Genomic DNA, 72,089 nt, shown 5'->3' on the forward strand with positions numbered 1-72,089 from the left:
GAGTGTTCCATTGCCACCATATGTGAAACTTAGCAAACAAGATTGTCCCGTGTCTGAGGAAGAACAGGCTGAAATGGATAAGATTCCATATGCGTCTGCAGTGGGTAGTTTGATGTATGCAATGATTGCTACTCGCCCAGAAATTGCATTTGCAGTGGGAGTAGTAAGTCGATACATGTCAAATCCAGGCAAGAAACATTGGGAGGCAGTGAAAGGAATATTGAGATACCGGAAAGCTACAAAGAGTATGCGTATATGCTATGGGAGTCAGGAGCTAAGTGTAAAGGGTTTTACAGACTCAAATTATGCAGGTGACTTAGACAACCGAAGGTCTACGTCAGGGTATGTCTTTACATTGGCTGGTGGAGCAGTATCATGGCATTCTAGATTCCAAGATTGTGTTACTCAGTCTACTACAGAGGCTGAATATGTTGCAGCATTAGAGGCATGCAAAGAATCAATTTGTCTTAATCGACTAGTAACAGATTTGGGAATCAAAGAAGAGATACATGTGTTATATTGTGATAGTCAAAGTGCTATACAACTAGCTCGCAATCCAGTTTATCACTCAAAGACAAAGCATGTGGATGTGAAGTATCATTTCATCAGGGAAATGCTCGAGGATAAGCAACTTCAGCTTGTCAAAGTTCACACCATAGAAAATCCTGCTGATCTACTTAGAAAAGGACTTTCCTCAGAGAGCTTTGCGCATTTTCGCAATCAGTTAGGTGTAGGGTAGTACATCACTTCTCTACATCTTTTGTATATTAGCTCGTATAGTAGCTTCTCTCACACTTAAAGTACCACATTGGACTTTAAGTGGGAGGGTGTTGGGGTATAAAGCCCAATGTGGTCACCCAGGTAAGTGGGCGGGCCGCCAGGTATGTACACATATTCTTTTGTAAAAACCTAATAAGAACTATGCTCTACACATTACAGTAGAGCGAGTTCACCATATCGTCGTGCTCTTCTTCTCGCACTCTCTCTCGCGTCGCACTTCCGCTCGTACTCCTTCAACTTGTATAAATCTTGACAGAAACAACACAATACGTAAAGTTTTGAGATAATGAAAATGTACATTTTTTAAACATTGTTTGACCGCCACAAAATGTCTCTGTATTAGTCATTTTGAAGAGTACATCATGGTTTGCATGGCATCAAAGCTCTTTGCGTGCACAAGGTATGTGACCTAGCTTCCGGTGGAAGCAATTAAGTGAAGTGTATTTGTAAGTGACTCCTTGCACAATGTTGTTTTCTCCTTACGTCTTGGAATCTGAAAAGAAGAAAAAGTTAGATTCTGTCTTAATGTATTAAAGACAATTAAAATTCATCCATTTAGTAAGAACCTTTCTATTGTTGAGACTAAATGCACATGTAAGATATACCCTCACTTGTGCAAGAGTTGTGCTTGACATTGTCTCCATCACAGTACGTAGGATGTCTCGACAGTAGAGCTCCATTGATAAAGATTTGTTCTCGAGGCTAGACTCTGTATCTTGGTCGAGTGGAATAAGCTTCCCACTAAGAAGATGATATCTAATATAGTAAAACGACACTATGAAATTTTGAGAGCTTATAATGAACTTGCAAATTATGGACTTCTTTTGCAGAATACAGATTTTGCTTTGTGATTGTTTCCTATCCCAATTATCATCTAAAAAGTCCAAATAGCTCTCAGACTTGCAAATGAACATTGTTGTGGTAGTTCTTATTTGCTCATCGAAGAAAAAATCTACAAACACTTCAAGAGGCATAAATAGTGCAAGCCGAACTATTTTTGTGGCAATTGAATACTTGATGGACTTTTGTATATATCCTGAAATAACTCATTCCTAAAGCTTTCACTAGTTTGCGAAGCTGGCAAAGACCAATCCTTGATGTCAAAGGATGGAAGTGACAAAGGAGCTACACGATCCCAACCAATGGAAGTTCTCGGTTCCACATATGACATATCATAAAAGAATATTCCATTATCTGCAAGTTCCTTGTGTTGTCTTCCTCGGTACATTTGCTCACCAATAAATGCATGGAAAGCATAAAAAATACCAACTATGCTCTCAACTGGTTGCCAATCTGTCCTATTCGATGGATAAATATCTGAAACATACCAAAGATGATATCCACCACTTAACCTTCGAATATAATCATGCACTAAGTGAGATGCTCAAAATAACTTACAGTTGGGTCGATGCCTTGGAAAACTTGGAGGAGATGTTTGCAACCTTTCACCCGCTTGCTTTGTACACACACTTTAAACTCTTTAACTTGTCCCTTGAAAGCCTCCAAAAAATCATTGTGTTGCCTCTTTTTCCTCCTCCTAGTTTGCAGTAGAACCCAACTTCCAATAGTTATTTGAGATGGTATCCATACTTGATCATCTGTAGTATAATTGTTAAAAATGCTAACAGGTTCAATGGTAGTGCTAGGCCTTCGAGAAGTAGTCATGGTGTGCACTAGAATACACAGAAAGGTTAGCGCAAATATGAAAAAGGGAAGAATTTTTGAGAGGGAAGTAGAGCTACTCAAACTCATATTTGGGCGGGAACAAAGATACTAGATAGAGTCTTCAATGAAAGTTCTAAAATTCCTCGGTACAGAGTTAGTAAGACTTATAGCATTTATGCCTTGAAAGCGTGAAATTGTGCAATTTGATGAACAAAAATAATATTTTCTCCCTTTTTTTCTAAAAGAGCTTGGCTCCAAAATGTCGATTTTCAATGTAACGTTAGTCTCTTCCTCATTGGTCGAGCGCCACTCTCTCTCTAGAACAAACTGAAAGGCCCAAAAGTGAGTCCAACTTTCTCCTAATGAGAACCCAGCTTCCAGCTGTAATGGTGGTGGAAATCCATCGACCATTGTCCAAATTGAATCTATTGAAAATTTCAACAGACTTAATACTTACGAATGGTTGTCGAGGTCTTCTGTTCTCCATTAGTGACTCATCTATGTATGGCAAGATGCACACCACATATGTGAGAGGGGAAATGTTTCTGAGTGCAAACACAATATAGTCAAATGCGAGCAGAATAGTTAGTTGAGTGCAAATGAATGAGAATGAGCGTGAATACTATGAAGTCTCTTCTATCAAAAAACTGCGCACAACTCCATTGAGTGTGAGTTATGGTACATTTGTCCTACATGCGGTCGTGACAAGAAAGATTCAAGAAAATCACAGCGTATATTATTGTTAAGGGTTTTTTATGCAATTAAAAACCGTTTTCTGAAAATGCCGAAATTTGAGATAAAAACAAAGAAAATCCGAGCGACTGTTATGGTAGCCCGACATCCATTGGTCGCGTTGCATTCTCTCTCTAGCGCTAAAAGGACCAAATTTAAGTTCAAACTTTTCCTAATGATGCCCTGCATAATATTCCAGATGCCCTTTGATACAAGAACATGTTGCATCATGTAAGCCCATATAGGATAATTGTCCCCATCCAATCTGTCCTCAACAACAAACATCTTGAACACATCTAGTTGTTGGAAAATGCCTGCACTTGATGTGAAAATTTCCCGAAATGAGGAGAAACTTAGTGAGACCACACATGCTATATAGCACAATCCGCACCAGACTGTATGGGACCTGTTGTGCAATAACTGACGTGACAAAAATTTTGCACAAAATGGTGAAATTGCCTATGCATACCTGGCTGTAGTGGAAATGGAGGTCGAAATGAGCTTGAATAAAAAATCTGAGCAGACTCTGCTCTACGAGCTCACCCAAAAATTTTGTTGACCTGCAAATGCTTGCCAAAGCTCACAAAAATCGGAGAAAGTGAGCAGGTGTGTACTGGAGCTGCTGGCGACTAAGCCCAAGAGGATGCAACCTGCTCTGATACCAATTGCTGGAATTAGGATTGCAGAGAAATACACACAGCTTGGAGAAGACGAAGGAAGCTCAAGGCACACAACTGAGAGTATATTACTTAGTGTGCAATGGAAAGATGGATAACCCTAAAGTGATGGGCGTATATACAATGCATAGGGGAAAAAACCTCTTAATGGGGGAAAAAATGCCCCGGCGGTCCTAGTGTGGTCACACACATCACTACCACATGTATATGGTAACAGGTTAAATGTTCACTCTTGGTGTATATGTCATAATAATCAATATGTAATTCTCCTAAATGATTTTCTCATGGTAAACTGATCATTTAATATGGGGAAGTACCAGGGGAGAAACAGCTAGAATATTGGTTGAGCTAGCAAACCGGGCCATCGTAGGGATTCGAAGGAGGGAAAATAGGGATCCAAAGAGGGGGCAACTGCAAAAGAGCTATGTGCAACAATGGCCTCAAAAGACCCTAAGGTTCGGCCCATTAAGACTTCCAAAATGCTAAGGTTCCAAAATTCAAAGGTTGTGTCCAAAGGTCAAACATTAGGGAAATTGGATGCTTTGAGTGTGTCCCAAAAAGTCTTTGTCAAGCCCTACATAGGAGGGGGCGAGCCCAAGAAGTAGGGGATGAGAGAGAAACACCCACACACACTCACAAGCTTCAATTGTACACAAGGGGAAAGAGGGACACATGTTAGCTCCCTAGGAGAGATGCCCACAAGGTGTACTCAAATCCTATTGGATGGCCATGGAGGTCGACCAATGAGAATTAGGCTAGAGTAAATCTAGTTTAGTTAATCTAAAAACACTTAATAAAAGAATTAATAAGAATTAAGCTCTCTAGAAGACTATTGGACAGTCTCCCAAGGGGACCAATGAGCATTCAACAACCCAATGGCTTGCCTAATTCTTATTGGCCAGGAGGCAAAGGTGTCCAATGAGAGTTTAGTTGCATTTATTAATTACCTAGAGCTCTCACAAAAGGGGAAGGGGGACACATGTCAAAAGGATATCACTTATGTTGCTTAATTTCCATTGGCTGAGGCTAGGGAGGTCCAATAGGGCTTTAGCATAAGTAATTAGCAAGGGAGGTCGACCAAGAGAGAGAGGGGGTTGATTTTTGCAAGGCATTATCGCACACACACTCACACAATATCATGTGTGAAGAAAAGAAGACTCTCTCTTCTTCTCAAGCTTTAATGGAAAGCTAATCACCTACTCCCAGCTGGTGAGAAGGAAGGCCTACACCAACAACTCTTGGCTTGGTGATGCAAATCCAACCAAGATCCAAGCTTCAATGCATGCTCATCTCCTCTACCATGCTAATTACTAAGCTAAGCTATGCTAATATGAGTTATTATGTGAGGAGCTATACATCTTTCTCGTAAGAATACTCCTTCTTCCTCTCAATCTACTCTCACACCCCGCTATCACCATCTTTGAAGGTGTGTGATGTCTTGTGTCTGAGACCGTGAGTGTTTTGCGTAGTGCATGAAGTTTCCATCTTCATTGCACCAGCTAGTATTGAAGGAACACAAGAAATTTTATTGTAAAATGTCTCTCTTGATGGGAGAAACTATAATACAAAGCCTTTTGGAGGGGGGACCGGCTCCATGAAAATCCGGTCCTCAACTGTTGTCAATTTCTTAATTTCTCTCTCTTTTGAAGTATTGTTCATGCTATTTAACTAGGTATTATGCTTTTTGTTGCTCTCGCCACCCAAGCACTCTTGTTAATCTCATTAGGAATCTATTCTAATGAAATGCTCACTATGTTCATTCTATTTTCCACTACACACAAGTTACTAGGCCATTAAATGTTACATTGATATCAGAGCACAAGGTTTCTCTTTTCTTGCTCAAGAAGGGAGGTCCTCAAGCTAGCTATAAATGGTTGGTACTATTAATTGCATGTGAGTAAGTAGAATAGGGATTTTCAGGATTGCAGTGCGCCTGCCTTTGTGCAGTTAACGAGGCATCACCGTCGAGAGCTATGGTCTTAATAGTGGAGTCCTACGGGGCTTGCCTACGGCTTAACCACTATTGAGCTATTACAAGTTTGATAGGAGCCGGTGCTATTTTGGTGTTGAACAACCCTCTCTTCTATTCCTTGCAATTAATGGTATTCGAGCCATGGGTGAGGTAGCTTGAGTTCTTTTTTGAAAGGGGTAAAGAGGAGTAGCAACTAGGGCTTAAAGTGCCAAAGTACACCTAAAAGTTGTTAGAATGGCTGACAATAGTAAAGAGAGTGAAATTCATGTTGATAACTTTGATTTTGCTAATGAGCAAGCTACTAATGATGAACCGATGCTTGTTAACTATCTTGTTTCTAGGCTTCAACAAGCCATGGGCAATCCATCCCTCCAAAGTGAAGTACAACGGCACCTTCGTGCTCATGGGATTCTTCAAGCTCCCCACCATGACGAGAGAGCACCTAGGAAGCCTCCTTGCGAGACTTCCAAAAGAGGTCTCTCTCCAATTCGGGAAGAAGAAGAGGATCCCTATGAAGGGCTCAAAAATTTGCTCCTTGATGAAGCATCTCCTTCTCAAAGGAAAACTCAAGAGCCTCCACCGAAGGAACGAGAAATAAGTGAGTCTCCCGCCACCTCGACGGAGATGGCTCCACGAAGACGGCGGGCTAAACGCTCTCCATCACCTCCAAAACGGAGAAGACCATTGCATACTTCTCCACACCATACTTCAAAAAGGGATGACAAAAAGCAAGAGAAGAAAAAGCCGAGAAAGAGGACACCCTCTTCTCCATCTTCTTTATCCTCTTCCTCTTATGAAAGTGATGGTGAAGAAGAAAAGGATCAAGGAAAGAAAAAGGTGAGAAAGAGGTCACCCTCTTCTCCATCTATCTCAAATTCTTCATCTTCTAAAGAAAGTGATGGTGCAACCTTTGAACCATAAAAAAAAAGAGGCCATAGGAAATCCTATGCCGCGTGGAAGAGGTCGTCCAAGCTCAAGAAATTCAAAGAGGGAGGGAAGAGAATCTCTTTCCTTACCTAGGATGGCACTCTTGGTGCTATGGACAATGTCTTGGCCTTATCCAACAATTTGATGCGGCGTTCGGAGATGAGGGCTTCACGGAGTCCTCTAAGCTACGCCATGTAGCTATGCACTTTCAAAAGTCCGCCAGACAATGGTGGTCTAGGCCACGGGCCAACGGTGAAGCTCCACAAACATGGAAAGCTTTAAGAGCCTCCATTATGAAGCAGTTTTTGGCCACCGATGCCAAAGACAAAGTACTCACCAAATGGCAAAGCTTGAAGCTCTCTCCCTATGAATCCATCCACAAATATGTAGACAATTTTTGGGACCTACAACTCAAAGCCACTGTCTTCAAAAAGTTGGATTTTGGAGAGCAAAAGCAACAATTTGGTGCGGGCTTAACGGAAGAAGTGGCGGAGTATGTCAACTCCCAAAGGCCACGCACCATATCGACAGTTATACACCATACTATGGTGGCCTCTCAAATCAATTTCCAAATGGCGGCTAAAAGAAATTCTAAGCCCACGAAAAACAAGGGCTCCAATGAGCCTAAGGGGAAGGACAACGTCCAAAAGTCTCCTAAGGGCAACTCCAACAAATCTAAAGAGAAGGGAGTTTATAAAGGCAAAAATAAACTCTCTCCTGAAGAGCTTGAGCGTTATCGCAAGGATAACCGATGTTTCAAGTGCGGCGAGTAAGGGCATGCGTATCGCGCTTGTCCCTAAAAGAACACCCGCCATGAACCTCCTAGAGCTACCTTGGTCGAAATCCAAGAGGAGGAAATTCACCACAAAGGATCTCCTCTATGCCATGCTTGGGAAAAGGTAAGAGAACGTGATGCTTTTATTCTCTTTGACCCCGGTTCTACTCACAATTTTATATCTATAGAGTTGGACACCAAGCTAGGCATACAAGCCTACAAGATGGGAGATGTCCCACCCGTAGATGGTGCTTTCAAGGGGCAAGAAGCTTCAGTCACTCCCTTAATCGAGAAATTGAGGCTCCATGTCCAAAGCTATGTGGACAAAGAGGACTTCTTTATCTCTCCTCTCAAGCATGAGGATGTAATCCTAGGGGCACCATGGTTTGATCGCATGGCTTCCAATGTTAAATTCCCTGAAAGGAGAATCTCCTTTAAGTTCAGGGAAAAAGAAATGTATATAGATGCTAAGGAAATGGGTAACACTATACCCATTGTACATACACAAGGTTTCAACAAGTCAATAAAGAGCTCTATTTTCATGTGCATGATTTTTGTTAAAGATTATCAAAATGAACCTAATGTTTTAGCAAAAGAAAATATACACAATCAAAAGGAATTAGAGTTATCCAATTTTCTCAAGGGGTTTCAAGATGTCTTTATTGACGACATCCCTTGTGAGCTACCTCCTAAACGAGGTAATGATGACCATGCAATTGAACTTCTTCCAGGAAGTTCACCGCCTAACAAACCTCCTTATAGAGTTTCTCAAGCTCAACAAGAGGAGATTATGCGGCAAGTGCATGAGTTAGTTGAGAAGGGCATGGTTAAGCCTAGCTCATCTCCATTTTGTTCTCCTGTGCTATTAGTGCAAAAGAAAGATGATTGCCTTGGAGCTGTTTTGCTTCAAGAAGGTCAAGCCATAGGCTATGAAAGTCGAAGGCTCAAACCTGTTGAGCAAGAACTAGGCATATATGAAAAGGAACTCCTTGCAGTTCTACATGCCTTAGATTCATGGAAGCACTATTTATTGGGGACTCCTTTCATTCTGCGAACGGATCACCAAAGTCTTAAGTACTTCATGATGCAGACCAAGCTCTCCAACAAACAAATGAGGTGGAAAAATTTTCTTTCGCAATTTCATTTTCATATTGCTCACATTACTGGCAACAAGCATAATCAAGTAGCCGATGCACTCTCAAGACGGCCAAGAGTGAATGCGATTTCCATAGCAACTCACAATGATCTATCTTCTATGATAGATGAGTATGCTATTGATCCCGATTTTAGAGATGTGATTTCAACCCTTGCACTAGGGAAGAAAGAGGAACCATTTACTTTACAAGATGGTTATCTTCTCTATGGCAATAGACTATGCGTTACTAGCTCACTACGTGAGAAAGTAATGTATGAATCTCATGCTCCTCCTTATGCAGGACATAGAGGGATTCAGTCTACCCTAAAGGGCATCGAAACATATTTCTATTGGCCTACCATGAAAGCAAACATGCAAGAGTATGTTTCTAAATGTGTGGTATTCCAAAAGACGAAGTTTGATAGAGGGAAGCAACTTGGATTGCTTCAACCTTTGCCAATCCCTAATTCACCATGGGAGAGCATATCCATGGATTTTATCTTTGGATTGCCTAAGTCTATCCATGGGAATACGGGAACATGGACGATAGTAGACATCAGTAAACAAGCTCATTTTATACCTGTCAAAAAGACTATCAAAGCCCATCAAATGGCAACCCTCTTCATTTCACAAATCTTCAAGTACCATGGCTTGCCAATGTCCATAGTGTTGGATAGAGATCCTAGAATGACCAGTAATTTCTAGAAGGGTCTCTTTGAGAATTTAGGAACAAGGCTAAACTTCTCTTCGGCCTATCACCCGCAAACGGATGGCCAAAGTGAAATAGCTAACCTAACAATTCTCGATCTACTAAAAGCCTATGTAACGGAAGTAGATCCAAATCCCAATGGGAGAAGTACTTACCCTTAGTGGAGTATGCCTACAATAACACTGTACATACTTCCACGGGAAAAACACCTTTTGAGGTAATTGAGGGAAGATCAAAAAGTCCCTTGCTACTTAAGGTACACGGGAAGATCTTCTTTGCAGATGAGTATAGCCGAGACCTACAAGAATCTTTCCAAAAGATTAAGGATGTTATATCTATCTCACAGCAAAGGCAAAAGGCTGCTGCTGACAAGCACAGAAGAGCCAAATCCTTTAAAGGAAATGATTGGGTCTTACTCAAATTTCCCAAGGCTTGATTAAGGCACACGATGGGCAAGAATCCTACGGGACACCAAAAGTACAATGCTAAGTTAGCAAAAAGGTACGATGGTCCCTTCCAAATTCTTAGGCCAGGTCAATGAGATGGCCTATCAACTCAATTTGCCCAACCATTGGCTCATACACAATGCTTTCCATGTGAGCCTACTAAAGCCTTACAAAGGAGATCCACCTCAAGAACCAACTATTGAAGACCCACCGGAGATCGAGGACCAAGAAGAGGTGTTGTAGCGCGAGTCCATTCTCTGACATGAAGACAAGGTACTAAGAGGTGGTAAGACTATTTGACGATATTTTATTAAGTTTAAGAATTATCCTTTTGAAGATGCTAGACGGTTGCAAGGCGTACAATTAAAGGATAACCTAAACCTTGTCAATGCTTACAATGCTTCCCTAGAGTAAGCGAATGTACAAATGTTAAAAATGAACAAAGTTTTTGTCTTATAAGACTCTCTTTTTCTTTATTGTGCACAAAAATGAAGTAGTATGGATGCTTAGATCAAGTTTGCGGGGACGACGTCCCCCGAACACCAAGTAGATCTTGTCACTCTACTATGGAAGATGATAGGACTAATGTGTAGACATGCTTGCGGCAGCCTCAGGCTATCAAGCGCCAAATGGACTAGCCATCCATTGTGGAATGATGTCGTAGGGTAACATAAGGATCCTCTACCCACTAGGAGAAAGGACTAATGAATATGCTTTATCTTCTCTACCCCATAGTCGAGGACGACTATGATTTCAAGAGAGAGGTAATGTCATAATAATCAATATCTAATTCTCCTGAATGATTTTCTCATGTTAAACTGATCATTTAATATGGGGAAGTACCAGGGGAGAAAAAGCTAGAATATTGGTTAAGCTAGCAGACCGGGCCACAATAGGGATCCAAAGGGGGGGCCATAGAAAATCAAGGTATTTCTCTGTCTTGTAGAGTAGCATAGTTCTTGTCTTCCTAATCTCTTCATCATGGAACAAGTCGATGAACACATGTATGGGCTTGAAGATTGAAACACGTACCAGCCAACTATAGCAATATTTGGTCTTAAGCACTTTTGTATTTCCTGATGGATCTTCAATCTGAAACACTAAGAGGTTTCAGATGAAGGGACTAGCCACTCTAGGCTGTCCTTTGAAGGAACCTGGAGATATTCTAGAGCGTCAAAGCCAAGCACAGAACGTAGAGCATTATAAAAGTGGTTGAAGAAAAAAAACCCCGTTTTAGCCAACACTCTTCGTGTGCTGGTGTTATAGAGTAGCTCTCCCGCAGTTGCATGAAATGCATAAAAAATGCCAACAATGCAATCCACGGCTGCTAATCTTCTTTGTCGGAAGGATAAATATCTACAACTGGCAAGATAAACACACAATACACGAGTGACCATTGTGGAAATAAGAAATCTTACAATTAAGAAAACTTACAATGTGATGGGCTTGTTGAAAATCCTGTCGCCGTTGTTCATAGACGCAACTCTGAGGGCATATATGCATGTTCAGTGAGAACCTCTTTGAATATTTTTCCCGTTTGTGATGACGGGAGCAAAGCGAACCCCGAACCCCGACGGCCTCTAAAACACCGGGGACCGAATGGCGCGTCTCGAGCCTGTCATGGTAAAGCAAACAGGGGGGTACCACCTAGCTTCAGCGGCTAGGACGCAAACAACACACCACCATAGCAAAGTTTTCATCCAAGAGAGATGGATGCTTGGGAGTAATGATGAAAAGGAAAGGTAATGAGATCAAGTGAGAGAGAGAGAGAAAGAGAGAGAGGGAGGGGGTATAGCGGCTTAGTACTTAGGCACCACAAAAGGATGGCGAATCCGCACACCCTTCACACATACACAAGCTCACTCCAAAACACAAGACTAGGTGGCGATTCCGCACACCTCAAATGGGCAAAACATTGAAAGAAAACATACTCACAAAACCTCAAGCTTTATTTAGAGAATTAGGCGATGAAATGGGGAGCATAGGGTAGGGGAATGAGAAGGGAGAGCGTGGTAGAGCACATGGCGGATAGTTGGGAGTTGATGGTGAAGACTCGCACGAGGGTTATGGACATCATCCTTCATTTAGTTTCCCTTCATCTTCCATAGCCCAAGGGTGTAGAGGTCATGCTCAAGACGAGCATGGTGATTGCGGTGATGGTGATGGTGTGGGTGTGTGTGTGTGCACTAGGCACACACAGTGCATAGTGTACTCTTTGGTGATGGTGTGTGTGTTTAGTGTGATGGTGAACCCTCTTTATATAGGGGAGGAGGGGGGAGAAATTCTAGAATTTAGAAATGAAGAAATCATTATCTACATAGGCCATGTGACTGTGGGCCCCACTTGTTTGGCTGTGTGTATATGTGCCAGAACAGCAGTCTCATGAGAGAGAGACTAAGAGAGAGAGATGGGTTGATGAAAAAAAGTGAGAGGTGACATGGAGAATAAAATAATTACAAGAGGGGAGAGAGGGGAGTGTGTTCAGAGGTGAATCTGTGTGCAGATGTGTGTGAACACAAGAAAAATCAGGTAACCACCAGGTGGGGATGGGTATGTGGGCACCGTTTTCAGTGAAACTGAGTGTGTGAGTGTGGGGGAGGTTATTTAGCTACAAGACAAGAGACATGGCGCCCTTTAGAGAGAGAGGGGGATATTTGGGTCATCGGATATGATAGGAGAGAGAAAGAGGGTGTGGGGTATACTATTTTGGAAGATAGGGTAAGTTGCATGTGAGTTGGTGCATTATTGGTGAGTTATAATGCATTATTGGTGAGAGGTGGGGTAGCTTGAGGGGAGAGAGAAAGGAGAAAGGACAAGGGGAAGAGAGAGGGGGTTGACCTTTTGAGTGGAGGAGAGGAAAAGGGACACATGGCGGGGCAACAGTGAAAAAAAAGGAGGCAAGGTAGGGATGGGCTACCTCGCAGGCATGAGGTGACCTATTTTACCTTTCTTATATATTTACATAATCATACTTTATTTTTTTTCTTACTTTTTCCAATGCTTTTTATCACTCCCTCCCTAAGAGGGGGTTTTCATGGGGTGGGGACGAGAGAAGAGGGGTATGGGAGCTTGGCTTGTGAAAAGCCCCCATCATTAGCCCTCCCCTTTTGGCTAGAGGCATTCATGTCTCTAGCTCATCTGTTTGATCATTATCGTCGGAGGTGGCGGCTGATGGTGTGTCCTCATCTGGAATGTCAATTGGTGGAGCCTGGTCAAATCGAAGAAAATAAGGTTTAAGTCGCCAACCATTTACCCTGGTTTTATGAAGTTTTCCATCAGCCTCCATAAGCTGGTAGCTTCCATTGGCATACTTTTTCCTGACGATGAAAGGACCTTCCCATCGGAGTAGGAGTTTCTTATCCTTGCGCGTGTCGAAGCGATTGTCGTAGCGGAGCACCAACATTCCTTTCTTCAATTCTTTTTTTCGGAGATGCTCGTTAAAGCTAAGCCGTCTATTCTCTGCTTGTGCTACATAATAATTTATTGCTTCTTCTCTGTCCAGCTGCAGTCTTTTCAAGTTGATGATGTGATCTCTCAAATGCATGTTGGGTTGTTGAAGCTGGCTTGCCATTACTCTGAGACTTTGTAGTTGCACTTCAATGGGCAAGATTGCTTCCTTACCAAATACTAGATGATACGGTGTGAATCCCAAGGATGTACGAAATGAAGTTCTGTAGGCCCATAAAGCTGGTAGTAGATACTTATCCCAGTCTCCAGGATGATTGTTTACCTGCTTGGTAATAATATTAGAAACCATTCCATTTACCTTTTCAACTAGGCCATTACATTGAGGGTAATATGGTGAAGAGTGCCTCCTTGTAATGCCCAGTTTCTGCATTAATTCTCCTACCAAGTTTGCTCTGAAACTTGGCCCTCTATCAGAGATGATCTCCAAAGGTGTGCCAAACCTACAGCATATGTGCTCGTAGATAAATTTAGCTACCTCTACTGCTGTGATTCTAGTGGTGGCTGTAGCCTCTGCCCATCTAGTCATGTAGTCTACCCCCATGATAATGTAGAATTTTCCTGAGTTGGCCCTAGGTAATGGCCCAATGGCATCGATACCCCATTTTTCAAATGGGCCATATGAGAGAATAGGTGTCTGTGGTTCAGGAATAAGTGACCTAGTGCCGGCCTTTTGACACAACTTACATGTTTTGCACCAGTGGTGTACATCACGGTTGAGGCTAGGCCATATGAAGCCTGCCTGCAAGATTTTCCTACTTGTTATGTCTAGGGAAAAGTGACCACCACAAACCCCGTCGTGACAGCTAGCAATTACGCCCGTGATTTCCTGAGAGAGAGGGACCTTCCTGAGTATTTGGTCCTTACCCTTACAGTACAAACCGTCATTGATGAGTCGATACCTTGTGGCCTTCCGCGTCAGCCATTGCTTCTGTCCCTTTGTTAAATCTGATGGGCATTCCCCTGTTTCCAAAAAATGCATGATGTCAGGCAAGGCATCACTTCCTTGAAATAGAGGGAGCTTTAGTTTTATTGCTCTAACCACCACTTCCTGTAGTCTTTCACTTGCTAGGGCATCTGCTTCTTGGTTTTGAGCCCTTGGGATATGGTGTATTTGAACTTCTTCAAACTTACCCAACAAGGTTTTTACACCACTTAAGTGAGTCTTTAAACTAGGATTCTTGCATGTCCATGCTCCATTTACTTGCCTTACCAGAAGTAGAGAATCCCCAAATACATTAAGGCGTTGTACACCTTGCGAGACGCACCATTGTAGACCCTTGGTTAGTGCTGCATACTCAGCTTCATTGTTAGAATGTGAATCTAACAATTGGCCCAACGAAAATACCTTTGTCCCTTTGTCGTCAAAGACCACTATGCCTGCAGCTGCTTTGTCGGACGCTCGCTTGTAGGCTCCATCAAAGTAGAGAGAGTATGCTCCTTCTACCATCGGTGGTACTGGAGGTAATCGGACTTCTCCTTCCTTAGATTGCTTCTCCTTCCTTTCAAAGACTTGGTAGGTCATGAGTCCCCCCAAACTTGCCCTTGTCGTGCTTTCTACCTGTACCGTGTAGTCAAACTCTTGCAGACGAACTAGCCATTTAGTAATTCTAGTAGACACATCCATGTGTTGTACAACATAGGGAAATATTTCATCCGTGGTTAGAATCACAAATTGCTTAGGCAGCAAATATGACCTAAACTTTGTAGTTGCAAATCTAAGAGCTAGGACTAAGTGTTCCACATGGGTGAAACCTTTCTCTCCTGCTGTCATCATTCGACTAGAGAAGTAGATTGGCCTCATGAAAGATGTCGTTGTATCCTTTTGGAGTAGCACAGCCCCCAATGAGTCATCACCAACACTTGAGGTGACATAGAATTTTTCATCCCACTTAGGTGGTGAGATAGTTGGCAGAGTGGCTAAGACCTCCTTTACCTTGTTGTAGTGATGTTCGCTTTCCTCGTCCCAAGTGAAAGTTGATCTTTGAGTGAGTTGTTGCAGTGGTAGAACAAGTTGTGATAGTAGATGTATGAATCTACTTAAGTACCTCACCTTCTGTAGAAAAGAGACCAGTTGACGTGCGGTCGTTGGTGAAGGTAGGGCTATGAGTGCGGACACCTTACTTGGGTCGGCGTTGATACCTTTTGCTGAAATTTCATGGCCTAGTAGAATGACTTTACCCTCCCCAATGTGGCATTTATCCACATTTAATTGCCCACCTAGGCTTTGCAACCTGGCCAAACCTTAAGTTACCTTTTCTAAATGTGAAATACGGGAGCTATATATACAAAAATCATCAATGAACACTCTTATGGATGTTCCAAAGAACGGTTGAAAAACATATGTGACATATCTTTGGAATGTGGCAGGTGCATTTGTGAGACCAAATGGCATAACCCTGTATGCAAAACAACCCCATGGCGTGATAAAAGTGGTTTTTAGCTGATCTTCCAAGGCTATGCGTATTTGAAAGTATCCTGAATAACCATCACAGACGGTATAGCATTCAAAACCCGCTACTTTATTCAGAATTTCATCCAAGAAAGGGAGAGGAAAGTGGTCTCTCTTTGTAGCTGCATTTAATGGTTTGTAGTCAACACAGACCCTCCACTTACCATTCTTTTTAGGCGTCACCACTACGGGTGACACCCATTCTGAGTTTTCTACAAGATAGATGAATCCCGCCTCCAGCAGTTTCCTTACCTCGGCCAAGAGTGCCTTTTCTTGTATGACCCCCAATCGCCGTAGCTTTTGCACAACTAGTTTTACCCCTTCCTTCAGCTTAATATGATGTTCCACCACTGTAATGCCTGTGATTCTTTCATAGTTTTCAATGAACAGGTTAGGAAATCCCATCAACATTTGCAAAAAACTATCTTTCTCCTCAAGTGTTAATTCCGTAGACAACATACCCTTCAACCTACTTCCTCCTAGGCCAGGTGATTTGCTCTCCTCTTCATTGGGTTGCCCTTTTGGTGATGGATCACCAGTTGTGCTTACCCTTTGTGGATCCTTCATAATGATACCCATCACATCAATGGGACTGTCACTTTCGTCGGTGGATGTGGTCTCCTCCTCAGAACTGTAAGATTCGCTAGTGGTTTCATTTGCCGATGTTTCCAGATTCATTTGCTTCTGCTTGCCAATCCTCATGCCGTAGTAGATTGTCTCCCCTTTCTTACCGGTCATGCGTAGAAGGCCAGTACCCCAGTCTTGTTTTGTCTTCATGGCCATCAACCATGGCCTTCCCAAAATTAGTGGATAGCCCTCCCCCTTAGTAGGCATCACAAAAACATCTACCTCTACCTCAGTGTTGAAAGATTTGATTTTCACGGAACTTACCACAACCACACACTTAACTTTTGCGTTGTTTGCCATCTTTGCCTTGCATGGAGAAGGCCTGTCAACCTCGAGCCCTAATTGAAGCATCATAGCTTCGCTCATTACACAGATTTGTGCACCTCCATCAATGTAGGTGTTTCCAACCCTCTTTCCTTTTATGTTTACGTCGACAATTGGAAGGATGTCATCCATGTTGCATCCCGAAATTGCTTCGGCTACCTTTGTTTTGGAGCGTCTTGTACTTACCATTTTAGACCATTGTCGCCTTACTTTAGGTACAAGATGTAGCAGTTGTGGCCATGTAATCTTCGGTCCTTGCTCTGCCACATCCAATGTTAGATCATAGGGCTTAGAACTTTCCCCTAGCTAGAAGTCGGTGATGCCCAATTTCCGTCGTGGCCTAGATGGCCTCTTGCTAGTTTCTCCTCTCATGCTTCTCTCATCATCTGATTGTGTAGCTTTCTCCCTCCTAGCTCTTTTCACAGTCATGGCCTCAAGTGGTTCTAAAAAGGTTACCTTCTACTTACCCTTGTCCCTCTCCTTTGCTCTGGGTGGATCCACTACTATGGCTTTTCCTTTCTCTTGTAGCCTTATGATGTTTACAGGGCGATCAGGTGGTGGGGCTGGTGGAAGAGGTGGGATGGATGCTTGTAGTGGTGTCTGGGGTGGACGTATAATTTGTGTTGGTGGGGGTGGTGCTCGGGGTGGGGGTGTTCTTTCTCTAGGGGGTGACAATTGGTTCCTCCTACCTCCTCTATTATAGTTTTGTCATGGTTTGGGACAGTAGTACATACCGTGACCGTCTTCTCCGCAGTTGTAGCAATGATACTCCCTGTTTTGTCGTCGTGCTCTTCTAGGGTCTTGATCTCTTTCTTGACTCCTCCCTTGTTGTATTAAGTGGACAGACAAATTCTGCAGTTGGTCAGTAATATGGGCCAACATATCTTGTTGGTCATCTCTTACCCCAAGAGCCGGTGGTGGTGGTGGAATGGTGGTTGTCGTAGTTGCTGGTCGACGTGATGTTGTTGTTTCTGTTGACTCGGTTTCTTTGGATTTCATTCGCAGCTTCTTGTCCTTAAGGCAAGCAATCTCAACGGCTAACTCGTACGTAGCCGGGAATCTACCTTTCACCTTTTCCTTGAGAAGCGGCCATAAGCCATGCGTGAACCGATCTTTTTTCAGGAAATCGGGTGCAGCTTCCCCCCTTGCCAGTGACTCAACCCACCGTTCCCACAAATCCACAAATTTGGACTCATAGGTGGCATATTCTAAAAGACCCTCCTGCTTCAAGTCTCTCAACTTGTCCCACAACTTTTCTGAAGTGGTACCTCCCCCAAAGCGCCTCTTAAAAGCGGTTTTTAAGGTTTCCCAGTCATCCTTGGTTGCTTGTGGAAGTGCATTGTACCATGATCTAGCTTCTAGCTTCATGATATGCTTAAAGATTCTAACCCAGGATTCATCCGTATCTTTGTTGCTCACTACACATGCTACTTCAAAGTCATCTAGGAAGTATGTTACCAAATCCTCCCCCTTCTTTCCTTTAAATGTTGGAAATGCTACACTTGCCATGATTACTGAGAGAGAGCTAGAAAGACACACTGCTTAACTTGCAAAAGTTTTTTTCTTCTTTACAAGGAGGCGTGTATACCCTCTTATACTAGGACATAGATTAAAACTTCAAACGGTACATTGCCTTGTACCAAAGGTAAGACAAATGGTTGATCTAATGCCAGAACCTCCAAAAACCGCTCCCCACCCGGCATGGTGTCAATGACGTGCTGGTAGTGAGCCTTCAAATCCAGTATTACCTTGATTGAGCATACACGTGTTGGTATGTGTGATCTGTCTTGAGGTAGGTTGTACTGATTCATGTGAAGCTTAGAGGTGCTTAGTCACTGTCCAAGCTTGTGGGAGAGGGTGGTGTTCTTTCCTAAAACAAACTCAGTAGATCCCTAGTTTCTCTAGTGAGAGTGTGAGCCAATGCTTCCGTTATCTGTGCTGCAGCATCAGGTGCGACTTGAAAACTGACTGTGATAATTACCTCGGTGACTTGAGTTACCCGATTCTCAAAGTAGAATAGTGTTGATTCTCTATTGTGTAGAGCTCCTTCCATTTTGTTGTTGTGGGTTGGTTGTAGGTTGCGGACATGGTTTCGACCTTCTCCTTCTTCTTCTTGGCACTTGGCCTATGTATATCCACTGGGTTTGGCGTGTTGGTTGACTCTCCCACTGCAAATCGATTACCATTACGCGTGGCACTCGAGCTTCGATGGAGATGCGGAGTTCGTCTAGTTGTGCTTGGAGCTCTTCTTCTTCTGTCATCCAATTAGCAAATCCTGCTAGCCATTCATCCATTCACAATAGTTTAAGGGTTTCAGTTTTGTAAACTGAAGGGTTTCATGAAAAGATCTTCAGTGGGGGCACCAAATGACGGGAGCAAAGCGAACCCCGAACCCCGACGGCCTCTAAAACACCGGGGACCGAATGGCGCGCCTCGAGCCTGTCATGGTAAAGCAAACAGGGGGGCACCACCTAGCTTCAGCGGCTAGGACACAAACAACACACCACCATAAAAAAGTTTTCATCCAATAGAGATGGATGCTTGGGAGTAATGATGAAAAGGAAAGGTAATGAGATCAAGTGAGAGAGAGAGAGAGAGAGAGAGAGAGAGAGAGAGAGAGAGAGAGAGAGAGAGGGGGTACAGCGGCTTAGTACTTAGGCACCACAAAAGGATGGCGAATCCGCACACCCTTCACACATACACAAGTTCACTCCAAAACACAAGACTAGGTGGTGATTCCGCACACCTCAAATGGGCAAAACATTGCAAGAAAACATACTCACAAAACCTCAAGCTTTATTTAGAGAATTAGGCGATGAAATGGGGAGCATAGGGTAGGGGAATGAGAAGGGAGAGCGTGGTAGAGCACATGGCGGATAGGTGGGAGTTGATGGTGAAGACTCGCACGAGGGTTATGGCCATCATCCTTCATTTAGTTTCCCTTCATCTTCCATAGCCCAAGGGTGTAGAGGTCATGCTGAAGACGAGCATGGTGATTGCGGTGATGGTGATGGTGTGTGTGTGTGTGTGTGCACTAGGCACACACAGTGCATAGTGTACTCTTTGGTGATGGTGTGTGTGTTTAGTGTGATGGTGACCCCTCTTTATATAGGGGAGGAGGGGGGAGAAATTCTAGAATTTAGAAATGAAGAAATCGTTATCTACATAGGCTATGTGACTGTGGGCCCCACTTGTCTAGCTGTGTGTATATGTGCCAGAACAGCAATCTCATGAGAGAGAGACTAAGAGAGAGAGATGGGTTGATGAAAAAAAGTGAGAGGTGACATGGAGAATAAAGTAATTACAAGAGGGGAGAGAGGGGAGTGTGTTCAGAGGTGAATCTGTGTGCAGATGTGTGTGAACACAAGAAAAATCAGGTAACCACCGGGTGGGGATGGGTATGTGGGCACCGTTTTCAGTGAAACTGAGTATGTGTGAGTGTGGGGGAGGTTATTTAGCTACAAGACAAGAGACATGGAGCCCTTTAGAGAGAGAGGGGGGTATTTGGGTCATGGTATATGATAGGAGAGAGAAAGAGGGGGTGGGGTATACTATTTTGAAAGATAGGGTAAGTTGCATGTGAGTTGGTGCATTATTGGTGAGTTATAATGCATTATTGGTGAGAGGTGGGGTAGCTTGAGGGGAGAGAGAAAGGAGAAAGGACAAGGGGAAGAGAGAGGGGGTTGACCTTTTGAGTGGAGGAGAGGAAAAGGGACACACGGCGGGGCAACAGTGAAGAAAAAGGAGGCAAGGTGGGGATGGGCTACCCCGCAGGCATGAGGTGGCCTATTTTACCTTTCTTATATATTTACATAATCATACTTTATTTTTTTTCTTACTTTTTCCAATGCTTTTTATCACTCCCTCCCTAAGAGGGGGTTTTCATGGGGTGGGGACGAGAGAAGAGGGGTATGGGAGCTTGGCTTGTGAAAAGCCCCCATCAGTGACAAGCGAAAGCTTTATAACTGTTCACAAAAGCGTTGCCCGTGCGCTTTCTGTTCCTCGTATGCAGGAGAACCCAACTTCCAACTGTAATGGTGGTGGAAATCCATCGACCGTTGTCCAAATCGAAGCTATTGAAAATTTCGACAGACTTAATACTTACGAATGGTCGTTGAGGTCTTTTGTTCTCCATTAGTGATTCACCTATGTATGGCAAGATGCACAACACATATGTGAGAAGAAAAGTGTTTCTGAGTGCAAACACAATACAGTCAAATGCGAGCAGAATAGTTAGTTGAGCGCAAATGAATGAGAATGAGTGGGAATACTATGAAGTCTCTTCTATCAAAAAAGAACGCACAACTGCATTGAGTGTGAGTTATGGTACATTTGTCCTACATGCGGTCTTGACAAGAAAGATTCAAGCAAATCACAACGTATATTATTGTTCAGGTTTTTTATGCAACTAAAAACTATTTTTTGAAAACACCAAAATTTGAGAAATTCGAGCTACTGTTACGGTAGCCCGCCATCCATTGGTCGCGTTGCATTCTCTCCCTAGCGCTAAAAGGACCAAAGTTAAGTCCAAACTTTTCCTAATGATGCCCTGCACAATATTCTAGACGCCCTTTGATACAAGAACATGTTGCATCATGTAAGCCCATATAGGGTAATTGTCTCCATCCAATCTTTCCTCAGCAACAAACATCTTGAACACATTTGTGTTGTTGTCAGCCATGAACAATGCTTGCACTTGATGTGAAAACTGCCCAAATGAGGAGAAACTGAGTGAGCCCAGCACGCGCTATATAGCACAACCCGCACCACACTGTATGGGACCTATTGTGCAATAGCTGACGCTGACAAAAATTCTGCACAAAATGGCGAAATTGCCTGTGTATACCTGGCTGTAGTGGAAATGGAGGTCGAAATGAGCTCGAATAAAAAATATGAGCAGACTTTGCTCTACAATCTCATCCAAAATTTTTATTGACCTGCAAATGCTTGCCAAATCTCACAGAAATTGGAGAAAGTGAGCACGCGTGTGCTAGAGTTGCTGGGGCGACTAAGCCCAGGAGGACGCAACCTGCTCTGACATCAATTGATGGAATTAGGGTTGTAGAGAAATGCACACAGCTTGGAGAAGATGAAGGAAGCTCAAGGCACACAACTGAGAGTATATTACTTAGTGTGCTATGAAAAGATGGATAGCCCTAGAGTGATGGGCGTATATACAATGCACGGGGGGAAAAACCTCCTAATGAGGGAAAAAAGCCCTGGCGGTCCTAGTGTGTTCACACACATCACTACCACATGTATATGGTAACAGGTTAAATGTTCAATATTGGTGTATATGTCATAATAATCAATATCTAATTCTCCTAAATAATTTTCTCATGTTAAACTGATCATTTAATATGGGGAACTACGAGGGGAGAAAAAGCTAGAATATTGGTTAAGCTAGCAGACCAGGCCACAATAGGGATCCAAGGGAGGAAAAATAGGGATCCAAAGGGGGGGCATTTGCAAAAGATATATGTGCAACAATGGCCTCAAAAGACCCTAAGGTTCCGCCCATTAAGACTTCCAAAATGCTAAGGTTCCAAAATTCAAAGGTTGTGTCCAAAGGTCAAACATTAGGGAAATTGGATGCTTTGAGTGTGTCCCAAAAAGTCTTTGTCAAGCCCTACATAGGAGGGGGCGAGCCCAAGAATTAGGGGATGAGAGAGAAACATCCACACACACTCACAAGCTTCAATTGTACACAAGGGGAAAGAGGGACACATGTCAGCTCCCTTGGAGAGATGCCCACAAGGTGTACTCAAATCCTATTGGATGTCCATGGAGGTCGACCAATGAGAATTAGGCTAGAGTAAATCTAGTTTAATTAATCTAAAAATACTTAATAAAAGAATTAATAAGAATTAAGCTCTCTAGAAGACTATTGGACAGTCTCCCAAGGGGACCAATGAGCATTCAACACCCCAATGGCTTGCCTGATTCTTATTGGCTAGGAGGCAAAGGTGTCCAATGAGATTTTAGTTGCATTTATTAATTACCTAGAGCTCTCACAAAAGGGGAAGGGGGACACATGTCAAAAGGATATCACTTATGTTGCTTAATTTCCATTGGCTGAGGCTGGGGAGGTCCAATAGGGCTTTTGCATGAGTAATTAGCAAGGGAGGTCGACCAAGAGAGAGAGGGGGTTGATTTTTGCAAGGAATAATCACACACACACTCACACAATCTCATGTGTGAAGAAAAGAAGACTCTCTCTCCTTCTCAAGCTTTAATGGAAAGCTTATCACCTACTCCAAGCTTGTGATAAAGAAGGCCTACACCAACAACTCTTGGCTTTGTGATGCAAATCCAACCAATAGCCAAGCTTCAATGCATGATCATCTCCTCTACCATGCTAAGTACGAAGCTAAGCTATGCTAATATGAGTGATTATGTGAGGAGATGTACATCTTTCTCGTAAGAATACTCCTTCTTCCTCTTAATCTACTCTCATACCCTGCTAGCTCTCACCATCTTCGAAGGTGTGTGAGGTCTTGTGTCTGAGACCGTGAGGGAATTGATGTTGTGTTTGATAAGTGTTTTGTGTAGTGCATGAAGTTTCCATCTTCATTGCACTAGCTAGTATTGAAGGAACACAAGAAATTTTATTGTAAAATGTCTCTCTTGATGGGAGAAACCATAATACAAAGCCTTTTGGAGGGAGTACCGGCTCCATGCAAATCCGGTCCTCAACTGTTGTCAATTGCTTAATTTCTCTCTATTTTGAAGTATTGTTCATGCTATTTAACTGGGTGTTATGCTTTTTGTTGCTCTCTCCACCCAAGCACTCTTGTTAATCTCATTAGGAATCTATCCTAATGAAATGCTCACTGTGTTCATGCTATTTTCCACTACACACAAGTTACTAGGCCATTAAATGTTACAGTATATGTACCTGAGATGAAACGTTCCTTCTTTTTAGAATGTTCTAAGATATTGACAATTGGCATGTGTACTAGACATGCATATACGCAAAGAATGAAAATAATGCAATGCCAAGAGCTTGTTACAGCCTTTTCAACACAAATTATTAGAGCACATAAATTCCAGGACACTTGCTGATTTGGTAAACAAGAAAATAATCCTTTACTCGTAATAAGAATGTACAAATAAATGTGCTAGAGTAAGTTGGTGCAGCCTAATGTTTATGGCTTGACAAAGACTGTGTCTATGGGTGGATGTAGGTTTTATGTTATGATCATTGTGATGATCATACAATGAAATCATGTGTTAACTTTTTATGAAAGATAAACATGAGGTTTTTACTCTTTCAAAATTCAAAACTTTAGATAAAAACTAGAAACCATCAAACTCAAATGAAATTTCCATGTAGGTGTGGTTCACAATTAACATTGTTGATTGAAAGAGTAGACACATGTAGAACTTGCAAGAGTATTGATGAATGAAAAGAGCATGAATCATTGTTATTGGGTTAAGGCATTATCTAAAGCTATCTAGATCATGTGTGGACCCCTAGTATTGCATTGCATGATATGATATCTAAGAGAAGTTGGATGGAAAAAAAATTAATCTATTACATCCTAAAGTTTTTGGATGTAATTTGTGAATGCACATGTTGGATGAGTTTTCAACTCAATTGGATCCAAAGGCTGAGTACGAATAGCACAAACTTGTCATGTGTTGAGAGTAAGGACATTGTCCTTTATGAAGTGTATGTAGATATAAAAAATGATTTTTGGTCCATTTGGGTTGACACACAAAAGAACATGGCAATAGGAAATGCAATTGTGCCATCACAAGTGTTGAGTGTACCACAAGGGGCACCTAATGGAAGTCACTCTGAAATTGATGGTGAAGTGTTTAGCTGAGGCATTTCAAGCTCTTTGATCCCTTCCTCGATTTGAGTCATTGGTTTTTAAGTGCCAATTATCTAGGCATTCTCCCACAATAGTCCACATGTTTGGTCTTATTCTAAGAAATCAGCTAACGTTATTGTACAAGTGACTGGTGTTGACAAAATGTCTATCAACCCTTTTGAATCGATGACCTTATTGGACGAGAGTCTCTGCGATGGGACTGCAATGACATCCGACTTTCATAGACCGTATAGATCCCCCGTCTCCCTAGTACGATTCCATCGTTGGAGAATCCAATCTCAAATTCCTCTATTGGTGAAAGAGACACACCTCTTCCATCACTATCCGAGTTTACTGATCTGCTTATCTCACTCGCTTCATTTGGCCTCTTTTACTTGTTTCCACAATTCTTCAAGACCATCTATTTCTTTACAACTCTCAGGGATAGCTAGGTTAAATCCCTCCAAAGAGTTATCCATGGGATTCAACACCATCATTGGATTTGATTGGGGGTCCTTAAGCTTTGGTCACTACTCGTGACTGAAATGTAGCTCTTTTTGTTCTTGGATTGGTGGGATTACTGGTGTAAGTGGAACAAGGATCACACCCTTAGGTTTTTCAAGTGGTGATTCTAGTAAAGCTTGGCCTGCTTGAATCATTTTCTGGCACACTTGAAGCCTTTGCTTTTCTAGTTTTGCATATGGATATGTCATCCACCTCTGTTATTGAGTTTGGTTGTTTTTAAGCCGCACTTCATAGGTTTTCAAGAGAGCATCTAGTGGCTCATTACCCTTTTTGACCAATATTGATCCTCCTGAACTAGCACTTCTCGGTTTCTCTTCTGTGGAAGGTTCTTCTGGAGGTTGAGACGTTTGCATAAGAGAAGGTGCCACCCTTTCCTCATGTTGTCTTATCTTCTCTTTAGCTTGGGTAAGCTCCTCGACTAGGGATTTCTGCTCTCGTTCCCTACGTGCTTTCATCCTAGATTTTCTAGCTTTCCAACTATTCCGTTTGCTCTTGGTTTTTTGACTAGGTGCATTGGTCTTTAGTTCACCCATCTCTGGACACGCGTTAGTTTCTGGTTTCTTTGTCTTTGGGTTCTCATTAGCTTCCTTTTGAGCTTGCGCTCTCGTCACTACTTGGACTAGTACTACATTTTTGTTTTCCGATCTATTGAGTAGCTGAACAATTCCTAAAAAATTTATTGTCATCTTTTTTATTCGGTTTGGGTTTTTTGGATAGTCGGGGATCAAGTGAATGACGCCACAACCAAGACAATAGGCATTTACTGGAGTGATCTCCGTCTGAGAACATTGTTTGAACAAGTGATTGTCAAGACTTTTGTGTCAATCTGCCTCTGGTTGAGGAACCTCTTCTTGCATTTTCTCTTGGCTATAAGCAAGCTTTGAACTAGCTAAGCCTCTATTCATAATGAACTGCAATGTCCTTTCATCCATCGCATACCTTCTTTCGTCAGGTCGAAACGCAGGAGGTGGAGGCTGTATCAGCCTCACCACTCCATGTGTTTCCCTTATCTTTTGTCGCTTCAAAGGGAAGTACCTACTTTGGTTGTTATAACACACTGTAGTAGGTACTAGTGCTTGTTTATTATATGCTTCCATCAATAGTGTGTATCTCATGTCTATATGCATTCTAGCACATGGCAGCATAGATTGTTGTCCTAAGACAGCAGACTGTGGCCTTGCAAATCCTACTGGTCCTTGCGCATTCCCCGTAACATGTCTAGGTAGAGTAGGTGCTATTGGAATAGGTTGTACATACCTTTCTCTAGCATATTCCATGTTATAGTAACACTCTTCTCTTGTATGGTTTGTCCATTTTCCCTCAATTTTGCACCACTTAGGCTCGTCCAAATCAAACCTTACAAGAGAAGTTAATCTCTTGACCATTTCATCGATAAACTTTTCTTGATCGATAGGTGCCACTGGTTTTGCAATGGATTCACTCATCTGTGAATCACTATGCTGAGAGGACGTGTCGTCCTCTTGACTCTTATAGTCCTTTTCTCTGTATTCCTCACAATTATCCACCAGATAAAGAGATTCTTTGATCAATTCTTTTAGCACCATTCTTCTTATCATATGCAGACCCTTCTGAAGACCCGCATGTCTCATTCCCTGGATAAAGATCAACACAATCGTGCTAGCGTAGGTAGTTTTGATCTTGGACAGTACTTGACAATGGATTTGTGAGACCGTGTTGTGAGCTATGCCTTTTTGTAAGAATTCTTCAATGAATTCCTTAAACAACTTGTTTAGAGTCTCAAAATTGCATCTTTCCAGTGCGTCAAATTGTGTCGCAAAATCCAAAACTTCCTTTGCTCTAGTTACTCTTCTAAAAGCCGCTACGTAATCTCTGAGATCTTTATATCTGGAGTATTTCTTGTTTACCTTTTTTTTTTATATGAGATGGTCTAACTCGCCGATTGTCTACAAGTCTAACCACAGACTCTCCCAATCCTTCTCTCGTTTCAGGCCTTCTACTGCGTCTATGTTCTTTTTCGAAGGGATTGGTTGTTCTTTTAGAGATTGTTCTATTAGGGAAATTAACCCGAGCAGACATGTCTTCCATCTTTGTGATCATTTCATCTCTTGTTATTGCTCTAGAAGGGAATTGAGGTGGCTTGTAATCCGTCATATAAGAGCTTGGAATCCGTCAGCTCCTCTAGGTATAGCTATGAGCACCTATAAAGGTTGACCTCACTGCCATCAATGTACCTATATATTCCTTCACTCTCATGACCTATCATCCGAACTCTCTTAAAAAAATGGTCTCTATCAACTGCAAGTTTGGAAGATCCATTATGGGCGGATGTTCCTCTATCTCATTGGGATCTCGAAGCTTGTATAAGCTTAGTTTGAATCTAAAGAAGACATGATTTTTGGGCTTAACAGATCTAGCTTGATGTAAGAAGTCTTAGCCCAAAGAGGTCAAGTGCTTTGGTTAGGAAAAAGTCAAAAAATTTGTGACCATTTTCTCACAATTCTCTCAAATTGTCAGTTTTAGACGCCCCCAACTTTCGGATGAATTTTGAGGCCTTAAACGATGTTTTGCAGACGCTGACCAACAATGAATGACCAAAAGGGTCTTTGATTTTTGTTTAGGGGTCAACTAGATATATTAAAGCTCAAGTTATGGCCAAAATAGTCAACCTGTGCCTAGAGACTTTATACGCTATGATGTCTACAGACTCAAAATTGCTCCAAACTTTAACTGTAGACTCTCCTTGATGTACTCTAACCAATCCAAGTCTTAGTTTGTGATTCTGACACTTTTAGTCAGGTCTGTGACTCCTTTTTCTGTTTGGTTGCCTGTAACTTCCCAGGGAGGTTAGCTAAGCCAAAAGTGATCCAAATTGGATGAAAGTTGGTCTCTAGGCCTATTTTGTGATATCAAACACTTATGTGATCTCATATGTAAGTTTGGGTCTTGAGAAATCATACGTGTATGATGTCTTTTGTGCCAGAATGAAGTGAAATTTATCCCAAAGACTCTTTATCAGTCAAGCCACTCTTAAGCAAATTTCAAAATTCAATTTGAACACTTTTTGTGCAAGTTATGGTCAATACAAGCATGAATCTTGCCCAATTTCTGTCTTTTAACATTTTTTAGTCCAAATGTGCTCCAAATGCAACGAAATTTTGGCTAGGGACTTCTGTTATGCTCTAGGACAATATGGTATAGTCAAATGTCTGATTTGACCTAGATCTGGCCTCTAAGACATCATACATGTATGATGTCTTTTGGCTCAGATCCCACTTCTGCTTCTACCCAAGGTACTCCTTGTTGATGTATACAACAAGAATATGTGATCACAACAAATTTTGGATATCAAAATTACTCAAAATCACTATTTTTTCACCTTTACCTTCTTGGATCTGCAAAATCCTCCTTATATTCAAAGATATGTGTCCAAATGAGATGAAATTTTACAAACAAGCTTAAATCATCATTTCCCAACCTCTTGTGGGGTCAAATGTGCAATTGGACCTTCAAATCTTGACGTGAGACATCATACACGTATGATGTGTTTGTGCTCAAAATTAGCCCAAACTTGGTCTATAAGCTTGTTTTGTGGTGCTAAACACCTTGGTAAGCTCAAATGTGAATTTTGATCCCTAAAATTGCCCTTTAGACATCATACGTGATGATGTCTAACTGGTCAAATTGAAGTAAATTTCACTTCAGAGGTTCCCCACTACACTACCAACTCACAACAATTACTTTCATAATTCAATTCCAATACTTTTCGTGCTAAATATAGTCAATTTACGCAATCACTTGGCCGAGATCTGTCTTGTGGCCTTTACAAGCCCAAAATGCTTCAAATTCAATGGAATGTGGCCTATATGCTTCCTAATTGCTCAAGATCACAAGGGTGCACTCAAATGTAACTTTTGACCTCAAATCTGGCCTCTAAGACCTGATTATGTGCTCACAACAAATTTTGGAAATCAAAATTGGACAAAATTGCCACTTTTTGACAGGGAATTTGTGATACACTTTGTAATTAAATGCTCACAAATTAAAAAAATAAAAACACAAAGAGAGAGGATTAAAAGAATGAGACGCCAAACAACTTGTCCCACTATTTCATAACTTTGAATTTCTCGAGGAAATTCTATAACTAAAAGTGATGCATAAAATAACACATAAGTGCACAAAGCGCCTTGCAAAGAGAAACAAAAAATTTGGTTTATAAAAAATAAACTTTGCTTATAAAATGTGACATAATGCCATTACATGGCTTCACAAATCCTAAGAGAATGCATTAAAAGTGTCCGCATTTGTAGAGATTGTTTAATCTGTTTCACCTTGTGTTCTTGGGCCATAGACTTGTTGGTAGTTGTGTGTGGCCGATAGCGTTCCATTTCCCCAACCTCTTTAAAGTCCACCTTGATGCCAAGTGTATTCTTCCTTCCAATGAGATGGCCCACAAAAACCTTTCCACATTGTTCGACCCAACACGTGGTTAATTTTCAATCTTGTCCAATAGGCCGACTTAAATAGTATTAAGAACTTGTTCATCCCTTGTGTGGAAGACCCTCATCATGTAGCTTCTTTTGCTATAACCACTTTTGAGTGGCCATCCTTCAAGGCTCATGCCCCAAAAAAACCTCTCGTAGATCATGGGGATCTTGAAGAAATGATCAATGATCTTCATAAAGAATTTTTCACAATTTTATCATGTGGGAAAATCTAGAAACTAGATCTCATACTGCTTCAGATTCCCGCCATTTAACATGGTCTTGGATTTAAATTCAAAAATTTTGATAGAAAAGGTAATAAGAAATCCAACTAAGATTTCAATGTTGCACTATAGTGCATTATTGGCCATAGGATGATTAGGTTTTAGTGATTGAGATTGGGTGATAGGCTACAAGCTTGTCAGCTTTTGTAGCTACCACGATTACAATGGGTCCCACTAGCTCACATTTGTAGGGCCAAGAATGGCATGTCAACCATGAGACTCTCTATAACTCTCAACTAAGTCTCTCTAAACCTAAGTTAATCTTAATCTAAGTCACACTATACCCTAAATTAAATGAATTTAAACTCTTAACTAATCTTAAACCTAATCACACTAAGCCCTAAAATAAATTTAAACTAAGTCACCATTTATCATAAACTAATTTTAAACAAACCCTAAGCTACACATAAAAGAGCCCACACTAAAGTAATCCTAACCCCTAATCAAGCCTTAGATTATTTCAAAATAACTAACTATTCCATGAAACATAAACAAAATTGACTAATTCAAACAAAAAATTTGCTAAACGTTGTTTGCAAGTTGACCATAACAGATTGCACTCTTTGGATATTTAGATGTTTCTGTAAGAGATTAACAAAATAATTATAACTATTATAAACATAGTCACTGAGATATCCAAACAGAAAGGAAGAGGCATGCAAGGTATAGTACGAAGGATAGAGGGTGTTAAGATCGAAGACACTCATTGTACTATTGAACATGCAAGAAAAGATTGGGTATGGCAACATTAAGGGCCATTCTTTTCATCTTTATAGTAATTTTATGAAGAGCTCTTGAAGGGGTCTATTTTTAGATATGGCTTGCTTTTAGAAGTGGGCATGGTAGGATAGCATAACTAATGAACAACAAGCAGATAATCGTGTCAACCACCTCAAAAGATCTTGCTAGTAATTCAAGATTGCTTGCCTCTTAACAACAACACTTCAAGAAAAATCCAACGAATGAAGATAGAAGAAATTTACATGACAAAGGTAGAAGCATGGGGTACCTTGATTGGGATCCAAGGGAGAGTGGTTGCTCATTTGAAGCACTTTACTTGACCAACCACCTTTGCTTAAAAAGCTTGCTCTCTTCACTTGCAAAGTAGACTCAAAACTGTGATGTAACATGATTAGAGTACACATGGGATATTTTGTACATAGAGGTAATTTCCTCAAGAACACATAAGCACATGAATGATCTACCCAACGCTTCTCGCTCGGAGAAGCTTGAATGCATAGATTCCGCCAGCAAGCGCTCCTGACGCAACAGCTGTGGCTGGAACGAGGTTGGAGGCGGAGGCACGTCGACGCGGAGGCGGCAATGGTGGTGCTTTTGGCGGAGAGGGCTTCTCGAGGACACTAGTAACAACATTGAGCTCAGAAATAAGATGAGCAGCTGTTCTTTGGGTGGAGGTGGCAGAGCTTGTGGCAGCCTCTACCGCCTCCTCCAACAAATTCACCTTGTCCTTCCACTCCGAGATTTTTGCCTTGAGTTGCATTAGCCCGCGTGAGAACGCATGTGTCATTTTTTCAAATTCAACCTGTACCAGCCGGTCAGCCTCGGAGGAACTCTCCCGGTAGAAGAGGAGGGAGGACAGCTGGCGGCTGAGTTGGGCGGTGTCCAGCTCATCAGAGACCGCCAGCTTGGCGGAGCGCTCGGCCAGGTCAGCTTCCAGCTTGGAGGCACGCTCCTTCGCAGCGGCGGCTTCGGTAGCGGCGCGTTCCACGTCTTCGCTTAAATGCTTCATCTCGCCCTCGTATTCCATGACGGCCTCCTCCAGCTCAGCCACCTGGTCGGCCAGCTCAGCAACCCTGGCTGTCTCGCTTGCAGCCTGTTGTTCGGCCTTCTCCAAGGCACTTTCCAACCGCACGCGCTCTGCTTTTGCCTGCATCAGCAGCTTGATGACCTCGGCCTGCAGACCCTCTTTCTCTGCATGTAGCGCCTCCTTCTCCGCCTTCATCCCCTCCTTTACTTCATGCAGCTCTTCCCTGTCCAGCCTCATCTCCTCCACAACTTTCCGCATGGCGCCGACCTCCCCTCCCGCCCTCTCCAGCTCTCTCTCCTTCTCCTCCAGCTTCCTCTGCATCGCCTCCACCTCTCCTTCCAGTGCCTGCTTCTCTGTGTTCAAGATTTCCATTGCTTCTCTCTCCACCGCGCATCTGTCTCGTTCCTGAAGCTCCATGGCTGCGTCCTTCTCTTGAATCTGCGCCTGCAAAGCCGCATTCTCTTGAGACAACAGCTTGCTGAGCTCGCAAAGCTTCTCCACGTCCTGGTCCAGCGCTGCCATCCTGGCGCGTGACTCGGCTGCCGCAAAGTCGGACTCAGCATTCTTGGCCTCCGACTCTGCAAGCTCCACTTTGGTGACTGACAGCGTGTCTTCCACGTCACGTTTTGCATTGCGGAGAGAAGCGTTCTCATTGGTGAGGGATTCGACCTGTTTCTTAAGGGAGACGATCTCTTCTTTGAGAGAGGGCACGCTGGAGAAGAAATCGCCCAGGCTTTTTTTGCTGTCAGCGGCCACGCTGGATCTGATGTGGGTCTCCGACAGGTTTCTCGCGTTTCTAATGCTGTAAGGGGAGCGGGCCCGCTCTGCAATTTTCTGGCGCTGCGAGGCTGGAGTCCACTCCTGCAGGTAGCGGATTCGCTCTGATAAACCGGTTGCATTCTCCCATGTCATCTTTTCTCTCTCTCTCTCTCTCTCTCTCTCTCTCTCTCTCTAACAGTATCTATCCCATCTCTCTCTCTCCCTCCTCCCTCTCTCTGTGCGGCGGCGCCGGCGCGTATAACCGCTACCTCTCTCTCTTCTCTCTATCTCTCTCTCTCTCTCTGGAGTAGGAACGGAGTCCCAACTTCCTCTTTCCAAACCTTAAACATTTTGCGTTGAATTGAAATTTCACGTCGTTTTTAATTTTGACCATCTTCAGAGGGCCTCCCATTATTATTGAGCCCATAGGTGTTGGGCTCCTCGTGAGAGGGAACTTTTTCCACGTGCGCCGGCGGTCCCTCCTTGCCCCTAGCGCCCCCACATGGGCTGTCCCTCATGCGGCCCGGCGATCCACGTTCCCATTTCTAACCTAACTCCCGCTAACCTAACTTCTCACCGTGGACGGCACTTGAGGGGGACCGAGGCCCCGTTTGGTGAATTGCCCCTCTCCGCGGCCATGCTCCCCGCGGGCCGATATGACGACTCGTGGACCCGTCGCTCCTGTGGACAAAACATGACTCCGGGAGCCCCCGAAAGACTCTATGCAAGTAAGAGCCCCGCTTGGGCCGTGGTCGGGTCCCCGGGGGTCCCGTGGTCCAAAACGGCCCGGGACGCAATCGCGGGGCCGTTTCGGCATTTTGATAAGATTTTGGAACCGCGGCTCCTGGAAGGGACCGACGGTGACTCCTTGAGAGGGATTTCTACCTCAAGACCATGGGGCTTGGGTGGTTTGCCTGAGCGCCCCGAATTAAAGGACTTATATGGGAGTAGTACTCCACTCTTGGTGAACCGTGCGCATCCTGCCGAGGTAGCTAAGAGGGGGCCGGTTGTCAACCGGAGCCGGGGTGGTAGTCCTCACGTCCATAAAACCATTTACCCATTCTAGGTTGGAGTTAGGTTAACCCAGTCTTCAGAGGCGCTGGAGAGGCCTCCGTCCCTTTTGTAATCAACTTTTTGAATCAATACAAAGCGCCAATCACGGGCTTGTTTCTACAAATCTTGTCTCGCGCGTCCCTTTGAAATACTTGCTCAACTTGTTGTGAAGTCGGCTAACTTGTGTTCAGGTGAAGGATCGGTGAACGCGCGCGGCCCCTAAGTTCCATTTACGGGCCGCTCTTCAGGGTCCCGTAACACTTGGTATCAGAGCTTGAAATTCAAAGCTGGTCTATGCCTAACAGAGGGGGACAAAGACCCGCCGAAAGTGACTCCAGCAGCACTCCCCTACCCGCCGCAAGATTAGAAGAAATCGCAGCGGACGGTGTAATTGACTCTTGGGAGTATTCCAGGTGGATACGTTCTCAAGGGAGACTACAACGCCTAGACCCTATCAGCGAAGCCGGGCCAGAGTTTGAGTCCGCGCCTTCGTCACCCAACAAAATGAGTCACGCAGATGGAGACTCATTTCATGGGGAGAGGACAGAATGGAAAGGTGGGAGGCTATACTAGAGTCTCAAGCCACGCTGGTTCAACAGCTCGTACAGGTAAGTCTGCTGAATGCTCAGAATGCCACAGCAGACAAAGGAAAAGGGCCGGCAAGCACGTCGGGAGCTCCCGCGAGTGGGAGTGATGGGATGGGGAGTTTCAAGCCTATTAAACCCACTCCCTACTCGGGCCAACGGGACTCAATGATACTGGAGAAATGGATCCGCGACACAGAGAGTTTCTACCGCACAAGCAAAATGGAAGAACACTTATGGACATCCGTGGTGTCTCATTTCTTAGCAGAGGACGCTTACAGTTGGTTCCTCCTAGAAGAGAGGAAAAACCCCTACATGTCATGGACCCGCCTCAAGGCTGAGATGCGGGACTACTTCGTTCCGAAGAATGAAGACTTCAGACACTTAGACGAATGGAGGGCCTTCACCCAAGGCGAAAGCAAGCTGCAGGAGTATGTGTCCAAATACAGGCAGTCCATGCTGAAAGTGGAACAGATGACTTGGGAGAGAGTGAGACTCCATGGTTTCCTCTATGGGCTCAAAGACTGGGCCCGTAGGGAGATCGAAAAGCAGAATCCGGTCGACTACATGGCAGCGCTGGCCATGGCGGAAAGGCTAGTGGACTCCGACTTGCGCCGAAAGGGGGCCACCAACGCAAAGTCTGGGGGAAGTGGGAATACCCCTTCCAACTCGAACAAAAATCAGTCTTCAGCTGGGCCTCAAAGGAGTGAGCCCGCAGGCAGCTTGTCAATCCAGCCCCGACTGTATGGGAACTTTCGCAATAATGCGCCAAGCAGCTACAGCGGCTCGTCGAGTAGTAGGAACTTCTCGGTGAACCAGCCTGGAGGGGCCCCTCAACGGACGCTGCCTTGGAGGGCGAATCCTTCCCGCCCATGCCGTAACTGTGGGGGTCCTCACTGGGATAATGATTGTCACAAAGCTAGCTCTCAGTCTCGAGCTCACTCCACTTGGGCCAATGAGACCAACGCTGACAGGACAGGATCTTCACAAGTGCAGATCACTGAGATCACGGAGCAAGAGTCTGAAAGTGGAAACAAAGAGTCTACCGAAGGGACGGTCCGTGTAGGAGCCATCAAAGCTTCTCTACACTGCCTGGCAGCTCGTATCAAACCGATCCCAAATATGTATGTCAAGACGGTGATCAACGGGCAGTCACAATTGGCGATGCTCGACTCGGGAGCGAGTCACAACTTCATCTCACCATCATGTGCCAAACGCTTGGGAGTAAAGACCTGCAAGCCCGGAGGAGGACGAAGCATCTCAGTGGGCTTCGTACAAGGCGAAGACTCGAACACCGCGATGGCGTACGACGTGGCGGTCCAAGTAGGTGAATGGCGAGCCAAAGTGGACTTCATCGTCGTACCCATGGATTCCTACGACATGATGTTTGGCCTGGCCTGGTATGACTCCTACGTGATGGGGTTGTATGCCAAGGGCATGAATCAACTGATGCTGGACATGAATGGTAAGGGGGTGATTGTCCCGATCATCCGACCTATGGACACGCCTCCTGCCCGCAAGACTACTCAAGAAAAAGCTCCGCCTAAGCCACAACCTTACGTGCCACCTCAAGCCCGAGGGCAGGTGAACGCAGCTCAAACTAAGACACCGACGCCGACGAAAACGGAAAAAGGGAAGACTCGAGTTAGCTGGGATGACCTAGTCCCAGACTCAATGTGGATCTCACCAAAGCAAGCAGAGAAGGCTCTCAAACAAGGGGCCCAGGTTCACTGCTGTGTGATGAAAGTAACACTAGCAGATTCAGACGAAGAGTGCACTATCAGGGATAGTCGCATCATCAAGGTGATTGAAGAATTCAAGGACGTGGTACCGCCGCAGCTTCCAACTGGGCTCCCACCTAAGCGAGCAGTGGACCACAAGATCAATCTAGTGCCTGGCCATTCGCCGCCAGCCCGTCCACCCTATCGAATGGATGCCACACAACTACAAGAACTGAAGAAGCAACTAGGAGAACTACTTGAAGCAGGTTTTATCAGGCCCAGCAAGTCCCCTTACGGGGCCCCGGTGCTTTTTGTCACAAAGAAGGACGGCTCATCCAGGCTCTGCGTCGACTATAGAGCCCTGAATAAAATAACCATCCGGAACAGGTACCCTCTGCCGCATATGGATGATCTAACAGACAGGTTGGCAGGGGCAAAATACTTCACTAAGGTCGATCTGCGATCAGGATACCACTAGATTCGGATCGTGGATGAAGATGTGCACAAGACAGCTTTCAGGTCACGGTATGGAGCTCACGAATGGCTAGTGCTTCCCTTTGGCCTCACCAATGGAGTAGCTACCTTCTCAGCTGGAATGGATACAGATTTCGGCGACATGCTGGATGAATTCCTCATTGTGCACCTGGATGACCTGCTAATCTACAGCAAAACTTTTGAAGAGCACGTAGAGCATGTGCGCCAGGTGCTCTGCAGACTCAGAGAATGCAAGTGGTATGCAAAACTGGAAAAGTGCGTCTTCGCAGTACAGGAAGTGGAATTCTTGGGCTTCTTGGTCACTGCAGATGGAATTCGCGTGGATCCTAAAAAGATTGAGGCCGTGGTGAACTGGCCTGCCCCCGGAACAGTTACACAGGTACGCGAGTTCGTGGGTTTCACTCAGTATTGCCGAAAGTCCATCAAAGATTTTTCGAAGATCATGGCCCCCATAACAGACACCACCAAGGGTTCGCTAGCGTTCAAGTGGACAGATGAAGCCCAACGAGCTTTTGAGCACATCAAACAAGTAATGTGTTCCCTACCGGTACTTAAGCTCCCAGAATTCGACAAGCCATTCGAAATTCACACCGATGCCTCACGCATCGCACTGGGAGGGGTACTAATGCAAGTTGAAAGACCAGTAGCCTACATTTCGAAGAAGTTTACAGACCCACAGAAGAGATGGGCTACGCACGAGCAGGAGATGTATGCAGTGGTATACTGTCTTGACCAATGGCGTCACTACGTATTGGACAAGCACACTAAAGTATACACGGATAATGTTTCCCTGAAGTATTTCTAGACCCAACCTAAGCTCTCTCACAAACAGAGTCGGTGGCAAGATCAGCTAGCAGAATATGACATAGAAATCATCCACAAGCCGGGCAAGCAGAATGCAATGCCAGATGCTCTCAGTCGCATGCCCGAGGTTAATGCAGTTAGCGTAATAAGCAGTGATGAAGTACTGGATCAAATTCGCGAGGCCAGTAAGACAGACCCCGCAGTATTACAGATGATGCAGAGTTGGCGACAAGGCAAGACTTCCGTGGGGCTGTTCGACTTGCGGGATGGGCTATGGTATGCTCATAACCGCGTGTATGTACCAGATGATCCTACACTCAAGGCAAAACTGCTCTGGGAAACCCATGACTGCAAAGTTGCAGGACACGGTGGGCAAAAGAGATCCTTTGACAGGTTAAGCCGTCACTTTTTCTGGCCAAAGATGCAGGAAGATGTGGTGGAATATGTAAGAACTTGCCCAACATGCCAGCTAGTCAAGGCACAGCGAATAAAGCCGGCAGGGCTTTTGATGTCTATGCCTACACCATCTCGCCCCTGGGATGTGATAAGCATGGACTTCATTGTCGACTTACCCGAAAGCCACGGATTCACTACCATCTTCGTGATCGTGGACTACTTTTCAAAGCAGGCGCACTTCATTCCTGCAAAGCCGCCCCTTACTGCCTACCAGACGGTGCGGCTTTTCTTCAAGCATGTCTTCAAGAATCACGGACTTCCACTGGCCATTGTTTCGGATCGCGATGGGCGATTCTTAAGCGACATGTGGCGGGAGTTATTCAAGCTCCTAGGCACACAGCTCAGGTTTTCTTCAGCCTATCACCCCCAAACAGATGGGGAGACCGAGCGAATCAATCAAGGCATCGAAGATTACATCCGTTGCTATGTCCAAGCAGATCAAAAGGATTGGGCAGACTTTCTGGAAGTCCTTGAGTTTCAGTACAATAGCAGTGTGCACTCGGGGACAGGATACACCCCATTTGAACTAGCTACAGGAAAAGAGGTGATTACACCCATGGCACTTGCTTCGGGCACTATGCATGCAGAAGATCAGGATGCTGAGCAGTTTTTGACGGCTTGGCAGAAACGTTTGGATGTAGCCAAAAAGCACTTGATGAAGTACAAAGATAAGTATGTAGCCAGACATAACGAAAAAGCACGAACAGAGTTCTTTCAGAAGGGTGACTTGGTGCTGGTGAGTGCCCAGAACATCAACCTTCCCGAAAACTTAACACCCAAATTCAACCACCGCTTCTATGGTCCATACCGGGTACTGCAAGATTTCAACAACGTCTCCTACAAGCTGGAGCTACCTTCCAACGTCAAGATCCACAATGTTTTTCACATCAGCCTACTCAAACGATTTCAGGTTGATGGGAAATACGGCCGCCATGTACCTCTACTAGACAAAGGAGTAAACCCCTTTGAGCCAAAAATAATCATCAAACACCGTTTCAGGCGCAACAACCTAGAGTTCTATGTCAAGTGGAGAGGGCGGCCAATGTCAGATTGCACTTGGGTGCCAGAAGATAGAGTCATTGCAATGGATAAGCAGTTGTTGCTTCGGTACTACAGGATTCCGGACCTCAAACACATGCCTAGGGCATAGAAGACCACAACCCTGTACAGCAGTAGTATAGGATGCAGTAGTTTGTCAGCACAGTCATGCTCAGTTTTTCAGCAGAATAAAGATGCGTTATGCGACAATTATGCGATGTATGCACTATGTGGTCAAATGCTTTACAATCTTGACGAGGACGTCAAGTTCCTTGAGGGGGGGGAGAATGTTGGGCTCCTCGTGAGAGGGAACTTTTTCCACGCACGTCGGCGGTCCCTCCTTGCCCCTAGCGCCCCCACATGGGCTGTCCCTCATGCGGCCCGGCGGTCCACGTTCCCATTTCTAACCTAACTCCCGCTAACCTAACTTCTCACCGTGGACGGCACTTGAGGGGGACCGAGGGCCCGTTTGGTGAATTTCCCCTCTCCGCGGCCATGCTCCCCACGGGCCGATATGACGACTCGTGGACCCGTCGCTCCTGTGGACAAAACATGACTCCGGGAGCCCCCGAAAGACTCTATGCAAGTAAGAGCCCCGCTTGGGCCGTGGCCGGGTCCCCGGGGGTCCCGTGGTCCAAAACGGCCCGGGACGCAACCGCGGGGCCGTTTCGGCATTTTGATCAGATTTTGGAACCGCGGCTCCTGGAAGGGACCGACGGTGACTCCTTGAGAGGGATTTCTATCTCAAGACCATGGGGCTTGGGTGGTTTGCCTGAGCGCCCCGAATTAAAGGACTTATATGGGAGTAGTACTCCACTCTTGTTGAACCGTGCGCATCTTGCCGGGGTAGCTAAGAGGGGGCCGGTTGTCAACCGGAGCCGGGGTGGCAGTCCTCACGTCCATAAAACCATTTACCCATTCTAGGTTGGAGTTAGGTTAACCCAGTCTTCAGAGGCGCTGGAGAGGCCTCCGTCCCTTTTGTAATCAACTTTTTGAATCAATACAAAGCGCCCGTCACGGGCTTGTTTCTACAATCTTGTCTCGCGCGTCCCTTTGAAATACTTGCTCAACTTGTTGTGAAGTCGGCTAACTTGTGTTCAGGTGAAGGATCGGTGAACGCGCGCGGCCCCTAAGTTCCATTTACGGGCCGCTCTTAAGGGTCCCGAAACAATAGGCCCCTTCAAGCTCGGCAGTAAGTAACACCTATATTGAAGAGGGGGTAATGGGATCAAGGGCGAGGAATTTCATGCAAGAAGGCCGCGGAGACCGACGTCGTAGATCTCTGCTCAAAAACTAAACTTGGACAACTTGGGCAATGCATGTTAACTTACAATATTACGCCGTAAAAACGATTAAGGATATACAATGTGCACGTGGGTGAGGTGGTTAGCTTATGTGACCCTAAACATGGATTGCGAGGTCACGGGTTCAAACATCATCTATGCGCCTTGTTTTTTCCGTTGGTCAGGTTTAGTGCACCTCATTTTTTCGAAAGCGCGCCTCGTTTTTCCCATTGGCTAGGTTTAGTACGCGTCGAGAATCGAACCCCCAACCGCGATCTCGATCCCATTACGCTCCTTTGCATTAAATATAGGTGTTACTTAGTGCCAAGGCCCTTGAAGGTGCCATTGGAGAGAAGCAAAACGCGCCTGTGGATTACAGGAGTTATCGCTGCTTTTTCGTTGGGGTGGTTTGCACCTTTATTACTTGCATCAACCGGTTGTCGATCCCGTTGAACTGCATATTGTGAGGTTGCAACGATGTTGTTGAGGTTGCAACGCCCTTCCATATCCCAACTTAAAGCACATTCTAGAAGGGGTTCTTTTTATTTTGGAAGGCCTTGTAAAAGACGAGTGCATATTGTTGAGGTTGCAACGCCCTTCCATATCCCAACTTAAAGCACATTCTAGAAGGGGTTCTTTTTATTTTGGAAGGCCTTGTAAAAGACGAGTGCAACCCCATAGTAATGCCAGCAACCGGTGAGAGGAGCATGGGCATGGACTGCAGACAATTATAGCTTGTGCAAGACTAGACAAGATTAGTGCCAATCATAGTTGTAGAGTCTTCGCTAAAACTGGTTGTAGCCTGTCGCAACCTGTAAAGAGGCATAGTTGTGGTTGTAGAGGGTGGTCGAAGTACTCTCCAGCCGAGTGGTGCATTTCTCTAGAAAGGCGATTGTAGTTGCCGTATGGGAGTGATGAATTTCGAGAAATCCTTCTCAACTACACTTTGAACTGGCTTACGAGAAGGTCCTCTAAATCGGCTACGCTTGTGAGTATGGGACATGCAACGACTTTTAAACAGGCTCTTTTCAATTGGCAAGCCCGCCAAGGTAAGGGGCCTATGGGGGAACCCTCTTATCTATTTCCTAAAAGAGAAGTGCCTTGTTTTGTTCACTATTTTTGGCCTGCAAAAGGCCAAAGAAGACTCTGGAGAGGTGGATTTGAGCATGAAAATTTTCAGCCGCTAGATGTGAATCTTTGGATCCATGCCACCTGTACGCATTGCGGGCAAAAGTTAGGGAAGCCCAAGTGTGCAAGGTGTCCTCGTTCAATGAACCTGGCATGCACGCTATGGAGAACTGATAAATCATGAAGTTGACGGTTGACATGCTGATGTAGGGCCACTGACTAGCCATTCTTAATGGATGCAAGTATGAGAGGGAGTCCCCCATGTGATTTTTGGAATATGAATGCTCACACAAAAACATTGCAACATGATACTCAACAATTTGAAATGTCATACATTCCAACGGAGTTTACTTATATGATCGTACTTCAATGGATGAGAAAGAGCTGGATCACTATGGAAAGTTACTTTTACACATGTGTAATAGCACGAGTATGCTCATTGACAATGGTGTATCTTTATGGAGTGGAACATATGGATTTACATGTAGAAAACATAATGGGGATAGTGTCATTGACTATATGCTACTCTTTTAAGTCATCATGTATCGCTTAAAGTGTTTTATGCTTAGCCAATGGACCCCGCAATCAGACCATTGGACATTATGTATTGACCTTGCATGTGGAGAAGCAACTAAGAATTATAATCTCAGCCAAAGGGAAGATAAGTTATCACTATGTATGGATTTCAAATGGGCACTTATGTATATTGAAATGGTTGAACAAAAGTTATGGATGACAAAGCTTCAATATGACGCACCACTGGAAACCAAATGGGAAGCTTTCAAGAACGTTATTTGGTCTTGTGCCAAAGAATGCTTTGCTATAAATCATGTCCATGGTATCAACAAAGATAGATTACGCAAAAGGTGGACAGATAAAGAATGTCAAGATTCTAGAAAGTCCTTAATAAAGCTTGATGCAACTATGAACAAAGACAACTATCAAAGTCATTTTCCTACATACAAGGCATTGATTCAAAAAAAGAGAAGAACATGTGAAGTAAAGTATGATTTTTTTCAAGTCCAAGAAAAGGCACATGCATGTGGAAGATTCTGGAGAAACTTGAGGGGCAATCAAGTTGAGAGTTTTGGTAGCTAGTCTTGTGGATATCTGCACACATTGTAGGCAACTAACTATATGAACAACCAAATGCTGGGAAAATTCCATTTTATGGTTCAGTCTCATTATGCCCTCTATTTTTACTATTGAGGATGTATATGGTGGGCTCAAAAAGTTGGCCACTTGCAAAGAGGAGATCTTCAAGGTATCAAGCCAGAAATGATTAACTGAACAAGATATTTTACACATGAGTGGATGTGTGATATGTTCAACCTTGCGCTTCAACATGGTATGCCTTATGATTGGAGTACTAATTGGGTCAAGTGTTTGCATAAAGAAGGGGATGTAAAGAATGTAAATACTACCGGACTATAATGATTGGGTCTCTTATGGAAAATTTGTTTGGGTGCATAATGGATATAAAATTGAGTGATTAGACTCAAGAGAATGGCAAGCGTGCAAAAGGAAAATCAGGTTTTCGTCTATGAAATAGGGGTCTTTATTGATTGTGGTATCATGATTTAAAGGCATTGCATATTGATGTTCATTTTTTTTAATGAATTACAAGAATGGATAGTCACCTTCAAGACAAGATATGTATGATGCTAAGAGGTGAATGTGCCGATCTTGGATGCATCTCAAGAATAGACCTATAAATGTATTGCAATGGCACTAAGATTGGTCAAGGAAATGTATCTATATTTGTGAAAAAATTTATGAAAGATGTGGATCTTCCTTGCCCAATTGTGGAGGCGAAAAACCTTCAAACTGCAACATGGAATTCTGTGTGTTGGCCAAAAACAATGACAAAACTCATTGTAGATTTTTCCAATGTTGAAGAAGATATGATGGGACCTTAGGTTGTGAATGCCATCCCAATAACATCTATAGATTTGGATCTTAAACTAGAGAGTCTTGGAAAAGCAAAGATGTCATTTTATGGAATGAGGACAAAACACAAGTCATATACAAGGGTTTAGTCATGTATGTGATGCTGGATAGCTATGTAAATTTTGAAGAGCTTGGTGAACTCTATTGATGCAAATTCACAAAAGAATGCATTACATGGACAGTGTGATGAGGTGGATAGTATCAACTTGGTTAAGAGGGCTATCACGCAAGTAACTATTGATAGCCATTTTTCGGCTCTTTGTAATTTCCATAGTGAGTTACCCCACCCTACCAAAATCACCTAAACACTGTGGCTATTTTTACATTTTCATTGTACATAGGCGTGCGTGAGTTAGGGGGCTTTTCCCATATCTTCTTAAAACCCTCAGTTAGCTAGTCATTGGGCTAGTTGAGCCAAAAATTAAAAATTCAAAAATAAGATATATTAAGGCCCATATGTGTGTAAATATTTCATTGTATATAGGGCTTAAATATAAGAAATTTTTATAATTATTTTGGTATTTATTTAAATATTTCTACCTAGGTGTGTGTTATTTGTCTATGTATGCTATGTACATTACCACAATTTGCTTACCATTTTGCATGCTCTTTATTCCTTATAAAAATATCTTCAGACAAGATTCTCTTATTTTTTGTGTGAATCCACTCCTAAGAAAAAACCTCAAAAATACTTTCCACCATCAGTCATTGCCTTTCACTAAATTCCTATTTCTTACAGGTATTATTTCTTACCACTTGTAAATAAATATACATCAATAAAACAAATGAGGGCCCTCTTCATTTAATTCCTTATATTTGCATATATTTATTTTTTATATATTTATAGCCCACACTATTCTAGATTCCATAAATTTCTTATATATACTAGCCTGTCTTTTTTCATCATATCTATGTATTATATTCGAGCATAATCCACAACCATGCACATTTTCAAACCCCTAGGAATCAATTATGTCATGATCTCATGCAAGAAGGGGCTCCTCTTTGGAGCCATATGCAAATTCAATAAAAGAGGGGCCACTGAAGACTTTTTGTGAAGACAAAACAGGTCTTTTGGTGGGATTTTTAATATCCATCTCCACTCCGAATTTGAAGCAGTGGTCAAAAGAGAAAATGTGGACCAAAAGCTGAATAATCGCCTCAAAAATTTTGGTGATTTTTGGAGCAACCACTAGTGAGCTGGGATTTTTTGAGTGGACCCTAGTCTTCCCACTTCTCTCACAAAGTAGCCCTTAGTCCTATCTCACCTCTTTCCACACTTCTACACACACACACACACACACACACACACACATTCCTCTCAATCTCTCACTCAAACCTGCACCTTTCATGGTTTCTCTCACCTTCTTCACCATTAACCTCCCCTCTTACTTCCATAGCTCTCATATGAGCTCTACATGTACATACACCATCTCTATGCCTCTCTCTATTACTTCCAAAGTACAATTCCATCTTACCCCTTCTCTATATACATAAAATTCAGCATATAAACCATTATAAACCTCTGAAAATTGAGAAATATCATCAACCAAATTTTCATTTTCATCGCGGAAATCAACCTTGACGGCGGTGGCATAAAGAAGAGAAGAAGAAGAAGAAGAAGATTATCGATAGTCATTTTGGGAACCTACACAAGTAAGTATTTCTTCAAGCTTCACCATCACAAGGATTTCCTCACTTCATTCAACCATCTTACTTCAACCATCCACCGCATTCTACCCATTGTAAATATATCATTAACTTTCTAGTGATTACTAACACTAACCACTAACATACTAACACAAAATAGCATTGACCTAACCATAAAAGACACCTCACCTCAAGAAATGTGCATAGTAACTCTCTCACTCTCTTTCTCTCTCTCTCTCTCTCTCTCTCTCTCTCTCTCTCTCTCTCTCTCTTTCTCTCCCCTTCCTGAAAACTCTATTTTCACCTTATCTACCATCAATAATGCTCTCTTTTGAGCCCACATCCATGACTCAAGCAGACAAAGAAGGCCCGCAATGTTTTGATATTAAGAAAAAATCATAATCCTGATTTGTTAACTTGTAAATTAGGATTTCCAAAAAATCTTAATGAGGGTCTCCAACCTATAAATAGGCCCCTCTCCTTCTTGTAAAACAACCTCCAATATCTCACATAGCACCCCAACACTCTATGCGTGAGGAGAGACTTAGGTGTAGCAACCACGTGTGAGCTTCACTCTTGGTGTGAGAGAAGCTTTCAAGCTACACATTGCAAGTGAGAGAGCGTGAGTTCAAAATCTCAAAACCACTATTGTATATGTTCCTCCATCATCAATAAATTGAGGTTTGGTGCATCAAAAGCGTGATTCGACGTTCAAATCTTCGTCCTTCCACTGTGCGATACGGTTTAGTGAATTCAAGGTGACTCGTGTATTTTGAGTTCTATCGGTTGATCTTGATTTTAGTTGTTTAGTGTGTTTTTCATTGCCAATTTTGTGTCCATTGTAAGAGGGTATTGTGGTGAGACGTCTCCCACACCCTAAGACAGTGTGTGTGTGTTTTGGCAATGTTTAGCAATCACTAAGCATTGAGTGAGTTTTGTACAAGTTCTACGATAGCATCATAACGAACCATCTCCATTTGCAAGTCAGAAATAAGGTATTACGCAAGATCCATTCCTCTCTCTCTTCCCTTTGCTCTAGCTCTCTCTAGTCCTTTTTGTGTGTGTCTTGGTGTGAGGTTGCTTGTGTGTGTTGTGTGGTGCATCTTCTTGGTTGTGCCAAAATCTCTCTTGCGTCCTAGTTCGCATACCATAACTAGGTGGTGCCCCTTCATTTGTTTGGCTGTGGGTTTATTGTTGTTGTTTCTTGCTTGTGGTTGCCCCAGCCTCAATTGAGCAGCACGGGAGCCTTGAGAGGTGTTTAGAGGTCGCCTCTCTTGTTGCCCGCCCCGGACCGCCTCAATTTTGGTGCCCCCACTGAGGAATGACTTTGTGCTTATTGTTGTTTTATTGCATGAATGCTTGAATTTTAGCATAATCAAGTAGATTATATAAATAATGAAAACTTGTATGGACGAGTTTAATTTCAAGGCAACAAAAATTGATCTAGAATATGGTTTGGATTAGCATAACATAAGAAAGGAAAAAAACATTTTCACATAAGAATCTAGAATTCATGTTGAAAGACCTTTCAAAACTTTGTGTAGTTAGTTGATTTCATGAGAGAAAAGGATTGTTTGGAACTAATCTTTGTGTGGTTCTAGCATTGAGAGACTATGACACGCTATACCTTTGATGATATCCCACTCTTCTTCGGAAATCTAGAAGAAGATGTTGATGATTTTCTTGCTGATTTTAGAATGGTTTGTCGTATCCTTGGTAAAAGGGATGACATTGAAAAAGGGGATTTTCTATTGCTATGCCTTAGAGGCAACGCTGAGCAATGGTTTTGGAGTATGTCTTCTCAGATTGAAGATGGGTATACCCAAATTTCCAAAGCTTTGAAGACCAGATTCTCTAAATTTCCAACAACGGAGAAAGCATGGGCTTCATTAGGGAGACTTCAACAACATGGTGAAGACTACTATGCTTATGAGGATATTTTTTCTCATCAATGGGGAGGATGTGTGTTTAGTTCTACATTTCCAGACTATGTAAAAATGGAGCAATTTATTTCGGGTTTGTCTCCTTTCTTAAAGACTAAGGTTACTTGTAGTGGACCCTCTACCTTTGAAGAAGCGGTCACTATTGCCCGAAGGAAGTTTCACAAGTACTTCTACATCAAAAGTGGTTTCCATCATGCTGGAAGAACCAACCATCATGAAAGTGTTTCTATCAAGGAGTCATCTCCTTTGCCATACTTGTCTCCTTCTACTCCGACAAATGTTGAAGAAGTTACTTACATGCCAATTGATTATTCAAGTGCTAAAGTGTGTGGCCAAGATTCAAATGTGGAATCTCTTTCTTCTACCTTTATCACAAGCATGCAGAAATCGACACAAGATATCTCAAATGGCATTGATGATTCAATAATGGATACATTCAATCTTTTGGTGGAGGATCAATTTCTAGTCCAAGCAGACAAAGCTTTTGTGCAACATGACTCTATGGAGAATGAAGACCTTGAAGGTAACCTTGATCTTATGGAATGTTTTGAGAGTGTATCTGTTCTAAAAGAAGAGAGTGAAGAAGAAGATGAAATCATAGGTGGGGAGATCATAGACCACATTGATCATAAATAGATGATTGTGTACATGGAATGCCAACTCCAAAACAAAGTAGAAGAGTGTGAGTTGAATCCATGTGAGGATAATCTTCAAGAAGTGTTTGAGGATGTTGAAAAGCATTGGTATGACCCATGTATGTTAAGCATGGAGGAACCTATCATGCAAGAAGCCAAAGTTTTCACAAAATCAAACAGTAATCTGTCAACCTTTGAGGTGGTACAATGTGAGGAGTTACAACCTTGCCAAAGGGGGGGCTTAGAAGGGGATGAAGAACATGGGAGAGTAGGAAAAAAATAAAATCATAAAAGGAAACCGTCAGAAGGGTATCATTCTCTCCAATGGTGTTTTAGTGGGTGGCTCTTCATTCATGGGACAATCTCTTAGCAAGAAAATCCAAACTTTTGAAGCCCCAATCATCTTCACATTGGGTTTCACCTCTTCAAAGTCAACTTTTCCTCTCTTCACATATACCTTTCATCGGGGGCACCATACCTTCTTAAGTGGAAGAGGACATGAATACTTGGTGATGAACGGATGTTTCCAAACCTTCTTCATTTGGTTATTTGGTGTATGGAGGTTGCACATTGTGATGCTTCTGGTCTTCATCATAGATGAAAAATTTTTTGATTGCTACATGTGGATATTTCATCAATCAGTACCAAAATCTATTTTCTTCTAATGTGTTGGAAGCAATATAAACCTTCGTCTATTATCTACTTATGTGGTAAACTATTTGCAATACCTTCCAATAGAAGCTAGAAGCATGGATCAAGCTTTCCTAAATCATGAAGGTCACATAATTTTTGACTTGATGAGCCTACCCAGGTTGAATGAATTTTATGAGCTACAGTTCAGGAATTTGCTCTTACAAGCTCTTGAAGATCGTAGCAAATACATCAACTTTATATAGGAGGAAGAGCAACCAATCTTTTATATCACATTCATAGTGATAGATACAATGATGGACAACAATAAAATCTACGGATTTCTTCAACTGAAATCAGTAAGTGATTCCATACCATACATCTCTCTTTGGGAAAGATATTTCAAGATCTTTGATCCTGGGGAGTGCTTATGAAAACTTTCTCAATGGAGGAGGTTTACTCAGTCACGTCATTACATCCTGCTATTGGCTCTGAGAACCTTTCATATCACACAAGGTTTTTTAATCATACAACAAAGGTTCTTCAAAGATGAGAGCAGACAAAGACAGACGTTACACAATCTACATGTTGTATGATTGGATAAATGGTACATGAATGTATCATTATCTAAGGGGGGGGCTAATGATAGCCGTTTTTCGGCTCTCTGTAATTTCCATAGTAAGTTACCCCACCCTACCAAAATCACCTAAACACTGTGGCTATTTTTACCTTTTCATTGTACATAGGCGTGCGTGAGTGATGGGGCCTTTTCTCATATCTTCTTAAAACCCTCAGTTAGCTAGTCATTGGGCTAGTTGAGCCAAAAATAAAAAAATAAAAAATAAGATATATTATAGCCCATTTGTGTGTAAATATTTCATTTTATATACGGCCTAAACATAAGGAATTTTCATAATTATTTTGGTATTTATTTAAATATTTCTACCTAGGTGTGTATTATTTGTCTATGTATGCTATGTACATTACCACAATTTGCTTACCATTTTGCATGCTCTTTATTCCTTATAAAAATATTCACACAAGATTCTCTTATTTTTGGTGTGAATCCACTCCTAAGAGAAAACCTCAAAAATACTTTCCACCGTCAGTCATTGCCTTTCACTAAATTCCTATTTCTTACAGGTAGTATTTCTTACCTCTTGTAAATAAATATACATCAATAAAACAAATGAGGGCCCTCCTCATTTAATTCCCTATATTTTCATATATTTATTTTTTATATATTTATAGCCCACACTATTCTAGATTCCATAAATTATTTATATATACTAGCCTGTCTTTTTTCATCATATCCATGTATTATATTTGTGCATAATCCACAACCATGCACATTTTCAAACCCCTAGGAATCAATTATGTCATGATCTCATGCAAGAAGGGGCTCCCCTTTGGAGCCATATGCAAATTCAACAAAAGGGGGCCACTGAAGACTTTTTGTGAAGACAAAACAGGTCTTTTGGTGGGATTTTTAATATCCATCTCCACTCCGAATTTGAAGCAGTGGTCAAAAGAGAAAATGTGGACCAAAAGCTGAATAATCACCTCAAACATTTTGGTGAGTTTTGGAGCAACCACCGGTGAGCTAGGATTTTTTGAGTGGACCCCAGTCTGCCCACTTCTCTCACAAAGTAGCACTTAGTCTTCTCTCACCTCTTTCCACACTTCTACACACACACACACACACACACACACACTCATTCCTCTCAATCTCTCACTCAAACCTGCACCTTTCATGGTTTCTCTCACCTTCTTCACCATTAACCTCCCCTCTTACTTCCATAGCTCTCATATGAGCTCTACATGTACATACACCATCTCTATGCCTCTCTCTATTACTTCCAAAGTACAATTCCATCTTACCCCTTCTCTATATACATAAAATTCAGCATGTAAACCATGCTTAACTTCTGCAAATTGAGAAATCTCATCAACCAAATTTCCATTTTCATCGCGGAAATCAACCTTGACGGCGGTGGCATAAAGAAGAGAAGAAGAAGAAGAAGAAGATGATCGATAGTCATTTTGGGAACCTACACAAGTAAGTATTTCTTCAAGCTTCGCCATCACAAGGATTTCCTCACTTCATTCAACCATCTTACTTCAACCATCCACCCCATTCTACCCATTGTAAATATATCATTAACTTTCTAGTGATTACTAACACTAACCACTAACATACTAACACAAAATAGCATTGACCTAACCATAAAAGACACCTCACCTCAAGACATATGCATAGTTACTCTCTCACTCTCTTTCTCTCTCTCTCTCTCTCTCTCTCTCTCTCTCTCTCTCTCTCTCCTTCCTCAAAACTCTATTTTCACTTTATCTACCATCAATAATGCTCTCTTTTGAGCCCACATCCATGACTCAAGCAGACAAAGAAGGCCCGCAATGTTTTGATATTAAGAAAAAATCATAATCCTGATTTGTTAGCTTGTAAATTAGGATTTTCAAATAATCTTAATGAGAGTCTCCAACCTATAAATAGGCCCCTCTCCTTCTTGTAAAACAACCTCCAATATCTCACATAGCACCCCAACACTCTATGCGTGAGGAGAGACTTAGGTGTAGCAACCACTTGTGAGCTTCACTCTTGGTGTGAGAGAAGCTTTCAAGCTACACATTGCAAGTGAGAGAGCGTGAGTTCAAAATCTCAAAACCACTATTGTATATGTTCCTCCATCATCAATAAATTGAGGTTTGGTGCATCAAAGGCGTGATTCGACGTTCAAATCTTCGTCCTTCCACTGTGCGATACGGTTTAGTGAATTCAAGGTGACTCGTGTATTTTGAGTTCTATCGGTTGATCTTGATTTTAGTGTTTTAGTGTGTTTTTCATTGCCAATTTTGTGTCCATTGTAAGAGGGTATTGTGGTGAGAGGTCTCCCACACCCTAAGACAGTGTGTGTGTGTGTTTTGGCAATGTTTAGCAATCACTAAGCATTGAGTGAGTTTTGTACAAGTTCTATGATAGCATCATAGTGAACCATCTACATTTGCAAGTTACAAATAAGGTATTACGGAAGATCCATTCCTCTCTCTCTTCCCTTTGCTCTAGCTCTCTCTGGTCCATTTTGTGTGTCTCTTGGTGTGAGGTTGCTTGTGTGTGTTGTGTGGTGCATCTTCTTGGTTGTGCCAAAATTTCTCTTGCGTCCTAGTTCGCATACCATAACTAGGTGGTGCCCCTTCATTTGTTTGGCTGTGGGTTTATTGTTGTTGTTTCTTGCTTGTGGTTGCCCCAGCCCCAATTGAGCAGCACAGGAGCCTTGAGAGGTGTTTAGAGGTCGCCTCTCTTGTTGCCCGCCCTGGACCGCCTCACTATGATAGATCAAACTCCATTGCAATGCTATGTAGAATCCTAGAACATGCACATTTGTGATGGTGACTATGACAGTATTGAGGGTTCAATGCAAGTTGAGGAGGTGCATTTCACAAACAAGAGAAGGTATAAGTTTATTAAGAGAATTCCCAAAAGGAAAGAATCACCGGCTTCTAATTTTTACGTGTCTATGGAATCCATACACCGTGTCTCATGTATTGATTGTTGTAAAGATAAATGCTATCAACTTGCATATCGTAGCATTGTACTTGATATATGCGAAGATGTTTTGGGGTAAATCTCAAGAGACTCGAACAAACCATGTTTACAATCTGCTCTCTATGTCTTGGATCACAGAGTCATAAACAAAATATGTTTATGATGTGCTCTTTATGTCTTAGACCACACACTGAAAAACAAATAATATCAGGGAATGAATTCAAGCTAAACGAGATGGTTGTGTGTTGTAAAGCATGGTATGAGATACACGGAATCCCTAAGACATCATTTTATTGATACAAAGAGAAGTTTGAAGCTAGTGTGCGTCAGTATATGCATGTGAATACAGGTAAAGTTAAGAGTATCTTAGAGCATATTAGCATGGCTATACCACTACTTCAAGATTTTGTGAGCATAAACTCTAACAAATGCCTAATAAAAGTAGAACTTTGTTGGATGGGTCAAGGGATACTCAACTCAGAATACCAAAAACAGATAAGCGGTTGGACATATTGAATTATATGAATTCAACGAGGGTATGAAAAGAAGCTATCAAAATTTTCATTTTCAAGGATTTGGATTCAGGAGACATGTGGCATTAACAAAGAAGAGTGAGTTCTCGAAGAGCAACATATGTATCTCATTAAAGGCTACTTTGATGTGGCTCATTCATCGTCAAGAATGACACCATTATTTTGTGATTCAAATTGGAAAAGATAGCCAAGCATTGGTGGAAAGACCAATGTAATGAGAACAACGTCAACCCAAAAACAACAACTTGGGCTTACCTTAAGACACAATTAAAGAACTATCAAAACAAGGTATATCAACTGGACCGCATGAATGAGTTTCTTAATTGTCCCCAAGGAACCAAAGACCTAGAATCATACTATCAACACTTCTTGACCCTCATCAAGTATGCTCCGGCATGGATGACTCAAGAAGTCAAAGTGGAACGATTTGTGTTGTGTTTATACAATCCTATGAAGCCTAGACTTCAAAGTCTTTGACTGATAAATTTTATCGGTTGTCTTGACGTGGATAAATCCATTGAACATAAACTATCTAATAGGAGAAAGAAAAATTCAAGGCCTATGCATGTTCATAAGATTAAGCGACCTAGTCTTGAAGATGAGCAAAGATCTAGAAACTCACAACAAAGAAGGGAGAATTAATTACGTATAAAGGCTAGGCAAGATCATCTTTGGTACACTTTCCTTGACGCTGACCATTAGTGTAGAGATTGCCTATTTAAAGATTCAATATTTACAAGATCAGCCAATAATTATGAGCCCAAGAACAAGAGCCTAAACTGGAATTTCAAGAGTTTTAGACCTAGACCACATGCATCTTAGCGAAACTTCAATCAAACTGAAAGACCTCTTCAAAATCAGGAAAATTTTAGACGAACAAATCCACCTTTTATGAGAAATGGGCCAATCAATAACAACAATAATCTGAATAACTTCAACTAAAAAGCTTGTATAGGAGGGGAAATCAATGACCTCAAGGGAGAGCTCAAGTCAACAGAGCTCAGGCTGTTAGAGGCGATGGAAATCTAGCAAATGCGTATGTTCAGGCAACAATAGAACATCATGGAGTTAATGAATAATTTTCAATAATTCAAACCCCAAGGTATGCATTTTACCTTATTGATCAATTTTGGGAGTAAACATTCTTTTATCTTCCTAAATGCATTAGACATCTCATTTTGCCTAAACACCCTGATATTGACCTCACAATGGAGTTAGCTATGGGTAGCAAAGAAAAATCTTCTTGGTGACATGAATTTTTTTCTAGTGGCTACAACACTTTAGCTCATTTTAGAGTCCTACCCAAGAACAAATGATAGAATTTTAGGGATTGATTGGCTTAAATTAAATGATGCTCAATTACATTGCAAAAATTCTTCATTAACTTTTGTAAATGAGCATAACTTAACAGTTAGCCACTCAAGTTTAGGTGTTTCTGACTTCTTCTCCATTGGGTTAAGCTTTACTGTATAAATCATCTCATTGTTTCTATAGCTCTTCATTAGTTTAGTGAAGCTCACGAGTTGAATTTTAGGCCCGGGGGATTCACCATGGAAAAATTACCGCACCACGTAAGTGCAGGGGAGGGGTTTTTTTTTACAAGTTACATAAGCGTATAAGTTAGGGGTAGGCCCCCAATAATTTATCTCTTAAGCTTAGAAATAAGGGAGGGGGGTATCATATTTATGGGGGCCGGGGGACCTGACCCGATTGATTACTTGTTGTAACGATTGGTCATCAATATGCACTAGAACTCGAATGAATTTAGGGGATGTTTTTTATTAGGTCACACATCAAATTTTGCATCAAGCAGGTCATAGAGATAAGGGCTGATTTGGAGAAGTGCAAGGTTAATTTATACACCAGCTTTGGATGGGTCAAAATTGGAGAAATAGCCAGAGTACAGACTGATCATCGAGCACATAGTTTGAAAGTCAAACTAAAACACATTGAGGATACATCTAGTTATCAACAGAAGTGGTTCCTTAGTACTTTGCCAGTCACTATGCTAATTTGACTAGTTTTACTTAGTTAGATCATGTCAAGCCCAAATCTTATATGTAAGATAGGGATATGATAGTTTTCTTCATTAATTGTCTTATAAGCGTAGAAAGGGGGGTCATATTCCCTAATATGAGTGGTATATAGGGGTTTTATCAAAGTTTTGTGCTCGCAGGTGGCGTCTTGTTTTGTATATAGAGTGAATCCCCCGGGATTTTAGGTTGTTTCCATTTTTTGGTAACGGTAACCTTGTGTTTCCTAAAGAACTCTGAGAGTTACCATGTAAAATCAATCATGCAATAGAGATTATTCTAGGAGCTCAACAAGTTTCTCATAGGCCATACACGATGTCGGTACCTGATTCCGTGGAACTCAAAGAGCAACTTACTCAACTCCTTGACTAAGGATTGATTTGACCTAGTGTTTTCCATGGAGTACTTGTTAGGCTAGACATTGTATGCTAAGTCAAATTTACTGAGTCAGAATTGCTGAATCGAATGTGTTGAGTCAAATTTGCTTAGTCAGATGTTTTGCCAAGAACTTCTTTTGGGTAGTTACAATTATATTGTGTTTGTTACTTCATGGGATTAGACTACGCCTTATGGGGCATAATTCAAGGTCATGTAGTGCTATTCTAAGATAGATGTACTCTCTTCATGAATATAACTCATGTTATGTTTTCTTCTATGGTTGAGTTATCTCTATGTAATGTTCAGTTCATTTTTAACTTGTCAGTGTGTATCTTTTCCTATACGTCTAAGGTGTTCTTGGTGTTGTTCACGATGCAAAATGGTGTTTTGGATTTAGTCTTTTATGTGTTGATGAACCCCAATAATATTCATGTTCTTTTTAATTGGAAGAAGGATGGTACTCTATGCCTTTGTATCGACTACCATGGATTAAATTAGGTAGCAGTCAAGAATAAGTATGCAATACCAAGGATTGATGAATTACTTGATCGATTGCATGGAGAAAAAATGATCTTATGTCCAGGTATTATCAAATCCAAATCAAGGAGGAAGATACACCAAATACAGGACTCAACACGCGATTTGGACATTATGAGTTTACAATTATGCTTTTTGGACTTACAAATGCTCCAACAACTTTCAACCGACCTTATGCCAACGTGTTTAGAGAATGCCTTGATGATTTTGTTCTTGTTTTCTTTGACAATATCTTGGTTTACTCGAAGAATAAGGAAGAACATGAATAACATGTATGATGCATACTCGAGATTCTATGTCAAAATCAGCTTTTTGCTAAGCATAACAAGTGTACTTTCTTCATTGACAAAGTGGAGTACTTGAAATTCATTATATCCAAGGATGACCTCTCTACTGATCCAAGTAGGATTAAAGTTGTTGTAGCTTGGCCTACACCTAAATCTATCAGAGAAGTATGTGGATATCTTGGATTAACGAGATGGTATTGAGGGTTGCTTTGCAAATTTTTGGTCTATCTCTCTCCTTTGAGCGAGAACTTCACCTAGTTTCTTCACATTTATTATTAACCTTCAATTAAGTTTATATCTACTTTATAGCCTTTACATTCATTAAAAAAAACTATTTTATGACTATTACTAGTTTCCCTACCTATTTCCATCTCATCATTCTTTTTTGTGATTTTTATGACCATTACTAGTTTCCCTACCTATTTCCATTTCATCATTCTTTTTTTTCTGATTTTTACTATATTTTATTCCATTATGTAAATATTCTTATTCCACCTTCCTAGTTTTTTAATAATACTATGTTGACTAGTTGCATTGTGGGCTAGGTATTCAGATATTAATAAAGGGGACCTCATTTGTATTCTCATAAGAAAACTCCACGCCCTTGGTTGTACTTTCACACATGGATGAAGACTTTTTGGGAGGCATTCTAGAAGTTTCAACCAAGATGGGACCACAAAAGACTTTATTGATAGCAAAGATACACATTTTTATGGAATCTTTGGTGGCTTGTTACACATGGAATTTGACAAAACTAGAAACATGAGAAATTGTGAGCTGATGTTTCTATCCATATTTCTTAAATAATTTTTGGAAATTTGAGCACCAAGATATGATCCAAATAGTGGACCCTAGTTTTCCACAGAGGGCAGCCTTGAACTCTTCTCACTTCTCCTCTCCACACTCATTCTTCTCCATCTCTCTCTCTCTCTCTCTCTCTCTCTCTCTCTCTTTGATGTGGGCCAAAAATGCAAAGCAACGAAGAGGCCAAGGAGGCGTAGCATGTATGACCAAAAAGGGTTTGAAAGTTGTTTCCATTGTCAAAGAAGATAAGTATAAACGCTACTTATGGCTGAAAATCAGCCCACCAAATGGTCAAGTCATGTTTGTGGCTGGTTGCTACATTCCTCACTATGACTCCAACTTTTATGCTCGCTTGAATATGGATAGAGATCAGCCCTTTTTTGAACTAGAGAAAGACATTGCTCATTACAAGGATCAAGGTGAAGTCATTGTTTTTGGAGACATGAATGCTCGCACAAATATGTTACAACACGACACACAACAAGTCGACATGCCGCATGTCTCAAGAAGAATGGATGACTCATACATGTATAATCGAAGTTCTAATGATGGAAAAGAAGTGGATCACTGTGGAAAGTCACTTCTACATATGTGCAATAGCACCGGAATGCTCATTGCAAATGGTGTATCTCTATGGCAAGGCACCAATGACTTTACATGTAGCAAGCACAATGGTGATAGCGTGATTGACTATATGTTGTTCTCAGAAGCCACTCTAGAATGCATACAAAGCTTTACACTTGGTGAATGGAATCCGGAATCAGATCATAGGATGTTATGTATTGACCTCAGGTGTGGTAAACGGCCTGAGCATGTAGCCTCCAATCATGATGTGAATCATTTGTACCTACGTCTAGACTTCAAACGAGCACTTATATATGCTGATATGGTGGACCAAATGTTAAGCATGATAGAGCATCAAGAGAGCCCAACATTAGAATGCAAGTGGAAAGTTTTCAAAGAAGTAATTTGCTCTTGTGTGAAGGAATGCTTTTCAGTGAAACACATGTCTTGCAAAAGGTCTAAGAAGGGTAGCACCAAGAAGAAATGGTTTGACATGGAATGTAGTCAAGCCCGAAAACACTTGCTAAGATTGGATGCAATCAAAGACAAGGAAGCTTACTTGGAATGTTCACACACATACAAAGCACTTGTTCAAAAGAAGAGGAGAAGGTGGGAAGTCAAAAAACAACTTCTTTTAGCGCAAGAGAAAGCACATGCATGTGGCAAGTTTTGGCAAAATCTAAAAGGCAAGCGCGTTGAGAGCTTTGGTGACTTGAATCTTGAGGATATGTATATGCATTGCAAGAACCTCTATGAGAAACCCAATGTTGATAAGATGGAGTGTTGTAGCTCCCTTCCGTTTATGTCTCCCTTCTTTACCATTGAAGATGTATGCCGCGCGCTTGAGAAACTTGCTACTCGCAAGGCAGGTGACCTTCAAGGTGTCAAAGATTAAATGATTAAATGGACAAGCAAGAAAACACGATATTGGATATGCGATATGTTTAACCTTGCACTTCAGTATGGCATGCCTCATGATTGGAGTGCAAATTGGATCAAACCTTTGCACAAAGGAGGAGATGTAAACAATGTGAACAACTATCGCACTATAGTGGTTGGTTCTTTGATGGCAAAGTTATTTGGATGTATCATGGAGATGAAGATAAGTGAATGGGCTGAAAAGAATGGCAAACGTGCGCTTGGCCAAGCAGGTTTTTGAAAGCATCATAGCACTATTGATCACCTTGTCACTCTTCGAGTTCTTATGGAAGCGTCTCGATTGAAAGGAAAAAAGTTGTATTGTTGCTTTGTGGATTTCAAGAAAGCTTTTGACATGGTACCACGAGGAAATCTTTGGAGACGTATGCAAAGCCTTCAAGTGGCGAGAGAATTTATGCATGCAGTCTTTTGCATCTACCAAAAAGTGATATGTCGATTACGTATGGGAGATGGAATTTCAGAATTTTTTGCAAGCACCATTGGTGTCAAACAAGGATGCCCACTTTCCCCAACCCTCTTTGGGCTACTCATTGATGAATTGGAATGCATGGTTCTTGATTTTATGCAGCAAGAAGGCATAGAAGAGGTTAAGATTGGAAATGCGGTGATCATGCTTTTGCTTTATGCCGATGATGTAGTGCTCTTGGCACATACCTTAGAAGATGCACAAAAGCTTATGAGTGTCTTGGAACGCTTTTGCCTACATAGCGGGGTGATCGTGAATGGATCCAAAACCAAGGTTATGCTTGTAAAGACCCTCAATGACAAAAATCCATGCATTGTATACAACAATGAGCAACTTAAAGTGGTAGATCACTTCAAGTACCTTGTCCTTGAGGTTCCATCCAATCATAAATGGAAGGATTGTGCAATGCGTCGCTTGGAAGCTGGAAAGAGGGCTTATTATGCATTTGAGAACATGTGCAATGCTGGAGAGATCAAGTGTTGGGCTCTCAAAAAGTACCTCTTTGACACATTGGTGACACCGGTGCTTCTTTATGGAGTGGAGGTGTGGGGTGGAAGCATCAGGAAGTCTACTTGGAAAGAGTTTGAGAATGTCCAAAAGCGTTTTCTCACCAACTTTCTCCAAGTCAAGACACAAACACCCTACATGCTCTTACTTCTTGAGTCCAGATCGCTTCCCATTGAGGTCTTAGGCATGCAAAGGGTTGTGGAGTACATGCGTAAGACACAACGTAGCCCTTTGCATCGACTTCCTAGAATCGCATATGAAGCAAGTCAAAAGGTTCAAAAGACATGCAAGAGCAAAATACTAAGTTCGGGGTGGATGCTTGACATCAAGAAATGGTTTGGAAGATGGGATGCATGTCACTTGGTCAAGGATGCATCGATCGACTCCCAAGTTAATGAGGCCTTCTTACAACGCCAATGTATCATGGCTGGGGAGAAATCCGGAGGTTCTCGCTTCAACCATTACACCACACACGTTGCCCCAAACTACAAATCTCTCTTCTTCTCCGAACGAGGTAACCGAACCCATTCCTACATCCTTGAGTCCATCCCGTTGAGTGCGATCCACACCATTGCCTCCATTCGTCTTAGCTCCCATTCTCTATGCTGCGAGACAGGACATTGGGGCACTGGCGAGGAGTGTCATCGACTTTGCACCTTATGCCCTCGTCAAGTGTGAGAGAGTGAGTACCACACACTACTTGAGTGCTCAGCTTTTGATCACATTAGGTCCTCTTTCCCCCATATATTCAGCCATGAGCTCTCCCTACATACCTTCCTCTCCCAACCACGATGTGGACTCTCGATTGCGACGCTCATTTCAACCATTTTTGAGCATCGAGAGTCACTTATGACCTCGACTCACACCACGTGACATGTTCATTTGGTCCCATAGGTCATATCTGACCTCCGAGGACGATAATACAACTATCTATCTATCTATCTATCTATCTATCTATCTATCTATCTCTCTCTCTCTCTCTCTCTCTCTCTCTCTCTCTCATTTTGTTTCTTTCAAAATACATACACATATATCTACACACACTCAAAATCACATGCCCACATAGAGACACCAAAAAAATATCATCCTCAAGCTTGGTAATTAGAAGAGGTTGTTACCTCTCTTAAGGATTTCATTGCATTGACACGATGTATCCTCTCTCTCTCTCTCTCTACAAGTACATGAAATAGGATGGTTCCAACAAGAATACTATCACTCGAGTAATTCTCCATCTAGGAGAGAGAGAGTGAGATCACACAATCTCTTGCATTTTTCCATTTTGCAAGAGACACCAAGCTCTTCAATGTAGTCCTGAATAATTTTGAGCGTTAATTGCTATGTCTGGCAATCTTACCCTCTCCAACAAGACTTTCCATCTTCGACAAATCCCTTGTAAATTCCCTAGCCTCTCTCTTCCAATAAGCTAGCAACCATGTAAATTTCCCATTCCTCTCTCTCTCTCTCTCTCTCTGTCTCTCTCTCTCATAAGACTATTAATATGGCACATCCACACCTAGCTAAAAAAGGGTGACTCATGATCATATGACCCTTGTTTTATCTTAATATAGGAAAATCCCACCCTCTTTCCCTATATATGTCATGCCAAGGGTAGGACCAGGTAGGGCCAAGGGCAAGGACGGACATGCAGTCAAGGGGTCCCTATGTTTAGCAGGCCAAGGACCTATATAAGGCATGGCTGGGAGGTGATGAGCATGCTTCAGTCCCCTCTATCTTACATTGGTATTAAAGCTCAGGGGAGGAGATATATGGAGGAGGGGCAAAGATGGTGTTGCATGGCTTTTTGCATGAATCTCTCTCTCTCTCTCTCTCTCTCTCTCTCTCTCTCTCTCTCTCTCTCTCTCTCTCTCCCCCCCCCCCTCTCTCTCTCTCTCTCTCTCTCTCTCTCTCTCTCTCTCTCTATGAATCCCGAAGATTAACAATAAGAGCAGCAACATTTAAAAAAAAAGACCCCCACCATCCCGGACGTTTTAACCCTTGTTGAGCAAGTATGCCCAAAAAATCCACAAGTATTTATAAGTTATTGATAAAAAATCAAGTGGTCTTGATAAATATATCTCTTTTTCTACATCTCTCTCTCTCTCTCACACTCTCTCTCTATCTATCTATCTCTATCTGAATCCCGGAAGTTCACTTTGAAAGCAGCACCATCGGTTTTAACCCACATACTTTTCTATAGCCCAAACTCTCTCTATCTCTTTATACAGTACAATGGGTTTAGTAAAAATTATTTTCTCACTCTCACCTTTTCCCTAGAGTCTAGCTCTCTATCTCGGAGATCCTTTACAAGCAACTGATTGAGTAATTCTAGATGGTAAAGATCTTGAATGGTAAGATTGCCACCCTCTTTAAGGTATTCATATACTTTTCTCTCTCTTTCTCTTTATCTCTCGCATGAAAACTCAACCTAACTCTATAAAAATCGATAGCTACACCAATTTGGGCAAGGCTTAAATATAGACTAACTCTTAAAAACTCAGTAGATACACCGAATTGATCAAAGCTTAAAAATAGATGGAACAGATGGCGTATAGACATGGTGGGTGTAAAGATGCGGTGCTGGGCTGAATGCATAAAAAGAGGAGAACTTGTAGCAGCGAAAAACAAACACACGCATCAGGTTTTCTCATACACACACACACACTTGCGAGAAGTGCTGTTTGATTGCGTTCCTAATTAACAAAATTGCATAGTGAGATCGACTGTCATACACACACACGTACACTAGAGAGAAGTATTGCCCGGGTCGATAATACACAAGCTACACACACAGAGTCAGCAAATCTCTATAGTAGGCTACCCCAATACACAAGCAATCAAGAATCATCAAAGCGACCACAGCATTGGTAGTACTACACGGTAAATAGCATTCTTGACTGTTTTTTTAGTATTGTTGATCCACACACATTGGTATTGCAGTTTTTGTGGTTTGCATAAGCATAGTATACAAAATTATGTCTCGATTGGGTATTCATAATAGGAAAAAATGTTTCTTTTTTAGTGTATATATATACAATGGTCTTCATGATCTAGACCGAGATACTGAGTCTAAGACACTGTAAGAAGCATTCTTGACTGTATTTTCAGTGTTGTTGATCCATATACATTGGGAGAGATTGTATGTTCTTTGATTTGCATAAGCATGTTATACAAGGCCTTTTCTTGTTGGTTATTCATAATAGCAGAAACAAATGTAGCTTTTTCTTGTATATAAGGGTTTACATAACCTAAACCGGGAGGTAATACGATGTACTGACTCTAAATGGTTGGATATACACAACATGTAGCTTAATGAAATGTTTTATGCATAAAAGAGAACTGTGTTTACTTGAAAGGCAAACAATGGTGAACATTCTCTCATGGAATGGCATATGGAATGTTTTTTGGCAGCCATACATCAGGGTGACCGAGAAGCTGCAGGGCGAACGGATATTGTACAAATGACAACCTCGGGCTTTCAGGTAGATGTCCAGTCTACTGAGAGAATGTATATCCTAAAAGTTAGAATAATATTTTATTGGTTTTTTAATAAAAAAGAAACACTAACTTTATAAAGAAAAATAACTTGTGTAATTGGTATTGGTAATGATGGTCTTATACTTCAAGGTTTGATCAAATTACTTGGAAAGGTAGTTGTTTTCGTGCTTATTGATATTACCTTTGGGGAAGTGTTTCAAAATGGTTATTTCCTCATGTGAGGATCCTTAGAGAGGAGGGCATGTTTCTTTTGGAAAATAGGTCTAATTACAAAAAGAACTCTACCAAAATTTTGACAAAAAATAAAAGATGTTTCTTGATGTTAAAAGTCGGACAAAACCGGGTCATTAAAAATGCTTATGTACTTTGTCAAGTAATTCTAGATTATTATTGTAAACAAAAACCTCATGTGAGGCTCCTAATCAAGGAGGTCAAGCTTACTTTTTGAAAATGAGTCTACTTACAAATGAAACTCTGTCAAAGTTCTGGTAGAATACAGTACTTCTCATTTAGTAGAAGGATATATCTTATAAACGGCAACATAAACCCAAAATCAAGACTTATATCTCTTTTTCTCTTTATCCTCTCAGGCTCTCACTCTATCCAATGGTGGGGTAGTTTTTTGAAGAAATACACATATAAACATTGTACAAGAAATGAAGCTTTCAAGCTTAGCGTTCTACAACTACTCTTAGAGTATATCATCAAGCATAGACCACTAATAGATAATATTTGGTTTATGCACTTGTAATAGAGGGTAGGATGCTTTTTGTGTGAAGCCCAACTACTGGGGTTATACCATCCTTTGAGGATGCCAGCGCTAAAACTCGCAAGATATGTTACTTATCCAATGGAAAGCCACGTCCCTCTACCATACGTGATTTTCCAAAAGGATGCAAATCTATCTTCCTCATCTAACTAGAAACAACTATTGTACCACCTCAAGCTTTGGTAGAGAAAAATCTACCCAGCAAACCGATTGTAGAAAACACCATTAAAAAACGAATCATGCCTGATAGAGAAGCAAAGAAGAAACTCCCACAAAATGCATATAAGGAGAGTAAAGAGCTTTAGAGCTATGGGACAGCAATAACAAGCAGAATAGACTATTTGGATACATGTCTTCCCATCAAGGTTGCCCATGTTCTAATTGGCTGCTTATGTTGGATGGTGACAGGTATAGGTCTATCCTTTCATGGGTTTGGAGGCTCAATTGTTCTCGTACCAGAACCGGTTGTACCAAGAAAAAATAATGAAAATGTTTTCCATCTATTTTCTACTGTCTTTTCTAGCATATTTTGGTTAGGTTTCAATATATGGTTCTATAAGAGGGGATATCAAATTTAATCTCTCTTTTTATTTCCTTGGTTGGATAACTACCATATATTGAACTTACCAGCATTTTACACTTTATATAATATTGTCTTTTAAAACATCCTTCAGGTTGGCTGGATTGTATATCTTACACGTTTTGGATACTCCGACGATAAAAGGATTCATATCCCACCGATTGGTACACAATGCTTGCTCTCTTGCTTCAAAGGGATGGAATTTCATAAAAGTCTTCTCGACTATGAGAAAAAGGCAATACAAGAACAAGAGCTTTCTGCTTTAAAAACAACTTCGGTTAATGATTGGTTAAAACTCTTAGCCCTTGCCAGAAAAGATCCTACACAATTAATTAATGCACTTAACTCTTTTTTATTATCCACTATGCTTTATTGATACTCAAGACTGCTCTGATTTAGACTTTTAATTCTCTTCACTACCTTCCATAACTAATAAGATTTATTTCATTAATAATCTCCCTATCCCGCCTCTTGCAGTTAGGCAATCTTAGGAGATTGTAAACCCTCTTTTAGATCTGGAGCTCTTTGTACCGGCTACCATGGAAGTGCAAAACATCAGCACTTCAATCAAAACATCTACTACCATAGGATAAGTCTTTTACCCTAAAGCAGTTAAAATTGTCAGACATTGACAGTAAAAAGTTCCCTAACACTTCCATGGTAGCCCGTACAAAGGGACTATCACTCAATGAGAAAGAAAACGACATTCGAAAGTTCTTGAAGAATTGCTGGAACACATACAGACCATTCATCAAATGCACTTGTAAGAAGAACCTTGGTTCAAAGTGCCCATCAATGATCATATGGTTTGATCACCTTATTTGGTTTGTGTTTCAAAATCTCCCAAGGTTCTTTCCTTAATCCTCTGGACCCGCACAAGTATATGATTTCATTGGATGGGTAACATACTTTTTCCATTGAATTTTGACATGCTGTATTGGTTTTTTACGCTATTCATGAACACTTGATTGATGTAGCAAAAGGTTTAGTACTATATACACCAGGAACTCCATTTCTCTCTTGAGTTCAACATCACCAAATTGGTCTGACCATCAACACTATTTTTTAACCCTCAAGAAGTAGAGAACAACTAAAGCGTATTGCTAACACACCAAGCAATATGGCATTATCATCAAAACAACCTCGACAATACCGTGGATCTGAGGACTTTGGTGAAACTCCAAGAATGTTAGAATATAGTACAGATGACAAGGTACGACATTTAATTACTAGAACTAATGATTTACGATGGTTTAAACAAGGTAAAAAAAGTAAACATCGGTTTATTCACCTAACTTTCATTAATAAATTTATGGAGTTTTTACACCCCCACTTTTTTTTTTGAGGAATTGTTAAAAGATATTGGAATAAAAAATAATCTGGAACACTTTCACATAAAATTTGGATGGAAATACACGAACAATATAGGCCAGTATTTATATAAACCATTTGACACTCTTGCTGTGCCTTTTGATTTGAATGAACCTTGTGTGTGCCATACCCAGAAAACTTCTTGAAAGATTTTGGACATCTTGGTAGGCATGTTCTTACTACTCAACCAACCTTCATTAGACACCACATTCTAAGGGATAATGTATCCAAAGGCCTTAACCATATCCCCCTTTTTCTCGTACATCTGCATTCAATAAAATCCGAGTTCAAGAAAGGGTGGGCAAAATTATGCCAATTGATAAATCTGAGTCATACACCGTATCACTTTCAGTTAATTGAAGAAAGATTAGAAAAAACCTTCCAATCCACCTTCCCAAACTATAGGCATAACTAAACTCCCTGGTTTATGGTAAATGATATCTTAAATGAATTGGAATTTATCCAAAAACACATTTTTATGTGTGGTTTGGAAAAATCGGCCCAAACTCTGGTATTCATTTGTAAATGAATCATTAGACCGCATGCAAAGAACATATTGAATTCTTCAGAATTCATGCCTATACACGAATGCAATAACACCATTGTCTCTCTCATTAATTCAAGATGCAAGGAGTTTAGTGTCATACCTTCGCCTAATAAGGACATTCCCTACATTATGGGTAACTATAAAATTCACAAATCAAAGTTTTGAAGGATAACAAATGCTCATGATTGTGTTTTTTCTCTTATGGCTAGTATGATCGCTAATTTTTTACAAAGTTTATCTAACGGACTTATTGAATATACCGAGAACTTTCAAAAAAACCTACAAACATTCTCAAAGGTGAATAATAACGCCTACTAGATCATTAACAACCAATACGAAGCTTTAATAAACCTTCCTAAACTAATTTACTCCATACATACATATGAGATTAAAGATTGTTATGAAGCAATACCTCACCATGGGAAGCATAGCATGTTGGAGTCTTTGAGAAACATTAAAAAATTAGTAATGGGTCAAGGATATAAAGGTTTTAAACCATCTAGAAGAAAAATCACCCTTACAAAAAAGAAATCAGAATTAAAATGGTCATTCAAATTCTTTGATGCCTTAAATATCTTTGTGTTGGACAATTGCTTCTCAAACTTAGGATTAGATATATACTGACAAACCAAAGGAATCCCAATGGGATATTCATGTTTTCCTTTATGGTGTAATCTATACTTTTCTTGGTTTGAGCTTGAATCTGTTAGAAAATTGTCCAGACTCAAAAAAATTGACATGCTTTTAGTGTTTTTACATTCTAATCGATATATGGATAATCTACTATTCGTGAATAACACATATATTACGCAATGCATGAATCACAACAAACCCTTGTCCCTTGAGGACCCCTTTATTATATATCCATTGGATATCATTTCAGTTAAACCAACTCATACCAAGTTTGGTTCTACATATTTAAACACAAATATAATACTACATAGACCTTTCATTGGGGAATATAGTACGAAAACAACATGAAAAAGAGATGCATTAGTAGGACACCAGGTATCCTTCATACAAGAAGCCAGCAATCGCCCTACACAATTAGCATACAAAGTGTGTGTATCACAGGTCCTACCCGTCATTTATAATGCTTCATGCATAGTTACAACATTTAATGGTTTACAACGACTGAGCTTTATGTTTACCTCTAACGGTTTCAAAAAAACCCACATCAAAACACTAATCACATAGTTTTTATTAAAAGGTAACTTCCCTGGTATCATATTCAAGGTCAAATCTTTGACAAATATATTAAACGAACGGAAAATAGAACAGGATGCGCATAATTATGGGAGCATTGTGACACATATCTCTGAAACAACTGGTTTGAATGCAAGATAGTAATCAACAAAACGAGGACACACAGTGAAAAGGAAGAATGGCGGGCAGACATACCACTTCAACACAAAACATGATGGCGTCTTTTTAGCTCATATGTTATTCAAAATGTAATGACTTTTTAGTTCAAATAAAAATTTGGTGTTTACCCCTTCGTTTTCTTTGGAAAATGGAACGGGTACCATGACATATGTCCAAAAGTTTTGTTTCCTAAATAATAAACAAGGCAAAACAACTTGTCCCCTGAATGTATTACAATACTAATCATGGGTTGGATGGTTCGCATAGTCATGGATATTGTTTACTATTGAAATTTTGAAAAGCAAAGGAAAGATTGCTACACTCTCAAAATGAACATATCACTTGAGAAGGGATAGTTAGAAGGTCATAACTTTAGACAACTCGAAAAGTAAATCATTGGTGGGGGATATGTACACATGGTGGGCTATCCCCCACCAAGTGGGCATACTCCTAGGGTTGGGGGTGGGCCTCTCTCTCTCTCTCTCTCTCTCTCTCTCTCTCTCTCTCTCTCTCTCTCTCTCTCTCTCTCTCTCAATCCCAGAGATTAACAATAAGAGCAACACCATTTTTGAAAAAAAAAACCCCTCCATCCCGGATGTTTTAACCCTTGTTGAGTAGGTATGCCCAAAAATCCACAAGCATATATAAGCTACTGACAAAAAATCAAGTGGTATTGATAAATATATCTCTTTCGCTACATCTCTCTCTCTCTCTCTCTCTCTCTCTCTCTCTCTCTCTCTCTATATATATATATATATATCTATCTGAATCCCGGAAGTTCACTTTAAAAGCAACACCATCCGTTTTAGCTCACATACTTTTCTATAGCCCAAACTCTCTCTCTCTCTCTCTCTCTCTCTCTCTCTCTCTCTCTCTCTCTCTCTCTCTCTCTCTCTATCTATCTATCTATCTGAATCCCGAAAGTTCGCTTTGAAAGCAGCACCATCGGTTTTAGCCCACATACTTTTCTATAGCCCAAACTCTCTCTATCTCTTTATACAGTACAATGGGTTTAGTAACAATTATTTTCTCGCTCTCACCTTTTCCCTAGAGTCTAGCTCTCTATCTCGAAAATCCTTTACAAGCAACTCATTAAATAATTCTAGATGATAAATATCTTGAATGGTAAGATTGTCGCCCTCTTTAAGGTATGTATATCCTTTTCTCTCTCTTTCTCTTTATCTCTTGCATGAAAACTCAACCTAACTCTATAAAAATCAGTAGCTACACCGATTTGGGAAAGGCTTAAATATAGACTAACTCTTAAAAACTCAGTAGATACACCGAATTGATCAAGGCTTAAAAATAGATGGAACAGATGGCGTATACACATGGTGGGTGTAAGGACGTTGTGGTGGGCTAAATGCATAAAAAGAGGAGAACCTGCAGTAGAGAAAACAACACACGCATCAAGTTTTCTCTCTCTCTCTCTCTCACACACACACACACACTTGCGAGAAGTGCTGGTCGATTGCCTTCTTGATTAACAAAATCGCACAGTGAGATCGAGTGTCATACACACACACGTACACTGGAGAGAAGTATTGCCCGGGTCGGTAATACACAAGCTACACACACACAGTCAGAAAATCTCTACAGTAGGCTACCCCAATACACAAGCAATCAAGAATCATCAAAGCGAACACGAAATTGGCAGTACTACACGGTAAATAGCATTCTTGACTGTTTTTTAGTATTGTTGATCCACATACATTGGTATTGCAGTTTTTGTGGTTTGCATAAGCATAGTATACAAAATTTTGTCTCGATTGGGTATTCATAATAGGAAAAAATGTTGCTTTTTTAGTATATATATACAATGGTCATCATGATCTAGACCGAGATACTGAGTCTAAGACATTGTAAGAAGCATTCTTGACTGTATTTTCAGTGTTGTTGATCCATATACATCGGGAGAGATTGTATGCTCTTTGATTTGCATAAGCACATTATACAAGGCCTTTTCTTGTTGGTTATTCATAATAGCAGAAACAAATGCATCTTTTTCTTGTATATAAGGGTTTACATAACCTAAACCGGGAGGTAATACGATGTACTGACTCTAAATGGTTGGATATACACAACATGTAGCTTGATGAAATGTTTTATGCATAAAGGAGAACTGTGTTTACTTGAAAGGCAAACAATGGTGAATATTCTCTCATGGAATGGCATATTAAATGTTTTTTGGCAACCATACATCAGGGTAACCGACAAGTTGCAGGGCCAACGCATATTGTACAAATGACAACCTCAGGCTTTTAGGTAAACGCTCAGTCTACTGAGAGAATGTCTAGCCTAAAAGTTAGAATAATATTTTATTGGTTTTTTTAAGAAAAAAGAAACACTAAGTTTATAAAGCAAAATAACTTGTGTAATTGGTATTGGTAATGATGGTCTTATACGTCAAGGTTTGATCAAATTACTTGGAAAGGCAGTTGTTTTTATGCTTATTGATATTACCTTTGGGAAAGTGTTTCAAAATGGTTTTTTCCTCATGTGAGGGTCCTCAGAGAGGAGGGCATGTTTCTTTTGAAAAATAGGTCTAATTACAAACAAAACTCTGCCAAAATTTTGACAAAAAATAAAAGATGTTTCTTGATGTTAAAAGTCGGACATAATTGGATCATTAAAAATGCATATGTACTTGTCAAGTAATTATGGATTATTATCATAAACAAAAACCTCATGTGAGGCTCCTAATCAACGAGGGCAAGCTTACTTTTTGAAAAATGAGTCCACTTACAAACGAAACTCTACCAAAGTTCTGGCAGGATACAATACTTCTCATTTAGTAGTAGGATATATCTTATAAACGGCAACAGAAACCCAAAATGAAGATTTATATCTCTTTTTCGATTTACTTTTCTCTCTTTATCCTCTCACGCTCTCACTCTATCCAATGGTGGGGTAGCTTTTTAAAGAAATACACATATAAACACTATAGGAGAAGTGAAGCTTTCAAGCTTAGCATTCTACAGCTACTCTTAGAGTATATCATCAAGCATAGACCACTAATAGATAATATCTGGTTTATGCACTTGTAATAGAGGGTAGGATGCTTTCTATCGGAAGCTCAACTACTAGGGATATACCATCCTTTGAGGATGCCATCCCTAAAATATGCAAGAGATGTTACTTATCCAATGGAAAGTCACGTCCCTCCACCATACATGATTTTCCAAAAGGATGCAAATCTCTCTTCCTCATCAAACCAAAAACAACTATTGTACCACCTCAAGCTTTGGTAGAGAAAAATCTACCCAGCAAACCCAGTGTAGAAAACACCGTTCAAAAATGAATCATGCCTGATAGAGAAGCAAAGAAGAAACTCCCTCAAAATGCATATAAGGATAGTAAAGAGGTTTAGAGCTATGGGACATCAATAACAAGCAGAATAAACTTTTGGATACCTATCTTCCCATCAAGGTTACCCATGTTCGAATTGGCTGCTTATGTTGGATGGTGACAGGTATAGGTCTATTCTTTCATGAGCTCAAAAGCTCAATTGTTCTCTTACCAAAACCAGTTGTACCAAGAAAAAAATAATGAAAATTGTCTTCTGTCTATTTTCTACTGTCTTTTCTAGTATATTTTGGTCAAGTTTCAATATATGGTTCTCTAAGAAGGGATATCAAATTTAATCTCTCTCTCGACTGATCTTTCTCTTTCAGGACATGCTTGCATGCATTTGCATGCTTGGGAGCAAGGACGAGCCATGATCATGGGCAGCTTCCCCTACAGAGGAAAAAGGAGAGGGCTGTGGGAATGACCGCTTGCAAGGAAAAGAGGCTCGAGATCGAACTCCATAGAACTGCCTGCATGTAGTCTCAATGGGTTCGCACTATGATGGGGAAGGATTTTTGACACAGGGGCTTATGCCCTCCTGGTCTGTAGACGATGCTGTCGCCTTCTTCCACTCTACGTTGCAAGCCCGTCATCGCCATGCAAGACTTTGTTTCATATTTAAATCTTAGCGGGCACCCTAAGGGTGCCCTAAGGCCACCCTAAGGCGCCGCTCCCACAAAATCGGCCTGCAAAAGGAGTCACCCACACAAAATTGATCGTGGAAACAAAGGGAGGCATCCCAGGTAACATGAATGCCCATGCAAGTGTTAAGTATGGAGCCTGATTTACCCTTGTAATTTTCTGTGGTAAAAGTACACATTTGTAAGGCCCCTATTATGAGGAGAAGCCATCGTGCGTGAAGGAAAATCACTCACCGGAAACCAAAATTTTCACGGACAAGAATTAGGGGCAACTTTAAAGGCCTCGGGGGCAGAGGCCCCCGAGACTTTTTTTTTCACCGGAATATTCTTTTTCGCCGGAATATGATGGCCGAACGGCGGTCGGAAAGCGTGACTTATAAAGAAAAACATGGGTCAATACCGAGCGACTAGTATCAATATCCAATTCCATAAGCCACTGACTCGCTTGGTATTGACCCATGTCTTGGTAGAGAGCCATTTAATGAACCAACTCTGACTTTTAAAGAGCATGAGAATTACCTCAAAGCAATGTTGATGACCCCATCCATTGCATTGGGTTTGGTGAAACTGTGCATGCATAAGAAGTCTTGTTGATCGAGTTGATTTCGTTGATTTGCTCTGAAATAATTGACTCATCTAATAAAGGCTCCTCGTTGGATGGCCCTTGTGATGCAGAGCCTTGCCATTGCCTTTCTTGAGCTTTATCCTTGGCTGCCTCAGGCTCCTCCCTAATGGCCGTCCCGGGGCGGTCACTTTTTAGAATGTGTATGATATCATGTGAGTTAACCGGAGAGGATTATTAAAAGACCAAAATGTATAAAAATGTATACATACAGAGGGGGGTGGGGGTTATTTAAATAGGCTCACAGTGTAAGTATAGTATGTATATTGGGGTATTATTAATTACCTCTTGAACGCACGTGATATAGGGGTCTTTTGATAAGTGACTGCCCCGGGATGGCCATAGGGTCCTCCCTAACAGGCACAAGCTCTGGATCATTTTTCTTCAATATTGGTTCCTCCATAAATGCCTCAGTGTCCACCGTGGCCTGCTCTTGCCCCTCATCAGCCCTTACTAGCTCCGGATCCTCCATGAATTGCTCGTTTTGGTGTCTAGCTGGCTCCTCCATAACTGTCTATGTTTCTTCCATGACTACCTTGGGGTCCACCCTGGCTTGCTCATGCCCCTCTGCGGCCATCTCAGCCTGCCCATCTATGTCGTTTCTCTCGACCCGTGATCGTGTACTTTTGCTGTTTATTTCAACCCTACATGGCTCTACCTATTGTGCACGAGGATGGAGAGGGGGGATGGGTACTGGATGAAGCAGCCCATCGTAGCGGAAACGCAGCCTCCGAAGAGTATCAAAATCTCGTGGCATGATAGTAACGCGGTGTGCATGGGCAGTTAGGATATATCCATTGTTGAAGAATTCAACGAGGTTGTCTTCTGCAATTTCCTGAAGGCAGAGTAGTGCACTGCTGGCCCATCGCATGCCGAATCTCCATTGCTCGCAAATCTCTCACACTACTCACTAAAAAGGGAGACGTGGAATAACCAGTTGAACGTGTCGTTCGATCCTTCGCAGTTCTTGCAGTACACCTCTGTGCGCCTCATATCCGCGTCTTCTTGCTTGAGCATTCAAAGATTCACCTGTTGCCCTCCTAGGCGTGGCCTTTGCACGAGGCAT

The 72,089-nt window shown here is 41.6% G+C and overlaps 4 protein-coding genes across 4 annotated transcripts; 3 read left to right on the forward strand and 1 right to left on the reverse strand.

The window, feature by feature from the left end:
* Positions 1-30,725: 30,725 nt before the first annotated feature.
* LOC147448676 (uncharacterized) lies at positions 30,726-32,459 on the reverse strand. The gene has a single exon (XM_086522428.1). The coding sequence runs from the start codon at positions 32,456-32,458 to the stop codon at positions 30,980-30,982; it is 1,479 nt and encodes a 492-aa protein (XP_086378554.1). The 5' UTR covers position 32,459; the 3' UTR covers positions 30,726-30,979.
* A 344-nt stretch (positions 32,460-32,803) lies between these two features.
* Positions 32,804-33,475, forward strand: LOC147448677 (uncharacterized). The gene has a single exon (XM_086522429.1). The coding sequence runs from the start codon at positions 32,808-32,810 to the stop codon at positions 33,369-33,371; it is 564 nt and encodes a 187-aa protein (XP_086378555.1). The 5' UTR covers positions 32,804-32,807; the 3' UTR covers positions 33,372-33,475.
* Positions 33,476-33,906: 431 nt separating this feature from the next.
* LOC147448678 (uncharacterized) lies at positions 33,907-36,141 on the forward strand. Its single transcript, XM_086521434.1, has one exon. The coding sequence runs from the start codon at positions 33,907-33,909 to the stop codon at positions 36,139-36,141; it is 2,235 nt and encodes a 744-aa protein (XP_086377560.1).
* A 2,675-nt stretch (positions 36,142-38,816) lies between these two features.
* LOC147448679 (uncharacterized) lies at positions 38,817-39,380 on the forward strand. The gene has a single exon (XM_086521435.1). It carries the CDS (start codon positions 38,817-38,819, stop codon positions 39,378-39,380), a length of 564 nt encoding a protein of 187 aa, XP_086377561.1.
* The last annotated feature ends 32,709 nt before the right edge of the window (positions 39,381-72,089 follow it).

Source organism: Adiantum capillus-veneris, chromosome 10, assembly GCF_014529385.1.
Source record: "Adiantum capillus-veneris isolate H3 chromosome 10, ASM1452938v2, whole genome shotgun sequence".
Lineage (NCBI taxonomy): Eukaryota > Viridiplantae > Streptophyta > Polypodiopsida > Polypodiales > Pteridaceae > Adiantum > Adiantum capillus-veneris.

Bases quoted from the DNA above. Each gene is read 5' to 3' on its own strand.
- LOC147448678 (XM_086521434.1), top strand. From the start codon at position 33,907: ATGGAAAGGTGGGAGGCTATACTAGAGTCTCAAGCCACGCTGGTTCAA.
- LOC147448679 (XM_086521435.1), top strand. From the start codon at position 38,817: ATGGGCTGTCCCTCATGCGGCCCGGCGGTCCACGTTCCCATTTCTAAC.
- LOC147448677 (XM_086522429.1), top strand. From the start codon at position 32,808: ATGGGCTGTCCCTCATGCGGCCCGGCGATCCACGTTCCCATTTCTAAC.
- LOC147448676 (XM_086522428.1), bottom strand. From the start codon at position 32,458: ATGACATGGGAGAATGCAACCGGTTTATCAGAGCGAATCCGCTACCTG.